Source organism: Glandiceps talaboti, chromosome 4 (assembly GCF_964340395.1).
Source record: "Glandiceps talaboti chromosome 4, keGlaTala1.1, whole genome shotgun sequence".
Lineage (NCBI taxonomy): Eukaryota > Metazoa > Hemichordata > Enteropneusta > Spengelidae > Glandiceps > Glandiceps talaboti.
In genome coordinates, this window is record NC_135552.1 from 4,842,349 (window position 1) to 4,914,437 (window position 72,089).

The following is a 72,089-nucleotide window of genomic DNA, read 5'->3' on the forward strand; positions in this document are numbered from 1 at the left end:
AGACATCATTAAAAACTAATACACAACAATGCAAGAGATTGTAGCAAAACAGTCAAATATTTTGTGGCGTATAACGTTGAACGAAATGTCAAATATCTGGTATGTGCATCTAATGTTCTGTTAAATTTATTATCCCGAAATATTAGTTGCTGGTCATTAAACGTAGATGTAATTAATTCTGAGAAAAAGATAAAGCAAAACCAGAAACTCAGATTATTTATAGTATTCAAAGGAGCAGAAAGACGCAATCTTAAATTTGTGCCATGATTCCCTGCTCCAAAAAGAATATTCTTGTTTTTACCGCAAAATGCATGCCTACAGCAATAACGTTTCTGAAATTAGAACTAGGCTATTAGTGTTTCTTTCGTATGTATGTATGTATGTATGTATGTATGTATGTATGTATGTATGTATGTATGTACAAAAACAGATTCATTCATGGTAGCTAGCGGTATGCAAATTAAACATCGTAAATGTGGGATATTGCATGGTCAGCGAACTGGAAACAACTGGAAAAAGAATGAAAAGACGGGAGATACACAAATATCAATTCAAAATGCCCGTATACCAATGTATGAGCGCAAACAAGCGTATACATATCTCGGCTACCAAATGAATATTGAAAACTCTTGCAACAATGAACAAGTTAATATACTTATATCGGAATTTAAAGAAACCATGACAAAGATAGACGCATCCCTGTTACCAACTTCTGCAAAACTTTCGGCTGTCAACGTAATGTGCATGTCAAAGCTGAATTTTTACTATCCAAATCTAATCTTCACAGAGAAGAACCTAATGGAAATTGAAAATGAAATCGTCGGACATGTAAGGCATTGGTTCAACTTGAACTCGTCTTCCACAAGGTCATTCTTTTTCACTCCAAAATCTGCAGGAGGATTAGGGGTAATCAGTCCTCGCGTTATGTATTATGCGAAACGCCTTTCATTTTATTTGTCTGTTTTGAATAACGACGATCCAAATGTACGACAGGCAGCACGATATTCACTCAAGCTACATATGGAGAAACGGAAAGCTATACCTGTACACGACGAGGATTGTCCGAATTTTGCAGGATATGTTATCAACAATACCGGTAACATAGCAAAGCAGTCCAAAGTTAATTGGCCAAAGTCAATTTGGGTAAATCTGCATGAAATGTGCAAGCGTCAGCACATCTCCTTGATTAAAGGTGACGATAAATACCTCTACGAAATGGCAGTAGACGAGGAAGTGTCAATAACCTTCGATTCGCCAGACAAATTCTACACAACATTTAAACAGCAGCTGCTGCAGCAATATCAATCCGAGTTTAAGGCGAAATCTTCACAGGGAAGAGTGACTCGAGAGGCAGGGAAAGTAAACCATGGTGTATCGTCCACTTACCTCAACAATCACAAGATTGACGATAATTTGAGATCATTTGTCGCGAGAGGTCGTTTACAGCTCCTGCAGTGCGAAAGTCTCATGACCCTGTACTATCCAGAGTCGTACACTAAATCATGTAAAATATGCAATCATCCCACTGAAACAGTATCACACATTTTGAATGGCTGCACAAAATTCCAGAAACTATACCAACAAAGACACAATAGAATAGTTGATTTAATCTTCGGTAAAATCGCGAACAGTCATCCTGGCAAAGAGACATTCAAAGACACGGTTTTAAAACCTGAAATGTTTGATGCTCATATGAGAACTTTTGAACATCAGCATAAACGACCAGACATTACAATCATCGACAAACAGAACAAACATGCAATATTAGTTGAAGTGTCCGTACCCTTTGATGCACATATTTCACTGTGTTTTCAGAAGAAGTTCGACAAATATTTTCCACTCTCACTAGAAATAAACACTACAGGCTTTCGTTCAGAAATTATAGTTATTGTCATTGGAAGTCTCGGAAATGTACATCATAAAGTCACAAGTGGTTTGATCAAAGCTGGTTTAAATAGAAGGAATTCCAAATCCATCACCAAATATTGTAGTGTCAGCTCAATAATAGGTTCTTACAAAATTTGGAGATTGAGATGTAGGTACTATAACAACCAGATACCACGTGAACGTTTGTCATAAGTGACCAAGAGAAACTCGTTCACTAGTCAGTATGATTTCCTGCAAGGTATTGTGTGTGTATTCTGTAAAGGAATTATGTAAATACTTTACCTGTACATGCTATGTTCATGTAAGTTGGAAATAAAAGAATTTGATATGTATGTATGTATGTATGTATGTAATGTAATGATATGTTTATATGGAACACGTTTTCTATAGTATTCTGTGTTTATCCATGAAATTACTTAATCTATTTTTGTCATTAACTCACAGGATTCACAAGAAAGATTTTCCTTGTATCGAGTTTGGTTTTCCTCATCACATTGGGTACGCATGTGTTCTTCGCACATCGGTTACACTTCAAACGAGCAAGGGTAAAGTCAAGGCAATCTACACACAATGCCAATACCAATCTCCCAAATATGACGGCTGAAGTCGACAATTTGAACACTGCACTCAAAGAGGGCATGTACAACAAATTGAAAGTTGAAGAAAGGGTATTGCAAGTGTTGGATAACATCAGTGTAGAGGAGAGATCGATGGTAATGCAACGAAACGAACTCAGTGTGGATGATGCTATGCTGCTTAGAGCATTGGTGTATAATTCTTCAATGACAAGACTAAAACAAATATTCAAAGAAGTGCTCATCACAGGCCGGACACTAACAATTGGTGTTATAGGAGGTTCCATCTCAGCTGGGGGTGGCCTGTCTCATTGGGATAGAGTTTACATTTATCGAATAGCAGAGTCCCTCAGACGAATGCTAGGTACCCCAGTGGAGGTTTATAATGGTGCAGTCGGTGCACTAAATAGTCGTGATTGTTTACTGTGTTTACATTCATTTATCAACGTCAGTAACATTGACATTCTGTTCTGGGAGTTTGCTGTGAATGACTTCCAAACATATGTGAAAGGCGCTCAGGAGAGCCTAACGAGGTACATTATGAAACGATACCCAGCTCAGATGATATATGTAAATTTTATCCATGGAAGAATGATTGAAAGGAAAACATGCAATTTAAAAGAAGAGTTTAGAAGTGACCCATTAAGTAGATACTATGACATTCCATCAATTAGTTTAGCTCGTGCGATGTGTCCATTAATTAAAGCTGGAAAGGCAAGCGACTTATGGGTACACTCTGATTCGCGTAAACATCCTAGTGAAAAGACACACCAAATTGGCGCATTCTTTATCTTACACGTACTAAGGGAAACTCTGCTTGAAACATTAAATATACTCCAAGAAGAAATTTCAGGACGCCCTTCAAGTTCCTATGGGAGTCAACAGAATAACATTATAAATGTTGATCCGTTATTTGAAGAAACTGTTGATGTTGCCGACGCACAGTGCTGGACGACTTTGAAGTCGGGATATAGTAGTCTCCATGGCAATACAAAACTTATGCTTGAACCAATTGAAAACTATGGTTGGAAATATTTTAATCTTAAATTGGCAGGGGAAGTACGGGCTGATACTAAAGCATCGTGGCAAACTGACAAAAAAGGTCACAATATAACCTTTCTTTTAGATATAGTTCCGTATAATGATGCAAACTTTTCAGTGCTGTTGTTGGGCAGGCTATCTTCAAATAAAATTGTCGTTGTTGTGGACAAGTCCGATCCAATATTGGCTTCAAATACGGAAGAAAAAGGTGTGAAGAATCCGAATCCATTCCGTGGTTTACAAATACCGAACAAAACGTTAGAAGCTGGACTGCATACGATAACACTTAGGAATATTGACTCAAAGTTATTCATCTTAAATGCCGTTGTAGCTTACACCGTAGATACATAAATAATATATTTAGGGTTCGCTATGAATGAAAGAAAGTGATTTGAATTTGTTATAAATGAGGAAAGAAAAGTGACACGTGTAGGAATAGAACCCACGTCCCCTAAACACAAGTCAGGGTGCTCTAACCAGCTGGGCTAACGTGCCAACTGGGAGATAACGTTTATCCTGATATGTACGTTCTATCCTCGAGGCGATGAGAAGCCATACCACATTATTTACCAGTTGGCACATTAGCTCAGATGGTTAGAGCACTGTGACTAGTGTTTAGGGGGACGTCGGTTAAATTCCTACACGTGTCACTTTTCTTTCCTCATTTATAACAAATTAAGTAGATGGACTTACTTCATGTAAGCTTTACTCATTAACCTTTGTCCAGACTACAGTACAAACAAGCTTTATTGAAAAGAAGTAGGGTCTATGATTTGAACACACTGGACCCTGAACTTTGAAGGAAACTTTGACAAAGGTATTGTATACTCGCGTTTGTAACACTTGGACCTACAGACACTTTGGTAGACAAGCAGATTTATGCACCCACACTGTCATTTTTCCTGTAAGTCAAATAATTCAAATATCATATTTGGACCATCATTTACAAGATGGCCGATTGTTCCCGTTTTCTTCATACCTAATAAGCTACTTTCACAAAGACAGTTGGGTGGTTGGTGGCGGGAGATTTGAAGGGAAGTATTTGTAAATGTTGCGCATATATCAGGGGATACCTGAACAATATGATGCTATTAAAAAAATGCTCAGGCTGCTTTCGGGATATGATTGAACTTAATCGACGTCAAACCCTGCGAGGAGATTGGCTGAGCTGTTACAGCATCCATCAGTTACATTCGCTGGGTAAGACTGAATGGCGTCATCACTTCAAATGTATATTCCTGTATATACAGACTCATCGGACTTCCAGTGGAAGCCAGAGGAGTCTGGGTAACAGAGACAACAGAAAATGGTGACCGACAACAACATATATGCTTTTATATGCATACGTCAAAATGGTTTACACAACACAAAATGGTATTGTCAAAAGTTTTTAATATCTTTATTTTAGACTCTACATCAAAGTACGTATTTAGAAAAGCGAGGTTTTGTAGATATGTGAATTGTGTTTTGGTGATAACCTGGGACTGTTTGTTTGTGAAATGCGCAATAGTGCCCTCCGTGATCATGGCATTAGGTTCTTTTGTTTGTATATGGACAAACTCTCATGAGTAATGCATGTGATATGGGGCAGTGGTTCAGCAGAATGTTGACATAGACAGTTTTTACTTCCCATGTTATGCTTTTGTCTGTCTGTCCCCCTGTCTGTCTGTCTACCTACCTGTGTGTGTATGTCTGTCTGGCTGGCTGCCTGTCTTTATGTGGACAAGATATCTCAAAAACTACTGCATAGATTCTAATGAAACTTGCTACATACCTTCCATGGCCCAGATACTAATTACAGGAACTGATTAGATTTTGGTAAACATCTAATGAACATTTACTAGTTATTTGCATAATTGATGGTTTTAGTAATTAGGCTTTTTCGTAAGAATGCCCACTTCAAATCCAACATAATTGGGTATATGCCTTAACCATAACAACACACATATGTCGTATATAATTTCTTGATGTAGCATATAGTGTTAATAAATAATTTGCATATTGAATGATTTGTAGTATTTCGGCTAAATCTGAAGAATGTGCAGTTAAAATTCCACAACATTTGGTACATACATGAACTATGGTGGCCCAGGGCTGCCATACATTATATGCGAATTGTTTTGATAAAAAAATTAAATAAAATTAACAAAAAAGTTTAAAATATTTCTAAAAAATAAAGATAGAATTAAAATAAAAGTAGAATGAAATAAAGAATGAAAGTGAAATGAAAACAAATCAAAATTAAAAGGAAAGTAAAAGTAAAGTGAAAGCAAAAGTGAAATAGAAATAAAGTAAAAATAAAAGTAAAATAAAGTAAAATGAAAACAAAAGTGCAATAGAAATAAAAGTAAAATGAAAGTAAAATGAAAACAAAAATAAAATAAAAATATAAGTAAAAGTAAAATAAAAGTGAAATGAAAACAAAAGTAAAATAAAAATAAAATGAACATAAAAATAAAATGAAAGCAAAAGTAAAATAGAAATAAAAGTAAAATGAAAATGAAAACAAAAGTAAAATAAAATCCAAATTAAAATTAAAAAAATTAGTGCCAGTTCTCGTCCGCAATGGCCCACAGCTGCCATAGACCAGCATTCCTTGCGATCTCAAAGGCACCACTGAAAGTGCTGTATACATGTAGCACTCTCAAAGGCGAGAGTGTGATTATGAGAATATGAATATGAAGCAAATAAAAGCGGGAACACTGTCTCATTAGACAGAACTGCGACTGATGACGGACCCTAACAGCCAGTCCGAAACGTCTTAAAAGAAGGGTCAACTATGTATCTGCCCAGGGACGTATCGCCAATGTCTTCCCTTCTAATTTACCCTAATACTAGGGTCAATTACTTTGACAAACTGGTCAAGTGGCTAATTGACCTTCAAACCAATTTATTACTACCAACAAAATAATCAAGTCTGAACCAGCGTGGAAAAATATTTCCACTTATTAACAAACTTGATCTAACAACCCATAGTTGGTTACATGGTAAACGCAATGTCATACACATATTTAACATTGATGGTGTTTGGAGTCCCCTTCCCCCTCTTTCTACCATCGCATATGTCTATCCAAAGTTCGCACACTCCAGGCATACTGAGGGTAGTCCCTGCTCACAAAATCAAGAATCTCCATTCGCAGGAGCCCCTGTCTCACATATTTCATCAAATCTCCTTTGAGAAACTCATCCTCCTTCCATAATATAAGCTTGACCGACACAGTGTCATGTACAGTAAAATGCCTTACAGTGATGCATGATAAGCGACATAGCATGATGAGAGATATGAACATGAAAGGTTAACCAAAAATTCAGCCTCATACTCATATTCAGTCTTATAATCACAGACTCTCGCCTATGGGGGCGCTATATGTATACAGCACTTTCAGTAGTGCCGTTGAGATCGCAAGGAATGCTGGTCTATGGCAGCAGTTTTTAATTTAATGAGTAATTTGCTAAAGAATGCATGCTTCAAAATTTCCATCAATCTATGTTTGTTGAGCTATTCCTGTGCAAGAGTAATTCTGAATGTAATATATAGTTAGCTTAATATTACTATAACATTTGACATAATGAGGGGAGTAAAAACAAAGGTGTGAATCAATGCAGAAGACACATGCATATTAGTATCACAGACAGAGACTTCATTTGAGTGTGTACACCCAAGTTACTAGTATTCAAAATGAACTTTGTAATAGCACACAGAGCTTTTACCTTCACCTCTACCCTCAAGATGAAATAGCTAAACATTATCATAGGGCATTTTTATACCTTTGAGATACATATGTGCTGATTTCAACCAAACATGGCACACAGTCAGATATAGTAGTCCACATTATATACACGTCACATTATTTTGTGATCTTCACGATAAGATGAACTCGTAAGTTGGAAGTTTATGGGTGTATGGGTGTATGTCGACGAAGACTTGTTGCGCTTGTAAAAAGACTAACGAAATGTTTTAGTATAGTAGGGGACTCTTCAAATATTGAAGTCACGGTGAATGTTGTCGACATCCGCTGGGAAAACAAATAAAAATGTCTTTTATGCGAACATTATGTTAACCAGACAAACAATGAAAGAACCCTGACTTTGCTTTACCTTTATTTTCACTATGAGTAACAATTTATAGATACCAAAACAATATGGACAACAGAAAATTGATATTAGGTAGTGATATTTTGGTTTTCGTTTGCTTTTGTTCGAAATAATCTTTATGGATCAGGGATTATTTCAACACAGGCTGTTACATATTCTTGTTTTTGGAAACGTCGTATTCGTAATTAAATCGTTCACATAATAACATTGTAATGGATGAGATCCACAGTGACAAACACATCAATCAAATCGAGGCGTGTTGTTAGGTAACGAGATTTTTGATACGTTGTCACTCATCACAATATGTACGTGCAATTAGCTGTATGTAATTTAACAAGCATTCTTTGGAAAGTAACGTGTATGCAAATTATGAATTTATTTGTTACAAGATCACTAGAATTTGCATGTTCAAAATTGACAAATAAAATATTTAAAAAGGGACGCCATTCCGAAACTTTCATAGTATCTGGTTATCACTTTTATTTTATATGTCATATCAACTACTAAAACATGTTGAAACGTGCATAGCACTTTGTTGACAAATACATAGATTCGCATATAATTACAAAATCAAATTCGACGGCTATTTAGGTTCCAATAAAAATACAAAACCATAAATGTCTCGAAGAGAGGGGTGGGTAGCAAGGGGTTGGGGTGGTGTCATTAAAAAACTGCAGCCTTCATGTCAAGTAACTATTAGAGTGTTAGTGTTTCTTCCGTATGTATGTCTGTATGTATGTATGTATGTATGTATGTATGTATGTATGTATGTATGTATGTATGTATGTATGTATGTACGTACGTACGTATGTATGTATGTATGTATGTATGTATGTGTGTGTGCACACGCATGTGTATTTGTGTGTGTGTGTGTGTTTGTGTGTCTGTGTGTCTGTCTGTGAACATATCTCAAAAACTACTGCATCGATTCTAATGAAGCTTGCTACACATATTCCATAATGTTAATGGCAAAAGAAATTATTAGATTTTAGTCATTTACATAATTAATGGTTTTCAGTAATTAGGCTATATCTTTGAAATGCATACTTCAAATTCAATGAAATTTGGTACATATGTACATAACAAAGCGCATCTGTCTTACAGCTTTAATGAATAATTTGCATAATTAATGATTTCGGTAATTAGGCTATGACTTAGGTATGCAAGCTTATAATTGCAATTAATTTGGTACATATATCAACCATTATAATGCGCATTTGTCGTTTGAAGATTGTTAATATAGCTTGTGGTTTTGATGAGTAGTTTGCATAATTAATAATTTTCGGTAATTAAAAATGCAAACTTCAAATTTCACATAATTTGACATATATTAACCATAACAATGCAAACTTGCCTTACCAAGTTTGGTGACATAACGTTTACTTTTAATGAGTAATTTGAATAATTAATTATCTTTAGTTTTTGAGCTATATCCTTTGGAATGCATGTTTCAAATTCTATATAATTTGGCACATTCGTCAACCATGAGAAAGCACACATATCCACTAAAGCCTAAAGGTATAATTCTTTTTAATTGTAATGATTAATTTGCATAATTTATGATTTTCGGTAATTAGGTTATATTTTAAGAATGCAAAATTCTAATTTCGGATAATTTAGTACATGTATTGATGGTAAAGAAGTGCATGTGTCATTTAATGCTTGTGATACCTTTTAACCTAAATGGTTAATTTGCATAATTAATTATGTTTCACAATAATTAGGCAATATGTTAACTATGGAAGCGTCAAATTTCATAGAGCTTCATATAATAAATTTTCCAATAAATGGGTAAATCACGTATAATAGTTATAACTCATAATTTTGTATTCCAACAATGTGGGTAAGCCCAAAAATATATGGTTTTGCCCTTACATATATGGTTTTGCATGCAGTTTAAATCTGGTAAATATGCTCAGTACAGCATGCAAAAAAACCCTAAAATAATCTGAAAAAAAATTACCGGTGCTATATTCTCAAAAAAACCTACAGAAATACTAGGATGACAAACAAACCGACAACGTGTGAGAAATCCTTGTATCACTAGCTATTATATGAAAAATATAAATAAGTGAATGCATTAGCTTGTTGAGAATACATAATACGACCGTTGTCGAAACACGATAGCAGTTTCAACATGACAACAACACAGTCCATATATTTATTTATTTATTTATTTGTAACACATGCACACAAAAAACAAGAAGAAAGACATTACATACACAAATGATATTGCACAAATACAAGGTACATATGAAGTAACAACATAAAGTATAAAGTAGTGATACAAGTAGATGATACACATAAAAGATAAGAGAAGCAATATAATAATGATAAACCATCATAATGTAGAGCTGTAAATGTTCAGGTGTAAATCGTGATACAAGTATGTACATGGAACAATGGAATTTGGAATTTGGAAAGGCATATGTGACTAGAGATAGCTAATCTAAAGCTAATAAATATCCACCCCCTCCTCCCCCGAAATGGTTCAAAGATGATGGCAATAATTAAGAAAAATACCTGTAATACGATTCAGAAAACATGAAAATAGAATAATATCATGGGAAGAGAACACACAGCTTCTGAGGGCAAGCTTGAAATGATTTCTATTTTGGATACATTTAATTGGTGCAGGAAGGCTATTCCAAAATTTACCTCCATGGTAACAAAGCGAGAACTGGCCCAGGCGAAGGTGTCTTTTTGGAATAAGAACTTGACAGTTTGTGACTGATCTAGAATTATAACAACGGCTTGGATAAGTGAAGTAGACAGAAAATTTATGAGGTATTTTGACTGACAGAAGGTCATGCATAAAGATCCCAATCTGATAATTAAATTGTTGTTAAATGTTTAGTATGTTTAACTGTTAAAATAATGGTTGACTTGGGGTTTGTGGAGGACTAAAGGTCATTAATCTAACAAATTTCTTCAAGAGGAATGGTTGACTTGGGGTTTGTGGAGGACTAAAGGTCATTATTCTAACAAGTTTCTTCAAGAGGAATGGTTCACTTGGGGTTTGTAGAGGACTAAGGTCATTATTCTAACAAGTTCCTTCAAGAGGATATGGAGAGGAATTAAGGTAAAAAGGTTAAGTGCTTCTCCAAACTTCAAGACAATGTGAAATATGAGGAAGGACTAGGAAATTAATAAAATCAGCCCATGCTTTGGGATAAACTTTCTCAATTATTCCAATTTTGGGGGTGCTGATTCTTTCACACACACATTTTTGATATGATGTTTCTATGTTGCGTGGCAGTCAAAGGTAATCCCTAAATGTGATACCTGTTCAATCTGTTCAACTTCTTTTAATATTGATCTATTCCTATGGAACGATCTTTGATGAGTGGGAAATTGATGACTGGTGACAACCTGCCGTGTCGTGAATAGATTTACATAATTATATAATTTTACACAGAAAGACCAGATTTAACAGTGCAACTGATGTGCTTTACTTTCATATCTTTAATCTCGAAACTTCGCTACATAGGGTTTGGTGCAAGTTTAATGTCAGTTGGCAGTGAATTCCAGAGCTTTGGAGCAGCATAAGCGAAAGAATGTCCACCGTAGTTGATTTGCTTGTAACTTGTTGTCGTAAGAAGGTTTTTGTCCTTTGAGCGTAAGGTGCGAGCTGGTATGTATACTTGTATAAGGTCGGAAATGTACTCCGGTGTAAGACCATGAATTGCTTTGTAAGTCAGGAGTAAGATCTTGTAGTCGATTCTAGAACGAACTGGTAACCAATGGAGTTTGATGAGAGTAGGAGTTATGTGTTCATTTTTCTTTGACCGGGTGATGATTCTTGCAGCTGTGTTTTGTGCACGCTGAAGTTGGTTTGTGACTGATTCAGGGAGACCATACAGTAAAGAATTACAGTAATCAAGTTTAGTGGATATAACAGCATGAATTAAAGTACAGCAATCCGCACTTGAGACGTATTGACGTATAGATCCAATGCGGCGGAGATGACAGTACATTGATTTACATGTATTCTTGATGTGCTGGTTATACATGTGGATATTGTCAAAGTGTACACCCAAATTTCGTGCTGTTGTAACTGGTGTGATAGACGCAGAACCAATATTGACGGAGCGAACAGGATCTGGGAGCTGATTGAATTTTGAGCGAATAACAAGAACTTCAGTTTTGCTGTCGTTGAGCTGTAATTTATTAAGTGTCATCCATGCCTTGATATCATGGATCCAGGACTCCATACTGTGAATAGCAGTTGGTGAATCTTGATGGGAGAACGCAAGGTATAGCTCATTATCATCAGCATACTGATGAAACTTTAAGTTATGGCGACGAATCAGATTACCGAGTGGTGCTGTATAAATTGTGAATAAAAGGGGACCGAGGACGGACCCTTGAGGCACCCCGTATTTGAGAGCTGAACGTTCACTTGTGACGTTTTCGATTTTTACTGTCTGGTATCTGTTTTTGAGGTAGGATTCAAACCATTTCAATGGTGTACCCGTGATGCCGAGATTTGATAGCCTATTTAGGAGTAAACTGTGGTCGATTGTATCGAATGCCGCTGAGAGGTCGAGTAAGATCAGTATGACGTATTTTCCAGAGTCCAGTCCAAATGTCACTATGAACTTTCAGAAGGGCTGTTTCGGTACTGTGATACTTGCGGTACGCTGACTGAAGTGGCTCTAGAAGTGAATTCTCGTTGAGATAGCTGTTAATCTGTGAGGCAACTATTTTCTCAAGAACTTTGGACAGAAATGGTAGGTTAGAAACGGGTCGATAGTTCTTTAAAATGTTTTGATCTAGGGATGGTTTTTTTCAGCAGAGGTGTGACAATGGCTGACTTGAACATGGATTGAACCTCACCAGTTTGTAGAGATAGGTTTATAACATTTGCAATGAATGGGAGAAGTGGATCAAGACATTGTTTCAGCAGTGATGTAGGAATCGGATCAAGAGAGCATGACTTGGTGGGTGATTGCATGATAAATTTCCTGACGGCATCAATATTGACTGGTTTAAATGTTGACAGAGTAGATGAGCTGAATACTTCACTAGAATCAAACTCTAGTGTCTAGAGTGGCCCGTATGTCTTTGATCTTCTTGGCGAAGTACTGTGAGAAACGTTCAGCGAGTTCATTAACAGATATATGCGCTGGAAGGGAGGCTTTGTTGTAAAACAGTGACGATACTGCATTAAAAAGAGACTGCTGATTATCTGCGTTTTTCTGTATAAGATCAGTGTAGTATTTCTTCTTGGCTTGGAAAATCAGTCTGTTGACAAGTTGACAGTGATGCTTGTAAATTTGGTGATGAATTTCTAATTTGGTGGTGCGCCATTTACGCTCACTTGATCTTCTCAGCTTTTTAGCCTGATGAATTTCACTTGTATACCATTCCGTGTTGGGACGAATGGTTTTGATCAACTTCTTTTCAGGTGCATGCTTGTCCAGAACGAGGGAGAGATTGGTATTATATTTCAAAATTGCCGATTTTACATCTGATGGTGTGTGATGAAAGTCGCTGATCGATGAAATGTCACTGGCGAATTCGTGCGCAGAAATGGACGAAAACTTACGGTAAACCACTTGACGCCTTTGCAGTGCTGGTTTACGGAGTGTTAATGTGGCGTGTATTGGGTGATGATCGGAGAGAGGGTGGTTATTCACACAGACGGAATCAATGACATGATCAGGCTTTGTTATGATGAGGTCAAGTATGTGACCTTGGACGTGAGTTGGATTCTTTACCCACTGTTTAAGTCCGCAAGAGTCTATGATGTCATTCAGCTTTCTGGTGTTAGAATTTTCATGGTTATCAATGTGGAAATTAAAGTCACCAACTATGAACAAATTTCCATCATATGAATTTACTTGCTCAAGCATGGATCCAAACTCTGTGAAGAATGTTGACACGGTTAACTTGTTCTTAGAATTGGGTGGTGGGCGATAGAGAATGATCAATTTAATAGTATTATTGTGGTAGGTCAAGGTAGCTTCAGTTGACTCGAAGGATTTAAATTTGCGGAGTGCTTTCCAGGAAGAAAGCTTTATTGATGACTTGTACACAAGAGCTCAGCCACCACCTGTAGCATTGAGTCGTGGACTTTGCTGGAATGAATAACCATTTGGAACACATTCATTGATGACATGCTGATCTGCATCTTCTTTCAGCCAGGTTTCAGTCACTGCAAGCAAGTCAATATTCTTTTCTGTGATGTAATCACCAACCAGACTTGCTTTGTTGCAAATGGATCTAACATTCCAGGTAGTGAGTAGTAATTTACATTTCCTGGTTATGGGTTTGCATTGGTCATCTACAGGTGCACTGGGGTTAGGGTTCAGATCGACATCAGGTAGAATACCTGATTGTGGCTTTGTTAACGTTATGACTTTGTGTTTATTTATTCCTGCCCGCTTACCTCTGTGGGTTGGTTGTCGAGTCTGCAGGTGACAGGACTTGATGACATTCCATACTGTAACTGGAAGCCTTTGATTGGCTGGAACTCTGTTAAACAGGTGTAGCAGATGCCTAGTATACTGCATGGTAATATTAGCATATGAAAGCAATGCGCGCAGAGAACAATAGTTTGCCGGTACTATAGTAGTAGTTTCCAAGTGAAGTCTTCAACTTTCCAAAACGAATGAAGGAGAAAACTTGTCGATATGGACCGGATTTTGGTGAGCCGCGTACACAGTAAGAGAGGTGAACTGTTCGTAAAGGATATATAGCAAATTCACTGTTCAACTAATTACTCCAATCGGGAAATTTAGGATAACTGAAGAGCATGGTGTGGAGGCTGCCAGCTAGGCGCACTACCCAATATGTCCATTATACCCGTATGAGAACTTTTTATAACTGCTAAACCCTGATTCAGTCAAAATGACTAATTATGTTTTCATAGAAACTTCTAATCAGGCCTAAAAAATTGTTTGGTTCCGGTTAAACATTTTTTTTTGTTCCGGTGAATTGTTTTGGTTAAACATTTTCTTACGTACTCGAGAAAACATAAATGAAATTGCGGAAATTGTGAATTCGTGCGAGAAATAGTGGATGCGAAAACTGACATCAACTTAAAAAGACAATATAAAACTGTTCTTTCAATCTGTAATGGCTGTATATCTGATAGGAGGAAACCAATACCACATAGGCCATATGGAAAACAACGAAACATAACTACCTGAACTAGACACTCACAATAAACCTCATAAAACCTACCTACCCCACCTATTCTTCAATTGAGCGTAATCAGAACAACGCAATATTTTTAAAATCAGCTAATGATTTAATCTCCTTTTGGCGTCTCAATTGTATTATACTACTGATGAGAAACACGATAGTAGTTTCGAAATGGCAACAACACGCAATGTAAATAGTTCAGATATGATTGGCAGCCTGTCGTATCATGATAACTGTCCATAATAAAGACTAGATTTAACAGTGAAACTGGTGAACATTAATAAATGTTATAACTTTTAATCTATACAGCAGTGGAATCTTATCCCCCATACTTTAATGTATTGGACTCATTTGACATTTAAACTGATACAGTACGTAATAAAATGGATAATTGTCAATATATGGTATACATATACATATACAGTGGATCTACAAGTAATATTTACTTTAATGTATTGGACTCATTTGACATTTAAACTGATACATTACGTAATAAAATGGATAATTGTCATTATATGGTATACATATACATATACAGTGGATCTACAAGTAATATTTACTCGGTAACAGATGGCCAATACTTACTCGGTAACAAATGGTTGATATCGAGTCCAGCTAGACAGTTTGCATTTAGAAAAGGAAAGTGGAGTTAGATGCGTCGAAGGATGAGCATACATTGATGGCGTACTAGTGCGTGTGAAATTCTTACCTTATACAATGGTTAATTTTCTTCACAAAGGTAATCAAATATTTAATTCACCATCATAGTAAATCTTATCATTATGAACATTGCTACTGAATTTCGTTTGAATTTAAATAGTTGCTAAAACATTTTTAAATCACTGGCTGGGCACCACCAATTTACTTGTATTTGCAAAATTTCGATTATTAACATTATATTTCGAGCTAAAGACTGTTGACTAAAAAGTGCAAGTTGAACATCTACATGTAATGATCGTCCAAGCTAGTGCACAACTATTCGGTGTAACTTAACATTCATGCGTTTGCTGAGACGATATTTTAAATATTTACAAAAATTGCCAGACTGCCTCAGTTATATTAAATCCACAGTGTCCTTAAATCTGACTCTACTTTAAAATATATATTCTACGTTGTTTTGTTTTGTAATTGAAGAATGTTACCCTGTTTCTTGATAACTGTCGATATGCCTGAGAGTGTGATTGTTGAGAATTAAAGCAAATGGCAAATGCGCCTTACCAGTTTATGTAATTTAGAATGTTTATAACTGCAACGAGCAGAATTTACGGCAAACGGGGACACAAACACATTTTGGGTGCGAAGGCGTGAAACTCTGATAGTGTGGAGAGGGGGAGTGGGCTTGAAATTATTCTACCTTGATTTGTGACACTTTAAACCAGAAACAGCCGTTATATTATCAAGGGATAGATGGAGCATTTTTGTTTTGTTTTGCCAAGGTCTTGATCCAGATAATTCCTTTCTGAAAGTTTCTTAGTGCTTGCTGTGTACTATACTAGTAGTGAACCAATATCTCTGCCCTTTCGTCAGGCTATCCTGGGCGGATATATATATATATATATATATATATATATATATATATATATATATATATATATATATATATATATATATATATATATATATATATATATAACTCGGTGAGTATCAATCTGCTAAGACAGTGCTCTATACCGCAGTGGCAGAGCGCAATAGTTTTGGTGGTTCTGGAACTCTTTCTTGGTTGTAACTCGGAGTTTCACGCATAGTGCGACAACTGGTTTCTACTCTCTGGGTGTGCTGTATATATAGAGTGCAGACAATAGAAATGTCATCGATATTGTCTATGTGTTGGTGGGTTGGTGCTGTGCGCGTGAAGATGTTTGTTGTTATTGTGTGAGGTATTGGGTGCGGACAAGTAGTTGTTGGCGGGTTGTTACATGTCGGGCTTTGATGTTCGGTTAGTTAACAGATTTAGTTTAGGTGATAGATGTTCTATTGAAGTTGGACAAATAAAACTTATTCTCGTGTCGGCATTTAGATATCAGCTCAGTTCTTTTGTTTAGTGTCGAGTTTTTGTCTGCTTTGATAATGGTTAGTTTTTCGGTTAAACACAGGTTGCATCGTTTTGTTTTATTGGTGTATGCTTGGGCTGTCTTGCTGATGGACCAGGAAACGGAAACGGCTCGTTGTTTCTTTTCAGTTTCCAAATGTGTTTGATGATAGTTCTGTGCTGTTTTCGTGTTTTTCATGTTTGAATGACTGTTTGTGGTTGGCGCATCTCTGTTTGAAGTTGTTCTCTGTTAGACTGATAAATACTTTTGTTTGGTTTTTTCCATGGACGGTGGCTTGGTATATGATGTTTTTCCGTTTGGCATTCGCCGTTCAAAGGGCAGGTGTCCTTCTGTCTGCAATTACATGGTTTTTGAGTGGGTTTAGTTTCGCTGTTGGAGATGGTGGCGTTGTGCGCTTTGATTATGGTAGCCATGTTTGGCATGCAGCTATAACTGACTTTGACATTGTTTCTGTTGAATATTTTGTGTAACTTGCTTGGAGTCTGCTGGGAAATGTTTTTGCGATTAGGTTGAGGAATAGTTTGCCTACATTGGTGGCTACGTTTTTGCTATATGGTGGGTTGAACCAGATGGTGTTTCTATTTCTGTTTTTCTTGTTTTTCTGTGGTGGGGTGCTGGTGTACGCGATGCTCTCTTTATTTTTACCCTGAAATACATGCCCACAGCTGCATTCACATTTTCTGAAAATCAGTGTTTCTTTCGTATGTATGTATGTATGTATGTATGTATGTATGTATGTATGTATGTATGTATGTATGTATGTATGTATGTCTGTACGTACGTACGTACGTACGTACATACGTACGTGTGTCTGTCTGTCTGTCTGTTTATATATATGTGTATGTATGTATGCATGGAAGTAGAACCCCGGGTTCTACTTCCATGATGTATGTATGTATGTATGTATGTATGTATAATGTATGTATGTATGTATACATGTCTGTCTGTCTGTCTGTCTGTCTGTCTGTCTGTATGTATGTATGTATGTATGTATGTATGTATGTATGTATGTATGTATGTAATGTAATGGTACGTTTATATGGAAGAAGTTTTCCGTAGCATTGTTTTTTACCTACTTTTGGCATTACCTCACAGGATTCACGAGAAAGATTTTCCTTGTATCGAGTTTGGTTATCCTCATCACATTGGGTCTGCATATGTTGTTCGCACAACGGTTACACTTCAAACGAGCAAGGGTAAAGGCTTGGCAATCTACGCACAATGCTAATACCAATCTCCAAAATATGACCGCTGAAGTCAACAATTTGAACATTGCACTCAAAGAGGGCATGTACAAGAAATTGGAAGTTGAAGAAAGGGTATTGCAAGTGATCGAGAACATCAGCGTAGAGGAAAGATCGATGGTAATGCAACGAAACGAACTCAGTGTGGATGATGCTATGCTGCTTAGAGCATTGGTGTATAATTCTTCAATGACAAGACTAAAACAAATATTCAAGGAAGTGGTCATCACAGGCCGGACACTAACAATTGGTGTTATAGGAGGTTCCATCTCAGCTGGGGGTGGCCTGTCTCATTGGGATAGAGTTTACATTTATCGAATAGCAGAGTCCCTCAGACGAATGCTAGGTACCCCAGTGGAGGTTTATAATGGTGCAGTCGGTGCAATAAATAGTCGTGATTGTTTACTGTGTTTACATTCATTTATCAACGTCAGTAACATTGACATTCTGTTCTGGGAGTTTGCTGTGAATGACCTCCAGATATATGTAGAAGGCGCTCAGGAGAGCCTAACAAGGTACATCATGAAACGATACCCAGCTCAGATGATATATGTAAATTTTATCCACGGAGGAATGATTGAAAGGAAAACATGCAATTTAAAAGAAGAGTTTAGAAGTGACCCATTAAGTAGATACTATGACATTCCATCAATTAGTTTAGCTCGTGCGATGTGTCCATTAATTAAAGCTGGAAAGGCAAGCGACTTATGGGTACACTCAGATTTGCGTAAGCATCCTGGTGAAAAGACACACCAAATTGGCGCACTCATTATCTTACACGTACTAAGGGAAACTCTGCTTGAAACATTAAATATGCTCGAAGAAGAAATTTCAGGACGCCCTTCAAGTTCCTATGGGAGTCAACAGAATAACATTATAAATGTTGATCCGTTATTTGAAGAAACTGTTGATGTTGCCGACGCACAGTGCTGGACGACTTTGAAGTCGGGATATAGTAGTCTCCATGGAAATACAAAACGTATGCTTGAACCAATTGAAAACTATGGTTGGAAATATTATAATCTTAAATTGGCAGGGGAAGTACGGGCTGATACGAAAGCATCGTGGCAAACTGACAAAAAAGGTCACAATATAACCTTTCTTTTAGATATAGTTCCGTATAATGATGCAAACTTTTCAGTGTTGTTGTTGGGTAGGCTATCTTCAAATAAAATTGTCGTTGTTGTGGACAAGTCCGATCCAATATTGGCTTCATGTACGGCAGAAAAAGATATGAATAATCCGAATCCATTCCGTGGTTTACAAATACCCAACACAACGTTAGAAGCTGGACTGCACACCATAACATTTAGGAATATTGACTCAGAGTTATTCATCTTAAATGCCATTGTAGCTTACACCATAGATACATAAAACAGAGTATTTACTGACTTTGTATGTAAGCTTTACTCATTCTATAACCGTTGTCCAGGCTTCAGTACAAACATTCGTTGACGCTTTAATTTATTGAAATAGAAGAAAATTTGAACGAGCTGCTTTCACAAAAGCGGTCAGGTGGTGGGTGGCGGGAGATTTGGAGGGGGTATTTGTAAATGTTGGGTATATATAAGGGGATATCTGAAAAAAGATTTGATTAAAAGGAGGTTCTTGAAAATAAATGAGCAGGCTGCCTGTGGGGTATGATTGAACTTAATCGACGTCAAACCCTGCCTGACGTTGATTGGTATGGCAGGAGCTGTTACAACATCCATCAGTTACACTCGGTGGGTCAGACTGAATTGAGTCATCGCTTCAAATGTATGTTCATGTATATACAGACTCATTGAATAACCAGTGGAAGTCAGAGAAGTCTCGGTAATAGAGTCTACGGAAAATGATGACCGACAACAACATACATTCTTTTATACGCATACGTCAAAATGATTTACACAACACAAAATGGTACTGTCAGAAGACAAGTGGGTGTTTTCAATACCTTTATTTTAGACGACATCAAAGTACGTAATTAGAAAACCGTGATATGTGAATTGTTTTGGTGACTATTTGGAACTGTTTGTTTGTGAAATGCGTAATAGTGCCCCCATTGATCTTGGCATTAGGTTCTTTTGTTTGTATATTGACAAACTCTCATGAGTAATGCATGTGATATGGGATGGTGGGTCAGTGGCGTATTGACATAGACAGTTTGTATGTCCCGTAAGTGGAGATTATGCTGTGCTTTTGTCTGTCTGTCTGTCTGTCTGTCTGTCTGTCTGTCTGCATGCGTGCGCATGTATGTATGTATGTATGTATGTATGTATGTATGTATGTATGTATGTATGTGTATATGTATGTATGTATGTATGTATGTATGTATGTGTGTGTGTGTGTGTGCGTGCGTGCGTGTGTGTGTGTGTGTGTGTGTGTGTGTGTGTGTGTGTGTGTGTGTGACTGTTTTGACACGATAGCTCAAAAACCACAGAGCCGATTCTAATGAAACTTGCTACATACCTTCCATATACTTATCACAGGAACTGATCAGATTTTGGTAAACATCGATCTAGTGAACATTAATTAAGTCATTTGCATAATTGATGGGTTTTAATAATTAGGCTGTATCTTAAGAATGCACACTTTAAATTCAGCATAATTTACAAAGTGCATATGTCGTATATAGTTTGTGGATGTAGAGAAATAATTGCATAATGAATGATTTGTAGTAATTAGGCTAAATCTGAAAAATGAACATTTCAAATTCCGCAATTTATGGTACACAAATTAGCCATAACAAAGCACACATGTTCTAAAAAGCTTTTTGGCATAGTTTTTAGTTTAATGCTTAATTTACATAATTAATGATTTTAAATAATTAAGCATTATCTAAAGAATGCATACTTCAAACTCTGCAACAATTGGTACATACATCAACCTTAATCAGCATATATGTCCTATGAAGTCTGTTGGCATAAACTGTTTAGTTTTAATGACTAATTTGCACAATTAATGATATTTGGCAATTTAGCCCATGTATATATAGAATGCAAGCTTCAATTTGATATAATTTGGTTCAAACATCAACCATAACAAATCACACGTGTTTGATATAGTTTGTATGTAGTTTTTGTCAATGTGATGTTTAATTTGCATAAATAATCATTTTTGTTAATTAGGCAATATCTTTGCAATGCAAGATTTAAATTTCAGATAATTTAGTATATGCTTTGATGGTAAAGAAGAGCATGTCATGTTATATCCTTTAAAGCTTGTTGTTGTAGCGTATTATCGTAATGCTCATAGTTAATCTATACATAATTATTTTTCGATCTTTAGGCAATATGTTAACGATGCAATCTCCAAATTTCATATAGTTTCATATATTAATTTTCCAAATAAAGGGTACATCCTGTATAATACCTATAGTTCAGACTTTTGCATTACAACAATAGGTATAGGCGAAAAAGTGCATGAGCCCTTACGGGAGGCATTCAGTTTAAATCTGGTTCAGTAATCGTTGTGAACCTTCCACTGCGCGTCACTGATGCACTGGCAACTATTGTAGGCCAAGCAGGTCAAATGGAATATCTTGCTTTGGATTATCAATAGGCACACACACACACACACACACACACACACACACACACACACACACACACGCACGCACGCACGCACGCACGCACGCACGCACGCACGCACGCACGCACGCACGCACTCACGCGCGCGCGCTCCCACGCACGATTGCGATTTAAAAAAATTAATTTTACGATTGTCAAATAAATATATTCTGGCTACTAAGACGAGAAAGTTGATGACCATCGTTTTACAAAAAATAAATACAAATAAAATGTAGTCCTTTCCACCCCGTGTTTTCATCAGGTGTAGTACAGCATAATTTTGAAGGTGAAATATTATGAATGAAGTCCAGAAAACATTAATACATTTTAGTCAGTTTACTTTGAAAGGGGTGGTTGGATGGGGTGGAGTGGGTGGTATGTGGTTAAACTTAAATTATGAATAATTTGAAGTCACGCCTACATTGTAGTTGAATTGGGGAAAGCCATAGTCTTTATGAAATTCTAGTATAGTATTGAAAATTATGTTCAGGTATAGTTAGTGGGACTCAGTAGAAATGTAGAGATTCTGCAATGCCCTCACCGGTCTCTGTATTTGATTCCTTTGTTTTTATACTGTTAGACTGTACTGACAACGAGACACGTTGAACGTTTACCTGTGATCGGTAAAAACGACCCAAGTGTGCAATCGAATTCTTGCATATATTTTGAATTGTAAATAGAAGTTGACACATTGTCAAATTTATTCAGTATCAACGTGAGATTTCTAACAAATGCGAAAGTTGACTTCTTGTGAAAAGACATTTTAATGTGTGAACAAAAGTTTAAAACTCGTCATATATTCAGATGCAAAAACTAGTTTGCCAAAAAAAAGTTCATAGTAGATCCATGTTAAAGATACAGAATTTGTCAAAATGTTCGTATGTGTTGCCCCGTGTGTTGTATGTGTGATAAACCATTGTTAAGGGTGATGATGATGATGATGATGATGGTGATGATGATGATGATGATGATGATGATGATCACGATGATGATGATGATGATGATGATGATGATGATGATGATGATAATGATGATGATGGTGATGTTGGTTGTTGTTGTTGTTGTTGTTGTTGTTGTTGTTGTTGTTGTTGTTGTTGTTGATGATGATGATGATGATGATGATGATGATGATCGATTGCTTGATTGATTGATTTTGTATCAAAATACACAATCGCAGTGTACTGTATTTCTTAAAAAGCGTTGTTTTACATATTTTACAATATCCACACTAAAATAATTACCGGTTATAAAATGCCAATGAGAACATCACATACTGCAATGAAACGAGTCTATACTACATTATGTGAGTATTTGTTGTAGGATTCTAATGATGTGAATCTATAGGGGCAATATTTGGTGAATGTTATGATGACGTCACACATTATGGTCAAATTTCATTGTGAACCAATCTTCAATATCGAATTGATCACTTGATTATTGATTTTATCTAAAATTGCCATGATATGTCGATTTAGTGCTGATGATTATGACCGCAGTTTTATTAAATTATTTGCAAAATGATTCATTGGCATCTACACGGTCTACTCCACGCCGTTCGTTAACCCCTGTTGCTGTTGTGTGTTTTCTCTCACTTTGTCATTCACGCCCTCTACGGCACGACTATCTGAGTGTTCTTCTCCGAGGATCTCCCAAAGTGATTTATCTTTCCGAACCAAGGATTTTTCCAACTTCACAAATCTCGGGTCGTCTACACTTTTCATACTCGCTTCCATGTCGTTCAATTTTCTCATGATTTCTCTTTCTCGTAGAGTAGATTCATCACTATCAGGTAGCCAATTGATTCCATGCAGGTGAGTAAAGCGTTCCGTACCGCCGTTTTTATCACCATTTAGAAAATCGATTCCCATCGGTAGAAGCGAGGTCTTTTCGAGATCTTTGGCAAGGTAACTGGCACTTTTCTTCGGTTTAGCGAGTACCCTTCGAGATTTGACATCTGGTTCTGTCTGTTTCATAACTATTTCTGGTAGAAATGGTACATGCGGTATTCCCATGTCTCGCAGTTCCTGTTCTTTGCATGCTTGGTTGACAATGAATGTTTGTTTCTGCATATCAAGTAGCCTCTGACTTCTTCGTTGATCCTTATTGATTCTACTCAGACTCTGTTCAAGAACTAACGTCTCCAGCTGATTGTCGTGTAATAATATCTTAGAAACATTGCTAACAGGCAGAGGACCTGTGTGTTTCTTCTTCTTCGAATGTACAACTGGTGTCGACATTGCTGCTTTTTTCCTCTTCCTAGTGAATAGAGTAAATGCAGTAATCCTCGCGTAGATAAATTCTTCAATTTTTCACAGTAAATGTCGAGGTCTATTGGGAAAACAAAAAAACAAAAAGATACTTTTAAAGTATTTTTACATTTACGCGAACTCTATATCACAGAGAAAATAAAGGAAAAAAACACAAACTTGGTCGGGTTCCTTCTTTGTTCCGTTCAATAGCAACTTATAAATGCTAAAAAATATTGAAAGAACGACATTTTTTAAAATTAATTAAGTAGGAATATTTTGGTCTACGTCTGTGTCATTTTTTTAAATAATCTTTACGGTACAGGGATATTTCTTACAAACAGCGGGATAAAATATAGTCTACGTCAACAAGTGTTACAGTTGAAAACAGACTGTGGTATTATTGCGGCTTTTAAAAAATGATATATTCATAAACATGTAGGCAGTGACGTCATTATGACCCTACACAAATTATAATAACATATTAAAAACGGTTCACAGTGACAAACAGATTAATTATTAAATCCAGACATCTGTTGCTAGGCAACGAAATTGTAACATACGTTGTAACTCATCACATCAGGCACGTACGAAACATTAGAACGTTTAATTTGGAAAACGTCACTTTGAAAAACCGAAATACAATTTGAATCCAAATTATAATTTGACTCTATTGTTAAAAGATTGCCAGCAATTCCAAATTAAACGCTTGACACAACATGGATCTATTGTACATTTCGGACTATTGAAAACATCAGACGGGGGATGATGGGTAATACTATTGAAATCTCCATGACAACGATAGCCTAAACATACAGTTTTATCAGTACAGTGGTTTTCATATTCATTAACCTTGAATATGTCTAACAACAGACAAAATAGCGGTCTATTACTTTGCAGACTTTGGTCGTGTATGTGGTCGCTTGTGAATGTGTCACATTGAAATATACTGTATGTATGTATGTATGTATGTATGTATGTATGTATGTATGTACCTATCTACCTGCCTCCCTCCCTCCCTCCCTGTCTGTCTGTCTGTCTGTCTGTCTGTCTGTCTGTCTGTCTGTCTGTCTGTCTGTCTGTCCTACATATCAGAGTACATTGCACCTAAAGAGCGGGAATGGCAAGAACACTTTAGCACATACACTAGACTACGTGTTTTCATGACTTCTTACGTAAAACCTCTTTAGACGCTTTTTATTCCCGAAAACCGTCGTCATTTTCTCATTACATGATTGACTTATTTCCTCACAGCATGTATTCATTCATTTTAATCAGTAATTTAAACTGTTTCGTCTATTTGATTGTCAGCTATCAGTCAGGCACGCATAATGGCAATTTATCATATGGAAATTGGAAGGTCCGTGTCAAAGGTGAAAACACGTATTTCGTAGATGTTACAGTATTAAACATGATTAAAGTAACATGATACTGTACGCTAAACGCTTCGCTCAAAATTCCTTTCTCAACAGAACTAGTATTTTAGAGGGTACTTATGAACCTTTGGGGGTGACAATAATAGCCATCTTTTAGCAAATACCAGGCACATGGACACTTCATCAGAACGTATCCGGTTAAAAGTGTACATTTTGAAGATTGCAATTACTATAATATCGTGAGATCATTGACACAACAACCTACACAAGGTATGCTAGACTAGCCAAGTACTACGTACACACATTGCATATAAATTACAAGTATACGTCATACACACGGCATAGGCCGAATCTCCAAGTCATCAATTATTGACACATTTATGAAATTAAAAAGTGTCATAGAAACCTCTGAAGGGTTAATTTACAAAAAAATATATACATAAGGGTTATTGTCAATTTGGAAAGACTACAATTAACACGATATCGATCAATTTGACTTGTTGATTGAAGTCACTGGTAAGGAGATTGATTGAGCATTAAAAGTACAAGTAGGTCTGTCGATTAGGTCACTCTGTTTTATTACATTTGTACGCAGTGAGGCAAAAATGTGAAGAGTGTGAATCGACTATAGGGGAAATGTATTATCACCGTACCGTAAACTGCACCAGGTCATTCGTAAAATACTACCCTATATAAATATGTACACCTTTATTTCGTAATTTCTTCTCTCATGTTAGGACTATCTTTTTTTTCTGTCCCCAAATAAAGAAGTCTTTGAGAAAATGTTGCTATTCAGGGAATATATTTTATTTTACATTCCGTCTGAATGCATGGAGATTGAGATCACAGCTAGCATATGATTATATTAGCATTCAAAATAATGAATTTATTTTCGTCTGATCACTTGCCCCAAAATCAGAGATCAAATTTATCACCCTCATGTATTTTTGAAAAAAATTAAACACGATACCAACCCCAATAGGATTGTGTTCAGAAATCCTTTCCCTTTAGAACAGAAATATAATAGCGACGAATTATAACATTAATAGAATAAAAAGTTGTTACTACATAGAGATCAAATATACTCTAGCTTTTTCAGTAGGTATTCGGGACAAAGTAATCGCATTAACGTCGGCTTGTTTGTTATGCTGGGCTTGTTTTGCCTGGAGACAAAGTGGAGGCAGTACAAACAGTTATCAATAGAATTCCGTGAGCAAATAACATCGAAAATACTCACTGAATGTAGTTTTGTATTTCTCTGTCAAAAGAACCGTCGAACAGTCTGTCAATCGTTATGTGAATCCGTGTTCACATGAAAGCTTACATTTGCTTTCCCTAAACCAGACAGAATATATGTAACATACATTTGCATGTCGACTATGTGACGTGAGAAAGTTTACACACACACTCACACACACACATACACACTCTGAACACTTTGCTTTGACTGAAGGGATGTCTTTACGACTAGCAGTAATCCCCTGACTTGACTGACTAAATGGAGTGAGATCAATATAAAGCTCGTGGACAAATATCAAGAATATTAAGCAAAGCGTTGGCAAAACAACGTGTGACGACATCAATGGAGTAACTTGTTTCTCCTAGGCAAATACAAACGTTCAAGAACTAACCCTGTTTGCATTACAATGAATCCTCCGATTGTAAAGTGTGATCAATCGTGATCACCCTCGTATATTCTTTTTTTTTAAAAACACGATTTTCCCCCCAAAAGTAGGAGTGTTTTTAAACATCTTGTAGAATAGAAATAAATTCTAAGAAAGAAAATATAACATTAAAACGAATAGAAAGGTGTTATTAACTCATCTAACTTGATGAATTTGAGAGAACCTCCCTCAATACAAGAATGCTCTCAAACTTGTTATTTATGACAATAGCATGAAGCGATAGGCCACACAATCATAATTTCTTGCATTTCCTGTAAATAATTGTCGCAAATTGTACATTTTCGCATGGTTACTACAGTTAAATTATTGCTCGGAGATGGAAACATGTCCTGTGTATACAGACAAATAGCTTTTATCCAAAATACCCTTACTTTGTGGTGTATATAGCAACCATAATGGATTCACATATATATGGTTTTGATATCACACGTATCTAAACATACCTATCAGAGAAGTACGTCATCAATTTTAATTTTTGAAACTCGGAGTTAGATACAGACAAATTTCGTGAAACCATTTTTTTGATGAAATTAAATACAATTTTAATATAAGCTACGATCTTATGTATTTGTTGCTACTAATAAAGTGAGGAATTGATAAAGGCTAAATAATCAACTAAATTGCTTATGTACTATATCATCGTTTTAGGACACGCACTGTGGAATAAAAGGGATGCGAATTGAACTCTAGATATAATACGTGACAACAGGATACCAACATATGTAACGATCATCATCAAATAAAGTGATTTATCATGTTTTAAATGTTGTTTTGATATCAAACCAACAAATATTCATTTGGGAGAGTAGGTCCGTAGCTAACAGTTGATTACACTATATCGTGGCCTAATAGCAAGACCAAACGAGAGAACCATGTAATATAGTCACTTTGGTGACGTGAAAGACGAAGAGGCGCGATTCAGCAGTTTAGACGTCTGCGTCTAATTTGACATAGTTACAAAATGATAACATTGCAGACAGCATGCGATGCCTCGCTACATCATTCCCGTAAAGGACTTAAACGGCGTTTACAGAGTCACATCTACACAATACACATACAATCAAATCGAAATAAACCGATGGGTACGAGATGCATGTACCAAACTATACATTATAAAGGGAAACATAAAAAAGTGACATCATACAACAATGGAAATACATAACGAAACATACCGACCTGCTCATTGATGAAATGTTACGACTAGTCACAACGGACATCTCCGCGCATCTCCCAATATCTATGTGCAAACTGACGAGTGCCTGATGAGGTGTGGCGTTAAAAGCCACCTAATTACTCCGTCGGCAAAAACTAGATTAATCACGTGACGAAGTCTATTTTTTATGAGATTAACTAGTATCTGTGTGTATTCAACTCAACATCGTGTAAAGAAGAAATGAAATGATAAATTATACGTCTGTCATGTCAACAGCATGTAGATTATTCTATTATCATAGAGGGGTGTAGTCCTCTTTAAAATCCGTTTTCGACCGTACACGATATGAACGCTGACCTCCGAATGTCACGTTGTACAAGATATACTGGTACATTTATGGGAACGATTGTACCTAGAGCTCACCCTGAGGCGGATACTCAAATCTCCCCTGCTGACGAATGGTACATACCGACCTTGACAATTACTGAAAGCGACCGAGTTATTACAGCACAATTTATTAGAATGATAGCGAAATAATAATAACATGGTCGATAAAGTGTTTCCTGTTCCAGCTATTCAGCTTGTCGACGCACGATGTACAGCAGAATATTTACACTACAGTGGACACACTGTATTCAGTAGTTTATTGCAATGATTGTCTGAAAGGCCAACTTATGTGTGCGGAAGTTTGCCGCTAACTTTTCTATTTCCTTTATTCGATCGCTTGAGCAATTTATATACTATGAGTTGAAATACAGTTTACATACAGAGAGTAGTGATTATGGAAAACATTAAAAACACTGCAATATTTGTCTTGGTTTATTAATACATACGCGCACATATCATTATATATATATATATATATATATATATATATATATATATATATATATATATATATATATATATATATATATATATATATATATATATATATATATGAATAGTCTGGATGCAAACATGGTTTCTAACTGGATGGTCTCAACAAAGCACAACTCCAAATATTGTATGTATATATCACCATGTCACTTCAAACTGCCATACACTTCTCTGATTACAATCCGACCAAGAAGGCGGTTCAATTTGATGTATTTACTAGCTGTATTCACTTCTTGAAGTCAGTCATGATACTGCGTAAAGGACAGCACAGTAGACGTGAAATAGTGTACATAAAGCAAATCGAGTCTTCTCCTTGATCACATTTTAATCAGAAATTGGTGACAATCATTACATTTTAGTTTGGCACGGACGTGACGTAGTGTATAAAGACAGCGTTGGCGTTACAAAGGAACTCTGAAGACATCACTAGATCAACGGTGAATGATAGGTGTTTTGTTGGATGCTTTCATAGTGAAATACTGGCAACCACTCCCTCGACGAAACAAGACCTATATCTAACAACCCATAGGGACAGACATACAGGAAGCAGTCATTTGTGCTCACCATGTTAAGGAGCATGCTTGAAAACGTCACGACATATACAGTGAATGCCGCTATACAATTTTTTTTTATAGCCGACAGTCCCATGATTGTACTTAACTCCTACACAACGAAGTTCACAAAATATCTCAATTTCAGTCATATTGTACCTACAATTGCTGGAAAAATTCACGAATAATCAATCATGGAAAGTACAAGGGGGATTGTTTTGTCTTAATTTTGTTATGCTTTGTGGTTTCAATAACTCTGACGCACGGCTATTCGGATAGCCGCTTTGCCTTCCTTATAGCCCAATGCGTCGTACAGTTCGATTATGGCTAACTTAGAAAGTATTCAAATTAGAGTTAGTTTGACCTATGACCTTTGGCTGGAAATCACTAGTAGGCAATGAAAGCATATTTTAAATGACTCGAAATGTTTCTGTAAGGGTTTTCCGTTTTTATTCATTTTAGTACCTCAAGCATTGCGAATTTATTGAAAGGAAAACTACAATTTTGAATACACTAAACAGCCACTCAAACATAGCCGAATCATGTGGTGTGTTGAAATGTTTTTCGATAGCTATACTAAATGCGGGAACTATATGAGTGTCGACGACAACATAAAACTCTTTGTTCGCATATTTTATAAACCGTGTTACTTAGAATCGACCCTCTTCTGTTTAATTAGTTGTTATAGTAACCATTTACCTTATATAGTATGTAAATATCTTTTTTTATGAAGTTGATAAAGCTGTATTGATCGACTCGAGCCCGTTTTTGTAGTTATTTCACATTAAGCGTATGGTTTCTCTACTTTACTTTGATAGTGAACGTTTACATTGCATAATTAAGTACCAATATTTGGCCACATGTTGATGCATCCATTTTAAATCGTTTACTTTGGAGACAGTCGATTATGTTAAGCTTTGCCAATATGTACCTTTGGAGTTTAAATAGTTGACAGATCTGAAGAACATTTGAATGGCGAATGCAGTAATTGTGAATAAAGGCAGAGCGAGGGGATATTGTGTCTAGTTGGCAAACACAAGAGGCACGATGACATCTACAAGTTGCATTGCATAAAAGAACACCAATACTGTTTCACTTTGTGTATTCATGGTTTCGAACAGTTATTACAAAGGTCTGATTTAATAGGCCAACGTGTGTAGGTCGACCAACCAAACTAGACTTACATTTCGTCTGGACACTTTGACAATGAAACCAACTACACTCAACAATATGACCATCTCGTAATATTATGATTGACTGTGAAATCACGACTATATAATATGAACACCTCGTGATTCTACAAACAATTATGAAATCATAACTGTATAATATGAACACCTCGTGATCCTACAAACAATTATGAAATCATAACTGTACAATATGAACACCTCGTGATCCTACGAACGATTATGACATCATAACTGTATAATATGAACACCTCGTGATTCTACGAACAATTATGACATCATAACTGTATAATATGAACACCTCGTGATCCTACAAACAATTATGAAATCATAACTGTACAATATGAACACCTCGTGATCCTACGAACGATTATGACATCATAACTGTATAATATGAACACCTCGTGATTCTACGAACAATTATGACATCATAACTGTATAATATGAACACCTCGTGATCCTACAAACAATTATGAAATCATAACTGTATAATATGAACACCTCGTGATCCTACAAACAATTATGAAATCATAACCGTACAATATGAACACCTCGTGATCCTACAAACAATTATGAAATCATAACCGTATAATATGCACACCTCATGATCCTACAAACAATTATGACATCATAACTGTATAATATGAACACCTCGTGATCCTACAAACAATTATGACATCATAACTGTATAATATGCACACCTCGTGATTCTACAAACAATTATGACATCATAACTGTATAATATGAACACCTCGTGATCCTACAAACAATTATGACATTATAACTGTACAATATGAACACCTCGTGATCCTACAAACAATTATGAAATCATAACTGTATAATATGAACACCTCGTGATCCTACAAACAATTATGACATCATAACTGTATAATATGAACACCTCGTGATTCTACAAACAATTATGAAATCATAACTGTATAATATGAACACCTCGTGATCCTACAAACAATTATGAAATCATAACTGTATAATATGAACACCTCGTGATCCTACAAACAATTATGACACCATAACTGTATAATATGCACACCTCGTGATCCTACAAACAATTATGAAATCATAACTGTATAATATGAACACCTCGTGATCCTACAAACAATTATGACATCATAACTGTATAATATGAACACCTCGTGATCCTACAAACAATTATGACACCATAACCGTATAATATGAACACCTCGTGATCCTACAAACAATTATGACATTATAACTGTATAATATGATCACCTCGTGATCCTACAAACAATTATGAAATCATAACTGTACAATATGAACACCTCGTGATCCTACAAACAATTATGACATCATAACTGTATAATATGCACACCTCGTGATCCTACAAACAATTATGAAATCATAACTGTATAATATGAACACCTCGTGATCCTACAAACAATTATGAAATCATAACTGTATAATATGAACACCTCGTGGTCCTACAAACAATTATGAAATCATAACTGTATAATATGAACACCTCGTGATCCTACAAACAATTATGAAACCATAACTGTATAATATGCACACCTCGTGATCCTACAAACAATTATGAAATCATAACTGTATAATATGCACACCTCGTGATCCTACAAACAATTATGAAATCATAACTGTATAATATGCACACCTCGTGATCCTACAAACAATTATAAAATCATAACTGTATAATATGATCACCGTGATTCTACAAACATGTTAATCACGAATGAATAATATGAAAACCTACTAGCAATTATGAAACCACACTTGTATTATAACGTCCTTTCTGAACACACGATTTTATACTATGAACACTTCTCTATTATGTAATGTATTATGAATATACACCATTTTTATATGGACACCTACACAACATGAACATTTTCGTTTTATAATGTGAATAACTCTTTATACATGTAGTCGAAACTATGAATAGGCTATATGAACACCACACGATTTAGCAATGCATTATAAAATCCAGAGCTTATAATACAGTGAATTTCACAATACCGTGGAGCTTTTCTATTCGATACAACCACACAGAAACCAATAAGAAACTGGACATACTACACTTTAAGATAGCAAGATTGAATGAGTAGAGTGTCTTGCTACATTTTGTCTCAGATATGAATTACACATGCCCACCATGCAGACATCAAATGAACACCGCAAAGGACATTTCATCGAGTGTTTGATACTAAGAAAAACATTGGCACCCGAATGTCTGCATATGGAGTTGCAATACATGTAAATGGTTTATCTTAGACAAAACGTATATGAAAAAATGCGATCTTACTATTGACGTGTGGAATATGTAGTTTCTTTGGTTTCTGTGTGGTTGTATCAAACAGAAAAGCTGCACGGTATTTTGAGATTGACTATGTGAGTACCCCTTATTAGGCCCTATGCAGTTCCAGATGGAATCGCATTTGCAATGAAAAACAACTGAATCAAGATATATAATGTATATGTAGCACTCTATCACCAAGATTTCGAATTCGGTATAGCATTTATTCAAGTATCCTTTATCGATAGCACATGTCATCTATTAGAAATCTTAAGAAGTAAACTTCTCAGCGAGTGCTCAACTATGCATCAATACTTCAAGTTCCTCACACCTTATATAGAATTTCCTGAAATCGCAGATCTTCAATTCTCGCTACAACTTTTCCATCTGAAAGCCTGTTCCCGTTTCTTGAATAATAAATGAAACTCGGGGTTTCACCGGTTTTTTTTTTGCAAGGAAGCCAACAATCATATGATAGAGTTAACACAGTATTCGGAGGCCATATTGGATTCTAAGTGACTACATTTTGTTATCTGTATCAAAAATGTGTACAGTGACTTCCGATTTTTAAAACAGAATGATTTTTAAACTGATAATAGGTTGAGGGTTTCGTGAAAAATGTAACAGCAACAGTTTAAAGATTTTACTTCTGAGCGTATTCAACTTTAAACGACTTGCAGTACGTACAGATTCGACTCGGATGCAACAGAGACGTAATGATCGCTTTGTATAGCGCTACAACGTAACAATATCGAGTATCATGTGTTAGTTTACTATCTCCAGACACTACCTGCCCGATTGGCTAAGGCCCTAATCCGTTGACGGAGCGGTTGTGTCATGTTTTAAGAATTCATAGAGTAGTAGAAAAATATAGAACAATAACAAATAGGTCTTGTCGCAATAAAATTTACCATTGTCGTAAGACAGAAATGTTTGACCGATTATGGTTTCACTTGAGGAATAATGTTGCCTTGTATAGCTAGTATTGGTAAGTTGATCGTTATGCGATCATTTTCTAGAGTGTATACGAACAATACAGGACTAACGTTAATGTTTCATGAAACAAAGTAAAGTTAGAAAGCCGTGACTTTCGCAATGTACAGATGCAGTATCAATTCAAGCGACGCGTGGTGTCTCATTCCGATGGCTAGAAACCAGTCTTTGCCATGGTACTTGCTAATCGAACGGCTGTATTTTGCGATGTTTAAACAGAGATTTGACAAAGGCGGCTCTGTTCTTCTTTAATGTCCTTCCGTGGTTTGAACATTTACAAACTTAGTTTATTACTGTTATGAGAGGACGGCAAAGAATAATGGCTTCTGTGAGATTTACTACAAATACTAAATCAACAGGTGGTTGTTGATAACTATTCGTACGATTCGATTCATTTTTAACAATATTAAGTTTGGACTATTAAAAAAGGGTTTATGATACGTTGCAATAGCTCTAGTGATTCTCTATGATTTCTGAATAAAGAAGTTTTGGCAATAATTGATAGTTTTTTGTAAAGAACTGTCACTGTATGTCTCAATGCCAGCAGTTTACAAGACCTAGAAGACCTTGGACTATGTCTACACGAGCACAAAGGAAAAAAGGAATGGCCTCTATCTATGAGGACTACAATACCCTAGGGGTTTTCTTGAGTTCCACATCATTAAGACATCAAACCAGACGAACGAGAAAGAAACGAAATTTGATCGCAAAAGTCAAACATGAATACATAATATCAGAAAATTGTAAAGCGCCAGGGATTAAACGGCTTATCAAATCTTTAGTATGAAGTTCTAATGGTTTCCTTGGCACCGAATTATTCACCAAGGGATAGTGCTATCGTTGGAGCAATTGGATTAACAGACAGACAGACAGACAGACAGTCAGCATGAACCACTAAATACATACCGTTAATACGAAACGTGTGTCTCCATTCAGTGTGTCCGCGCAATCCGCGATACTACCAACATATTTGTACGGACTTGAGAGTGTCAGGCGGTGTCTACGCACACATCATACGTCTAAGTCCCAGTAGCGTACGTTTATCTGTTCGATGTTAACTAACTCAGGCCATATAACCCCGGTATACTGTACAAGTCTCAGTGTCGCTCTCGTACCCTAGTCACAACTCTAACGGGACACCGTTGTGTTTGTTTTGTGTCATATACTTCGTTTACTTATTACCATGACAATGGTAGGCTTTTGTGTCACACTAGCAGTTTATACACACACACGCACACAGAGACAGACTGAGTGTTACTATGAATGGCATAGCCAACATTCAGTGCATTGTAATCGTAAGGCAATACGAGGTATAACAAGTAAGTTGGGCCATACATCAAACAATATGTACCTGCCAACAAAAGTGACGGAATGCGCCTGATCGAATCTGACAACGTCACGGCATTCAATGAACAACACCGACATGGACTGAACGACGTTGTTTATTCCCCCTCGTACAGTTACCATAATGAATACTGCGCTTAAAATGTTAATAATACTCCAACGAATTATTTTTACTTAGTAGAAAAATTCTGCATTCATTACTCGACAATTAGCCAGACTTTGTTAAAACATTAAAATTAACTACCACGAGTGATCCGAATTGCGTCGTCTCAAATTTCCAGTAAAAATTTCATATTATACAAGAATGTCTGGGTTCTTTATCTCTGGAGTGCAAAATATTTTGAAATAGTAAAATGGGCGTATTGACCTTCTAGCAAGCGGGCGGTCACCACTACTAAATACACGTATCACGCAATGTATTGAGTGTGTTGTTAGGATAACAGTGAATACATAGATATATAAATAGCGTTATTGAGTGACAAGAAACTTCACTATTGTTTATGAGTACATTAATTCTGAACTATACAGAGATTGAATAAATAATGTCTTATACTTTTTAGAATTTAATGAGGCATGCATATGGTGGTCTCAACACGGTGATGTGTAAAAGGGGCGATAAGCGGCGGGGAAGTGAAGTTAAGTGATCTAAAACTCGGTCGTTTTTTGGTTGATCAGTTTATACAGATCATACAGGTTGTTATTATGGCATATAATGGTTGCATATTTATAGAATGTACGAACACGTTTGTGATTAATTTAAACCGATTGGCATGAATAGTGTATCTCAATTAAAAAAAAGAAAACTGCAACCATGTTTAGCAACCGTGCCGTGTAGTAACACAACTTGACATGAAAAGTCAATTTAACGATGTTATAAGTTGCACTTTTGAGTGGATCAAAGTTCAGATCCACACAGACACAGCTGCAATACATGATACGAATACGTAATAGTGTAAGCTTATTGGCCATGCCAGTGTGAGTTCTACAGTCGACAACACAGCCTTTGTAGACAACAATTTGAACATTTTGTGCTGAGATTGAAAGAATCTAAAAAAACAAACTAAAAAAACTAATGAGTTCGACAAATACACACCACCGCCAGACTGGATTAGTTCTCTGACAGTCCATATCACTCGTATGTCTTATGAGTAATATTGCTTGAAAAGCGTTTGTGTTGAACAAATCCGTGAAACCGTTTCCTTGTAAATGAGCTTACCTTCGTAGATGTCATACACGCACAACAGATTGAGGGAATTGCCACCAAGTCATCAAACATCGGCTTTTTACACAGGCAATGTACGTGCATTAGTTCTGTACTGTACTGTAGTGATAACATTAGAGTACCAATATCAACATAATTTGACAGTAATAGAAGAACGAGTTGCGCGTTGCTATAACAACTAATTACGGCCTGACATATTCATAGAGTGAATTCCACAAATCAGATGCAGTGCTGGGCAGGTAAGAAGTTGTGTTCAACAGTAGAGTCAGAGATGATAAACACAATGTTTGATTTTGTAGGTGAGACTGACAATGTCGTTTATCGTCGGCGCATTTTTAATGGGACATAAAATGTAGTTTGTAAGAATGATGTTTGCAGAGAACGTTAACACCACGACTTGAATAGCTTATTCTAGTCTATAATTGTTGATAATATCTGATACGATGGCCCTTCACATGCCACGCGTCATGACCTGTCACCCCGCTACCCATCTAGTCATACCTAATGTGACGTCACTAAGCAACTATCTATTGACGATAACTCAAAGGTTTACATAGACACCACGTGACATGGTCTCCGGACAGGCAACACCTATGACCCGCTTTCTTCAGTCATTGCTGTGTATTAATATGCTTTCGAGTGAAGCTACAAACATTATTTGAAAATAGAGATACTTAGTTGGAAAAATGAAATAGTGTAGAACGATAACCCAATGAAACCATAAGACGACGCGTACGTTATATTACCGGTACTGTGAGCAGCTGCGGTACCCAGCGATATCAAACCCTTCGAAAACTCAGAAGTGTATACACTTCTTACTGCGGAACATTCTGTATGATACATTCAGGTTTGTTTACACTTCTTATGATCAATATTTCCTAAACTGTACCTGTATTTTCAATCAGTACGTATTTCAGTGTGATGTACCACACACTTGTCTGTGGATATACCAATGATAGGACGGTCTGAATTCGATGAGCGATCATTATGAACTTTGCTTTCTCACCTAATTAAAATGTTATGTCATATCAAGAAGTTAATTTAATAAAAACTTAAGATAAGTAAAACAACGTTTCCACTCAAGGGCTAAATTTTTTCCTACAGTCAATTGAAATAGTTACGTTTTAACATGATGCACTGTATATATATGTTTATCGAACTTCAACATTGTCATCTTTAGTCTCGATTTTCCAAAGTTTCACGGTTGTTAATTAATGAAAACTCCTACAATACACTCACAAGTATTTAATTACGTTTGAGCTTAAGTCAACGGAACATCAGGGAAAATGCCAACCAAATACAACAAAGTTGTCTAAGAGTTCACATGGCTGTTATATCGAAATTTTCCTATGACACTTTGCTTCAAAAAACATCTCTGTTTGTCAAAGTTAACTAGGAAAACCGCACTTTGTATGTTTTCTAGTTTAATTGATATAAAACTCAAAGATGTATGTATGTATGTATGTATGTATGTATGTATGTATGTATGTATGTATGTATGTATGTATGTATGTATGTAATTGGTAGATTGTTGTCGATGACATTTCATTAATATAAAAACAGTAACCAGGATATGATTAATTGGGAGTATGAATAATTTGCATCGTTTGTATTGAATTCCGTTTGTGTTGCAGTTTTACCGATAATTAACTAATTAGTTTTCTATTAAAGAAAAAACTATATAACGTTATATTAATGAACACAATTCTATCAATGTTACATTAGTAATACTGGGGAGCCTCGAGGCGACGTAAGTGTTTCAACCTGTCATCTGATTGAAATTAATGTTGTAATAATACGTCTTTTTGTATTGTACTAACATTCTCTCGAATCTGACTAATGTTTCCGTTAACGTAAGAATACAGCCATTGGGAGAGACTTGTTTTAAAGTAACGTTGATTTAAAGAGGCCTTTTTGCTGTAATTTCGATGTTTATCAAGGGAAACACATCACCATGTCCATGCTTCATGTGTTTGAATACCGTACACATTTTAAATTATATAGCCCGGTAGCACTGAATGTGATCGTCAAGACAGTGTTTCTCTGTGGAATATAACCCTTCTTCTTTTTATTCCATGATTTCGAAAAGTAATGCTGTCAACGCCAGCTTAAATTCTAATCTCTGCGATGAATTTATTTCACTCGCTTCATTCACGCGTGTGAAATGTTTGACACTCATTGCACAGATTACATTGTGATGTATGTCAACACAGACACCATACATAACTCTTTTCGTACACAGACCAGACGTTACATGAAATAACAGCTGTGTGACAACACCCTAACAACTAAGTCTTATTTTGCTAGTATCATTTTTGAATACAGCTTACCTTTGTAAGACCTCGGATTAAGGTAGAATTATACACTGTTATATGATAGATATTGCACACCGTCATCGAATGGGTATTCCTATCTTCCAGACAGCCGACCACATTCTCTCTAAAATTATTAAAACCTCGACAAATAATCTTGTCCCTGCACTACTAGGAACAGCAGCCTTTCAGAAATGGATTAGAGTCTGCCTTCAACGCAATATCATGACGTAATTAGACCCATTCTGTGTTGCTGGGTGAGGGCAACCCTGCGTCCAAACACGTGCTTACACATACGTCAAAAAGTGCGTCCTTTATAACAACTCATTCAGATGATCACGGCTATTTAATCGTTTTATACCTGGCTACCGTCGACTAAAATCTAAACTTTCCAGTTACAGCTCATCAAGAACACAATGGCCCATATCATGCTATAAATGTCATACATACAAACAGATAAACAAACAAGGAAACAGGCAAACAAAATAAACGAACATAGAAACAAACGTATGTCTCAAACAAATATAACATGATGACCCTAAATACATCAAGAGATGACCTTAAATACACCAAGAGATGAGCAAAGCAATTTTTATGCACCGTTAATTATGACAGCAATTTATCGGAGGAAACGACGGTATTTTGAAGGTATAAACAAGTTTCTACTTGAGTAATGTCTGTTTCCCAGCCGTCTCAGTTCATTGACTGCATTTTAAGACGCTGGCTTCAATACTATACTATACCAATCACATCATTGCCTTCGTGTTGACTAGACAGAGCGCTTTAATTCCTAACTTTTCTTTCATGCATACGTTTTCAACTTGGATACTTCCAGAGCAATGTCAGTGATAGAGTATCATGACCCGCTTTATACACCGTTATCCACATTCTTGTAATCTTTATAGCATGCCTTATACTCTCTGTGTTATGAATTCACCATGGAGTCACCACTGGAGTGGATAAAATATGCCCTGACCCTCTTGACACTCGTCCTTTCACCATCATCAAACTTTGACAATAGAAAAGACAGCCGGACGAAAAACATTGTACTTGACATAATGTTGTAGTGTGTCTTCATAAACCTGACAACTACAGAGATTATGACAACAACTCGAGTTCAACAAAACACCACTTGACGGATGTTTTAAACCACTATAAGCTTGTCTATCTACTCCCTTACTATCTTTGTATTGGTAGTTGAAGTTAACGGTTACCGTATAAGTAGCATTTCATGCGACACAATCTTTATAAATTTAAGAGCTTAGAATACGTTCATTGTAAAGTGTATGTAAGCCAATTAAAAATGCTGAAGGGATGCGAATGACTGGGTTACTCCAAGTCTGTCTTGGGCTTGGGTTCATTAGACTGACAGTATCCACATTAGAATGTTCCACATTTTTTGTGGTTTAATATGTGGTTGTGAACAAGTGCGGCATCAAAATGCAACACTACAAAATGAGTGTACTGTAAATGCGTTACTCTTACCTGAGCTGCAAGTGATAGTTACAGCAGCGACTGCTACACCACATATATACGAACCACACGTCGCTCTATCTACAGGCGCCCAAGAAGCATGATCATCAGCAGGTGAAGACCGAACAAACCTAAAGCTCGTACCTGCAATATTTCCTATATACTGTAACGACTAGTCGATAATTAGAGAACACACTAATTTTCGTCTGTAATTCTAGACTACCGATGCCATTTTTAAATAGCGGCTGATAGCTATGTTTGTGTCAGTTAGGGTCTCTCATTGTCACTGTGAACAAATGACATGTAGTCGGCGGACGGTCCGCCCGAGGACACACCCGAAAACGGTGCAATGTAAAGGCTTGTTTTGTTCAGGGGAAGAAAGGCAGAACACAAAGTTGAAAGGAAGAAGAATGGCACAACGATCTAGATACATTTTAATAGTTGGAATAATTACCATACTTTATGACCTTGTTATGAGAGACCTTACAATGTAGTATAGGGCCGCTATAAAAACACAACACAATAACTATTGTATCGTATAAAAGTAAAGGAGCTATACAGCTATATTCCATATATTAAGTTATTTTATTAAAGAGAGTGCATGCATGCGACTGCACAGACATAACCTCTTAACAATGGGCGGATGGGCTTGGGGCCGCGTAAGATGACGAGTAATTGATTTCGCTGTGGATGAAAATAGTAAAGTGCTAGATGATCGGTCAAAATGCAGCTACTGCATACTAGTCTCTGCGCGCTGCCACCTTGGCTCGATCATGGACGGACTACAAGTATCAAGATTGTTTTACAGCTAAAATAATGTTGTTTTGGTGTTTCACTCATGGTACATTACGTTTTTTGACACTAAGATAGACATATATATTTCAACTCAGGATCGTTTGCCCATAATCACAATGAACACTGATATACATACTTCAAAGCTGATACCAATTAACTACAACAGTAGAAGCTGTCACATACGAACAGGTCCTCAATTCCGTTGTTTAACTAGCATAGTTAATTGGTATCAACTTGACATTTTTGAAAAATTTCGGAGGACTTTGACAAATTAACGACAAAACCTATTGAGCAAAACCACCCCTAATACTTAACTGTTATATAGTATAGTTTTCTATGATACGCGTTACGATCACTACCATCATCACATACATAGAATAGTGATCGTAGAAAACGTCGACAGGTATAGAAAAGAGAAACAGGCAAAGTACAAACTATTGCAATAAACAAAAGGGACTTGGACAACTAGAAAATCATGATGGATGCACGAACAAAAATGGAACTGAATAGAATGCATGATTGCACTTGTGAATTGACTTATGACTCGTACACAAACCTTTTCAAAAAACCACTGAGGTGCTAAGTTGTAGTCCGAGTGTTTTTGTACTCATTTTCTATATTGCTTGTACACACACTTTGGAAAAAAAAACATGTACATACATCACTATACTCTCGTACAGCCACAATCGCTAAATTGCAGTCCGCTTTCATGATTGCTTTGACCTTACTTTTTCGCCGTCAGTTCACCAAGCTTCGAATCATTTGAGTGGTTCGACTTATGCAACCGATGAGGGCGCACTACACAAGGGGATTGGACTCGCCTGTTGCTGTTTGAGCAAATTACATGATGTAAATGTAAGACAATCTAGTGAAGTCAGTGAAGGCTATGAGAGAGTGTAATACTATAACCAGGATGCAGTCATTGTATTTTTGGAAGTGCACACAGCCACGTTAGGGACCGGTCAGTTTCTCCAGCCGGGGGGGGGGTGGGGGGGTGGGGTGGGGGGTGGGGTGGTGAATTCTTAAATCGGGCCGACAAAAACTCACTGACCCCCTGTCCGTAAACTAAAAACAGGCTGACCCCCCTATGACTTAATTCTAAAATATGATGACCCCCCCCCCCATATATGATATTTGCATGACAGGTATTTTTTTATCGTGACTCAGTGTGGACTGCTTGACTGTCCTGCATCCACTTTATAATTATTGACTACACAGGGTACATATATTCGAACAGGAGTTTAATAGCATCGTGACAGTGAAAGGTAGGGGAAAGTTTGAGAAGGGAATATGTACATCTCTTATGGTGGGTCCTATGGGGGTCTCCCCCTAGAAGCCCTGGAGGTTTTTTACTCTGAAAAGTCAATTTTGAGACTATTCAGACCCTTTTAGGCAATAATTTCCAAGCCTTACAAGACAACACCAACATGTAAAAAGCAACTACATAGGGTTGAAATACTTTTGAAATAAACTTTGATAGCATCTTGACAGTAAGAGGGGGAGAGCTTGAGACTGGGATATGTTCACCTCATGTGTGGGGGGGGGGGGGTCTGAGGGGGGTCTCCCTCTAGAAGCCCTGGAGGATTTTCACTCTTAAAGCCAACATTTAGGCTATTCAGACCCTTTCAAGCAATAACATAATTCATGCTTTACAAGACAGCAAGTATCAGAAACTATTCTTTATAACTTACACTAAGGGTTGAAATATGTTCTTAAAAAGTTAAATGGCATCATTATATACATGTAGTAAAGGTCAGCACATCTAATGGTAGTATCATTGGTAGGGGAGATTTGGAGGTTAAGGCAATTTTAGACTATCTTCGCAAACATTTCACATCTTCAAAAGACAATATCATCTCAAATTAGAATAGGGTGAAAATATGTCTGACATCACACACTCACATCCCAAGATACGGCCACTACAAACTTAAAAAATCCTTTAAAAACGAACATACAGTCTTCCTGATCTAAGTACGATCTGGTTATATAATTTTGACGTGATGATGAAATCAAACACGCGTAGCTCATCCAAACTTTGGTCTGAATGCCATTGGATAGTATCACATTGTGCTGCTTAGTAAGTGTGCGAATCCGTTCTAGTATAAAAAAGGTTCTTTCATTTAAAAATAGCCAATAATCAAGGTGAGGTAGACATAGGCTTTAGGGATCCTTCGGTAATTACTGTGGTAGGCTAGGGGAGTTTTGGAGGGAGGGGGTCACATTATACTTTTATCTAACATATGTACTTGTTTTGTGAATTTGGATACCAGCTACCAGTGGTGTCACACGTTCTACATCAGCCAGATTCAACAATTGCCACATTCAAATCACTGTTGACAACCACGCAGTGAATTAATTGTTAGCCGTAGTTTGAGAAGAAAAGGTGGGTCTCACATGAGTGAAGGATGAATAGTGTGATATTGGTGAGAATTTGATGGAATGTGCAGATGTTGAACTCATTCGTGACAATGTTTGTAGTGCGCCCATCTAGTCTTTCGGAGTTGTGACCTTCATTTAGATGTAATCACGAGAATCAAATTCACTGTGGTGATAGTAGCGGGAAACAACCAATGTGATGTGGTGGCAACGGTGGCAATGAGTTTATTCATTCCGGGACTTGTGTCCCATTTACACCTGACAGCATTTTAACCTAACGTGTTTTTTTTTTTTATTGTTTACATATTTCAATGGGGAGAGTGTGTAATTTAAAAAAAAACCACACTTAATCGGGGAAGATAACATTTTACGCACCAGACCGTGCTCGATCCCCTTGTAATTACTGAAGACCCCTTTAACTCAAAACTGTCTGGTTAACTTGTATCCTACCCAGGTACATTCGTGTGTACATATAGACTTATGCTCAACCTATATAGAATGAGAATTCAGAACGTGGTCAGAAGGTATATGTACCAATCATCACGGTTTGTCTTTGTAAGTCCGTGTCGACAAATCATTTGACGTAATAACACTTTGAACAGTAACTATCCATTGACATACGTATTAGAGTAGTTAAGGTACGTTTTACAAAATAGCACCAATGGCGTTGTAGAACAAATGTACTTTCTATCATCATCTATGCGTTAATTATTCCTAAAAAATCTGCTAATTTACAATATTTGTCATATACACATAAAGGTATTGTTGATATGGACAGTATCTTCGTTGCTGAGTCAATTATGTCAATGTTTTTGAAAGTTTATCCACTTGCCTAACCATCCCTGTTGTTATTTTTGCATTATACATAAACATTCCACAGTAGCTATGGACGTGGTCTTGTTGCTAGGCATATGTTGTTCACTTTGGATGTCTATCCACTTGCCTAACCATCCTTATATACACACGCCATCGTTTGGTTGTTGTTATGGACATGGTCTTGTTGCTAGGTATATAAGTGTCAATTTTTGGAATGTCTATCCACTATGGCCGTGTTCTTGTCGCCAGTCATATTTGCAGACATTTTGAGATGTTATCAATTTGTCTATTAATCTCTGTGCTCTCGTTGCAATACACACTATCAATTTACTGATGCTATGACTATGATCTTGCTGGTAGGCATAATTGCATCCTGTTTTTTAAATCTTTATTCACTTACCCTACCCTAATGGCTTTGCTCATACCTCACAGACAGATTTCAGTCAGTTACAGTAAATGGGAAAATGTCACTTGCTCAATTGCTACGGTTCGGAGTACCTCAGGGCTCTGTCCTAGGACCTCTATTGTTTACTATTTACATTTCACCACTCGGTCAGATCATTCGCCGTCATAAACTTCAGTTTCACCAATTCGCCGACGATAATGAACTGTACTTGTCTTTTAAGAAATCCAACACCACCTCCGCCATATCTTCTATTGAAGAATGTGTCAACGATATTAAGAAATGGATGACGCAAAATAAACCGAAGTTAAATGATTCTAAGACAAGTCATTTTAATTCGTTCCAAATTTGATCATTCGCCGTTGCCACTCACTTCCATCTACATATGTTCAAGTGTTATTGAAACTACTTCATCTGTGAGAAACATTGGTGTCATATTTGATGACAATTATACATTTCAACAACACATAATTACCACCTGCCGCACCATTCACTTCCTCCTTCGTAAAATTGGACACATCAGGAAATACCTCTCTCAGGATTCTTGTGCCACCCTCGTCCATGCTGTCATATCATCGAAGCTGGACTATTGTAATTCCTTACTATATGGTCTGCCTGACGTTCACTTACAACGCTTACAACGTGCCCAAAATACGGCAGCTAGGATTATTACGCGCACCAGGAAATTCGAACACATAACCCCTATTCTAAAACAACTTCATTGGCTTCCAGTATCTCATCGTATTGTTTTCAAACTTCTGCTCTTCACTTAGACGCTTGAAAACCCACATATTTCAGAGAGCTTTTTCATCTCCTTTCTAACTCTAAGCGCCACTGAACATTGTTTTCTTTGGATATTTGGCGCTATATAAATTTATTAGATAGATAGAGATAGATACTCATCCTGGTCTTTATCTTTGCAATACACACTGCCATTTGGCTGTTGCTATGGGAGTGGTCTTGTTACTATAGGCATATTTGCCTACACTTTTTTGAATGTCCAGGCATTCACTTGCCTATTAATCTATTATTTTCTTTGCAATGTACTTCACAATTTGGCTGTTGCAATGAGTGTGGTCTTGTTGCTAGGCTTATTTGTGTACATTTAAAAAATCTTTATTCACTTGCCTACACATCCCAGTTTTCATCTTTGCAATATGCACTCTCATTTGGCTGTTGATATGGGCATGGTCTTGTTGCCATATTTAGATTGTTAAAGAAATGTATATTCACTTGTCTATTCCTGTTATTATCTTTGTAAAATACATAATTTCACTGTTGCTAAAGGCGTGGTCATGGTTAGTAGGGCCAGTTGTGCCAACATATTTTGAATATCTCCTCCAGAAATATCCTCACCAGATTCCAGCCCCAATCACCATGTAGTATTCGATTTATAAGATTTTGACAGAAATTGCGATTTTTAGACCTAATTTGCATATCACTAATGGGTTCATCCTGTCATGAGAACACCTTCATAAATACATCCATTGAATTTCAGCCCAATCTGCTCAGTAGTTTTAAAATTAAAACGTAGTTTTTTTAATGCTCTAAACAATATTTAATCTAGGCACCCCTAACAAGAAAGTTCCCACCAAATTTCAGATCACTCTGTCCATTAGATTTTGAGTTAAGTTTTAACAAAAATGACATTTTTGACCCAAATCACACACCTGTGATGCAATCATTTTCCTTTTGACAACTTCTCAACTAGACATTGCAAATAATGTCCCACCAGATACCAAGACAATCAGTGTGGCGTTTTTTGAGTTTGGAGTGTGGCTCATGATTTTGTTTAGTTGAAAACAAGGTGACCCCCTTTATTCACTTCGTAAAAATGATGACACCCCCCCCCCTTCTTTGAGTCCAAAATTAAGGTGACCCCCTCTGATTTGCCCCCCCCCCCCCGGCCGTAAAAACTGTTCGCTCCCTAATACAGACCAGGTATATATTCTACACTCACATGTGTGAGGCACCTCTATATTTGTTTATTTTGTATTTGATATTTTCTACGCTTATATGTAATGTAACGACCCATCACACTAACCCCGGGTCCATTTCTCCTGTTAAACATGGTAACAGGACAACTGCCCCCCGGACAACTGCCCCCCGGACAATTGCCCCCGGACAATTGCCCCCGAAGGACAACTGCCCCCCGGACAATTGCCCCCGAAGGACAACTGCCCCCCGGACAATTGCCCCCCGGACAACTGCCCCCGAAGGACAACTGCCCCCCCCCCCCCCCCGGACAACTGCCCCCGAAGGACAACTGCCCCCCGGACTACTGCCCCCGAACGAAAAAAAAACCTAGTTTGTCATTCATTAAAAAGTCACCGTCGGCAACTTACCGCCGCAATTTGTATTTCGGAATTGTGGGAATAAATTCTACATTTCGGCATTGGCCATTGGCCATTCGGCATAGGCCATAGGTCAGAAATAGACTGGCGATGACGAATCTGGGCAAACATGATGTAACCGAAATTCACATGATTGGTTAGAGAAAAGTATATAATAACTTTTATGATGGCGTGATCTTATGGTGTGATTTTCTATATTTAGTGGTTGTGTAAATTCCATTGTATTGGAAGTATTCTTAAAGTGAGAATTAAACATCCAGAAGCACACGAGCACTCGGGTAGGTGAATCTGGCAAGCCGAAATCTCTTCTCAGTCGTGACTAATTCCTGACTTGGACCTGAACGATCCCGTACGAGAGTATGAGAGTGTGAGTGCTAGAGTGCAACGTTAGAACTATCCATACTTATACCGTTCAACTCTATGACTCACAACACCTGTATATGATATTGATTGCTGTCCAACTGATGTCTTCACTGGCGGAATACATAAATTGCCCTGAGCCTTCTGTCATGTATTGTATTCATAATTAAACAGCGTGCAATAATCGGTTATAGAGTGTGGTAAATTATTGTGTATTAAGTCGTAAACAAAAACACCTACTAAATACTTGTGTAACTTAAACACGTCGAGAATTGTTAACTGGTTGAAAAGAGGAGAAGAATGTTCCAGAAAATTATGTGAATTACAGCGGTAAGTTAAATCATCATGCCGACATTTATGAATGACGTAACAATTATCACAGATAACAACAGAGTAAAACATGTGAATTGCGGCGGTAAGTTGCCGACGGTGACTTTTTAATTAATGACCAACCCGTACATCTGTAATACTAGTTTTTTTTTCGTTCGGGGGCAGTAGTCCGGGGGGCAGTTGTCCTTCGGGGGCAGTTGTCCGGGGGGCAATTGTCCGGGGGGCAGTTGTCCTTCGGGGGCAATTGTCCGGGGGGCAGTTGTCCTTCGGGGGCAATTGTCCGGGGGCAATTGTCCGGGGGGCAGTTGTCCTAGAATCGTTAAACATGAACCCACCATTACTATATAGTTTCTGTGAGGTATGTTGGTGCTTCATTATGTTATGATTTTAATGAGCCTTCACAGGTGGGTGGGGGTGGAATTTATCCCAGGCTGTTGCTTGAAACATGACCCTCTCCCTCAATTGACGCCATTGTGCTAAAAAGTGATCCTCCCTCACTTTTCCTTTCTCTAAGCTATGACCCTCCCCATGTTAAAATATTGTTCCACCACTGCAACAACATTGAACATTTTAGAGTTACCGGTTATTTCCCAACTACCACCACTGGTGTAAATTTGTGTGAAATTGGCAATGTATTAATTAATACCTGTGTTTGGATGTCGTTGGCTCAGGCCAGAAAACTAACATCCAAACACTAGATGTGCATGTCACACTCCCAATACTTATCTATATTTAAAGTTTCCATCTCAATATTGTGTATATTTATGTTCATTGATCTCCATTCTATGTTCTGAAATAGATTTTTAAACTATAAAATATTTATTAGACATATTACAATCATTTCTGTAAGCAGACACCTTACCATGTTAGGTCTAAAATACCACAAAGTTAATATCATTTTTAGTCAAACTAAAAAATCTGGCCCAGGATAGTTTGATGGATATTTCCTACAAGGTGTCTACAAAAAGGCACATTTGTAGCCCTAATTTGCATATCACTGATGGAACCATCATATCATGAACAATTCTTAGTAAAAACACCCTGAAGACCGTTTCAGACAAATTTCAACCCATAGTGTTTGAGTTTAAGGTTTTTGACCAAAAATCACATTTTTTAACCCAATTCACAATCTGGTGTTAAGATAATTTTGATTTGAACAATTTCACAACTAGACACCCAAGGTAATGGACCATCAAATAGCATGGCAATCAGTTCAGTGGTTTTGACTTTAAGTTGTTCACACACACACACACAGACGTGGTTGATCCATATATAACCTCAGTTCAGTTGTGCTAATAAAAAATCTGGCTCTTGATAGTTTCATGCACATTTCCTACAAGGTATCCACATCCACCTAGATACCATTCCATAGGGTATATAGATTACAAAAATTATGGACAAGTCTGTACAGTACAATCGTGACGTCTGATAAACTACTCTGGCCAATTGGGTATTGCATATGAATGTTTTTTTTTTATTTGTATGAATTCTCATGTGTAATTTCATATTACAAATTTCATTAAAATGTTTACTTCATGATACAAATATCATTTATCATCTGTATGGTGTCTCATGTGAGCATTTAGATTAGTTACTTGGTGAAAACCTTTACCACACTCCTCACATACAAATGGTCTTTCATTTGTATGGATTCTCATGTGTACTTTCAAATTACCACTATGAACAAAACATTTATCACACTCCTTACATACAAATGGTCTTTCATTTGTATGGATTCTCATGTGTACTTTCAAAGCACTACGTTGAGCAAAACTTTGACCACACTCCTTACATACAAATGGTCTTTCATTTGTATGGATTCTCATGTGTACTTTCAAAGCACCACTGTAAGCAAAACTTTTATCACACTCCTTACATACAAATGGTCTTTCATTTGTATGGATTCTCATGTGTACTTTCAGAGCACCACTGTAAGCAAAACTTTTATCACACTCCTTACATACAAATGGTCTTTCATTTGTATGGATTCTCATGTGTACTTTCAAATGACCACTTTGATTAAAACTTTGACCACACTCCTTACATACAAATGGTCTTTTATTTGTATGGATTCTCATGTGTACTTTCAAAGCACCACTGTAAGCAAAACTTTTATCACACTCCTTACATACAAATGGTCTTTCATTTGTATGGATTCTCATGTGTACTTTCAGAGCACCACTTTGATTAAAACTTTGACCACACTCCTTACATACAAATGGTCTTTCATTTGTATGGATTCTCATGTGTACTTTCAAATGACTACTGTGAACAAAACTTTTATCACACTCCTTACATACAAATGGTCTTTCTTTTGTATGGGTTCTCATATGTCTTTTCAAAACAGCACATCGAGCAAAACATTTATTACACTCCTTACATGCAAATCGTCTTTCATTTGTGTGGATTCTCATGTGCTTTTTCAGATCACCATTTTGAACAGAACTTTCACTACACTCTTCAAGTACAAATGACCTTTCATTTGTATGCATTCCGTTGTCATCTCTTATATCACCATACCCTACACAATGTTCCTCAGAGTTTGGCGGAGATTGTTCATTGCTAATAATATCACTATTTTCACATGCAATTATAGTTTGTTGAGAATTCTGGCTCTCATTCATCACTAACACATCACAGTCACTTCTTGTACTGTACTCTATACAATGCTCCTCAGTGTCTTCTTCAACCATGACTTCTTCCAATGTAACAAGTCCATGTTGACAAAGACAATCTATTACCATGAATTTATCTGTTGACACAAGGAATAAAGATGTTTGTGAAATAACTCACATATCACATATGTAAATCAAAATTGTTAAAAAGGCAGTGATCATCTGAAAACTATATTACAGGGTTCTCATTTAGCCAGTTTAGTCGACTTTGAGTTGACTCTACTCTTACCGAACCTAATTAAGTAAATAAGAACAGTAAATGTCCACTCTGAATAGGGTTAGATTTAATAGGTCAGGTACAATACGAGTTTAGAGTCGACTTATCTTTTGTGTCTGACACAAAATTCTATTTGATTATGTAAGTGTATAGTTTCCTATATAAGGAGGATTCCAGGGTTAAAGTACAGGGTTGCTGCTAAATGATTGGAATAAATGAAGGATATATGCTAATATTAAATTGGATGACTTTGGTATGTGATCTGTGTCAGGTACAAAAATCCAGTGTGACTGGACTCCCAAATCCAGTCTGAACATAGTATATGTCACTAACCAATCTCATCCACAAATGTGATATATATGAATGCAAAAATGTAACAAACAACCATGATTCAGACAGATAAGAGACAGACCTCATATCAGATGTGAACAATACCCTGGTAGACACACACATGACATCACATGGATAGCAGAAACTAAATGATGTGGTAAAAACATAAGAATTATGCATGCTTAGGCAAAAAAAGAGAGAGGATTGTTTCTGGTCTGGACAGTTTGTCTAAAATGGTACGACGACATAATTAAAAAAAAAATTCTTAACAAACATGTCACTCAGTCTACTATTTATGTCAGTTAAGTTATTAGGTCTTTTTATTTAGTACTTTAGCATAAGTGTGTGTGTGTGTGGGGGGGGGGGGGCAGGTGTCATTTGCTTGTTCATGATTTGCTCTGCAGTTGCCTTCACTGAATTAGGGAGGGTTATTTTTGTGTTTCCCCATGGATCTGCAGACTGCATGGGCTGGACAAACATGGAAAATAAAGACTGACACAAGGGTATTGAAATGATGCCCACACTGAGCAGAAAGAATTATCTTTTTTGTCTACTGAACAACCAGTTGTTTTTTAATTTACCTTTAATGTTGCGAACCATTTGTGTATTGAAGTAAAGATCTCTACATAAACCTTCACTGAAAAATAGTATCAATGGCTCTGTAGCACAAATCCAGTTTGTGATAATTGTTTTTTAACAACATTAATTCATATTCCAATTCATCCTTGTTGCTATCTAAGAACTATGCACCATCACTTTAGTGTTGATATGCATGAACAGTTTTTTAGTTGCTGGATGACTACATGTCATTTCATTGAATATTTATCAACTGGCCTAACTCATCCTGTTGGTAGTTTTGCCATATACACCATCGGTTGCTATGTGTGTGGTCTTGTTGCTAGGACAGTAGGCATATATATATATGTTTACTTTTGAATGTTTATTCACTTGTGCATTAATCTATGTTATTTTCACAATATGCACAATTATTTTACTGTTGCTATGTGCATGGCCTTGTTGCTAAGCATAAAATACACATCCACATTTACAGTTGCTTGAGGAGTGATCTCGTTACTAGGCATATAGCATACATATTTTTGAATGTGTAGTCACTTGCAAACCCAACTATATTGCTATCTTAGCAAAATGTGTAGACATATAGTCATTGCTGAGGGTGTAGTCATGGTTGCAAGGGCCATTTATGACTATATCGTCAACAATATCAGCAGAATAACTCCTCTAGAAACATCCTCATAAAACGTTAGCCCCCACTCACAAAGTAGTTTTCGAGATATAAATTTTTGATAAAATTTCATATTTTTAGAGCTACAGTATTTTGAACTATTAAACATATCACACATTTATTAATAATTTGCAGATGTGGTCTATAATAATTACTGTTAATTTCTCAAGTAAGATACCATGATAAAATTGTGTTAGAATTATAAATCCAAAATAGATATCTAATCCTCCTCCATATTACCACTTTAATGAGTTCATCTGTGCTAAAAAGCAGTTTCACTATATTTCATTCAAATCCTAGACAACTGGATTGAAAATCTCTGCAAATAACAAACTTGTTATCAAATCAATATTCTACAATGGAATGAGTGATGTTATGTTTTAAAACAACATACCTTTGTCAGAGAGTGTATTATTCTCAAGTCGATAAAGTAAGACTTGATATGCTTCATTCAAGTCTCGTTCATATAGACTAAATACCAACTGTTCATTGTCCATTTCTGAAACTGAAAGAAAATGCAAATTTAGTCACCGTTTACAAAAAAGACAAAATATTGTATATTTTGGCCACTGGGGCCGATGTTTGAAGAACAATATGCAACTGTTGAAGAGTTTCAGGAGCACACAAGTGTGTGTGATGATAAACATGTACCACAAACAAGATGTTCATGTCCATGTTTTTATATGTGGTAACAGAGAATGGACTCATGAACGGAAACTTGTTGGTCGCCGTGCTGACATACAATGTAGTTGCGCTCAAAATGTAGCTACATGTACATGTACTAACTGTTTAGATTAGAAATTACCCAGAAGGCCATATTGAGTTCAAAAAGTCGTGTCTGCTGGGTATCAATGACAATAATTATTTCAAACCACCCATACAGGGCTATAGCTGAGATGCATACTGATAATGTGTACTAGTTGGTTAGAGTGCACACTCAATATTTTTGGAGAAATAATTATTCAAATATCCATTGATTCCACATTCCTATATATGGTGATACATTACATGGTGGACTTGAAAAGTTTAATAATTTCAATAAAGACAATATTTATTCTTCCAGGGATAAATTTAAGTATTCATAGGTAGTATGACTACTGCTTACAGCAATTAAAAAATGTGCACACTCTATTGTTTGTCAATTACAGGTGTTTGTATTAGATTGGAAATTACCCAGAAGGCCATATTGAGTTCAAAAAGTCGTGTCTGCTGGGTATCAATGACAATAATTATTTCAAACCACCCATACAGGGCTATAGCTGAGATGCATACTGATAATGTGTACTAGTTGGTTAGAGTGCACACTCAATATTTTTGGAGAAATAATTATTCAAATATCCATTGATTCCACATTCCTATATATGGTTATACATTACATGGTGGACTTGAAAAGTTTAATAATTTCAATAAAGACAATATTTATTCTTCTAGGGATAAATTCAAGTATTCATAAGTAGTATCACTACTACTTACAGCTATAAAAATGTGTGCACACTCTATTGTTTGTCAATTACAGCTGTTAGTATTAGATTGGATATTACCCAGAAGGCCATATTGAGTTCATAAAGTCGTGTCTGCTGGGTATCAATGACAATAATTATTTCAAACCACCTATACAGGGCTATAGCTGAGATGCATACTGATAATGTGTACTAGTTGGTTAGAGTGCACACTCAATATTTTTGGAGAAATAATTATTCAAATATCCATTGATTCCACATTCCTATATATGGTTATACATTACATGGTGGACTTGAAAAGTTTATTAATTTCAATAAAGACAATATTTATTCTTCCAGGGATAAATTTAAGTATTCATAGGTAGTATGACTACTGCTTATAGCAATTAAAAAATGTGCACACTCTATTGTTTGTCAATTACAGCTGTTAGTATTAGATTGGAAATTACCCAGAAGGACATATTGAGTTCATAAAGTCGTGTCTGCTGGGTATCAATGACAATAATTATTTCAAACCACCTATACAGGGCTATAGCTGAGATGCATACTGATAATGTGTACTAGTTGGTTAGAGTGCACACTCAATATTTTTGGAGAAATAATTATTCAAATATCCATTGATTCCACATTCCTATATATGGTTATACATTACATGGTGGACTTGAAAAGTTTAATAATTTCAATAAAGACAATATTTATTCTTCTAGGGATAAATTCAAGTATTCATAAGTAGTATCACTACTACTTACAGCTATAAAAATGTGTGCACACTCTATTGTTTGTCAATTACAGGTGTTTGTATTAGATTGGAAATTACCCAGAAGGCCATATTGAGTTCATAAAGTCGTGTCTGCTGGGTATCAATGACAATAATTATTTCAAACCACCCATACAGGGCTATAGCTGAGATGCATACTGATAATGTGTACTAGTTGGTTAGAGTGCACACTCAATATTTTTGGAGAAATAATTATTCAAATATCCATTGATTCCCCATTCCTATATATGGTTATACATTAAATGGTGGACTTGAAAAGTTTAATAATTTCAATAAAGACAATATTTATTCTTCTAGGGATAAATTCAAGTATTCATAAGTAGTATCACTACTACTTACAGCTATAAAAATGTGTGCACACTCTATTGTTTGTCAATTACAGCTCATAGTATTTGATTGGAAATTACCCAGAAGGCCATATTGAGTTCATAAAGTCGTGTCTGCTGGGTATCAATGACAATAATTATTTCAAACCACCCATACAGGGCTATAGCTGAGATGCATACTGATAATGTGTACTAGTTGGTTAGAGTGCACACTCAATATTTTTGGAGAAATAATTATTCAAATATCCATTGATTCCACATTCCTATATATGGTTATACATTACATGGTGGACTTGAAAAGTTTAATAATTTCAATAAAGACAATATTTATTCTTCCAGGGATAAATTTAAGTATTCATAGGTAGTATGACTACTGCTTATAGCAATTAAAAAATGTGCACACTCTATTGTTTGTCAATTACAGCTGTTAGTATTAGATTGGAAATTACCCAGAAGGACATATTGAGTTCATAAAGTCGTGTCTGCTGGGTATCAATGACAATAATTATTTCAAACCACCTATACAGGGCTATAGCTGAGATGCATACTGATAATGTGTACTAGTTGGTTAGAGTGCACACTCAATATTTTTGGAGAAATAATTATTCAAATATCCATTGATTCCCCATTCCTATATATGGTTATACATTACATGGTGGACTTGAAAAGTTTAATAATTTCAATAAAGACAATATTTATTCTTCTAGGGATAAATTCAAGTATTCATAAGTAGTATCACTACTACTTACAGCTATAAAAATGTGTGCACACTCTATTGTTTGTCAATTACAGGTGTTTGTATTAGATTGGAAATTACCCAGAAGGCCATATTGAGTTCATAAAGTCGTGTCTGCTGGGTATCAATGACAATAATTATTTCAAACCACCCATACAGGGCTATAGCTGAGATGCATACTGATAATGTGTACTAGTTGGTTAGAGTGCACACTCAATATTTTTGGAGAAATAATTATTCAAATATCCATTGATTCCCCATTCCTATATATGGTTATACATTAAATGGTGGACTTGAAAAGTTTAATAATTTCAATAAAGACAATATTTATATTTCTAGGGATAAATTCAAGTATTCATAAGTAGTATCACTACTACTTACAGCTATAAAAATGTGTGCACACTCTATTGTTTGTCAATTACAGCTCATAGTATTTGATTGGAAATTACCCAGAAGGCCATATTGAGTTCATAAAGTCGTGTCTGCTGGGTATCAATGACAATAATTATTTCAAACCACCCATACAGGGCTATAGCTGAGATGCATACTGATAATGTGTACTAGTTGGTTAGAATGCACACTCAATATTTTTGGAGAAATAATTATTCAAATATCCATTGATTCCACATTCCTATATATGGTGATACATTACATGGTGGACTTGAAAAGTTTAATAATTTCAATAAAGATAATATTTATTCTTCCAGGGATAAATTTAAGTATTCATAGGTAGTATGACTACTGCTTACAGCAATTAAAAAATGTGCACACTCTATTGTTTGTCAGTTACAGGTGTTTGTATTAGATTGGAAATTACCCAGAAGGCCATATGAGCATACAAAGTCGTGTCTGCTGGGTATGAATGACAATAATTATTTCAAACCACCTATACAGGGCTATAGCTGAGATGCATACTGATAATGTGTACTAGTTGGTTAGAGTGTATTTACTAATATGTCCACTGATTCCCTATTGCTATATATGCCTATACGTTACATGGTGGAACATGAAAAGATTAATAATTTCAATAAAGACAACAATTATTCTTCCAGGGACAAATTTAAGTATTCAAAGGTAGTATGACTACTACTTACAGCAATTAAAATGCGTTGTTTCCTTGCTGACGGACAAGCTATTATAGTTTGAGCATGGTCACGAGTGTCTGTGGTTTGAGCTATTCAGGCTACTGTGAACAGCGCCCCCATCGGTGGCTGATGGCGAGTTGTGGCTGCTACGTTCAGCTGAGTAACTGTTTACATGTAATGATGTATATATAGTCCTGCTTGCATACGGAGTAATACGGGACTCGATTCTGACAATTGTCCCTACTATTTCTCCTTAGAGTCAAGTCAGCAATATAGACTCGCGCACAGGGCTAACATGTATATTGCATTGCAAGGTGCTCTTTATAATCGGGCGGGTCATGATACCGAGTGTTCATTTAGTCGATTGTGTCCGAATATTTCACTGTCAAATTACTCTACAGGGTTAGGTACTTACCTAGAGTTTATCTTACTTGATATAGTCTAGTGAGTGATTGAAGGAAAGGACCCACGATCCGGGAGATAGTCGCTCAAACAACTAACTGGGATTGTCACTGAGGCTGCACTGAGCTGAGCCAGCGCTGGCCAGCTGAGACGCAAGGTCGATGTTTACAAGCTATGTCAAATGTTATCGCACATGCGCACTTCAGTTCTATAAATTAATCAAAGCAGTATACTGTGAACCGGGTAATTATTCGCGCATTTTTAATTTCGCGCAATTTCGCGATCGACCGTGACCGCGAAATTAAAACTGCGCGGATGTACTTGTGTGCAAGTATTTAACTTCTTTCTTTTTTGTTACAATCACTCCGTATACAACCACACACGGTACACGCAAACACACTGACACACGAGTTTTCAGACAACACCCAATAAAGTATTTGCAACGAAGTTTTACAAAGAATTATGAATCTTTATTTCCAATTTTGCATAGAATCTCAGAGGAGTACTGCTGATAAGACCCTCGCTTCCGTTTTGTAGAACCGTTGTTTGTTTTGATGAGGCACGCATCGATGTTTTCGTTGACCTCGACATGTAGATAATTGACTTTGGCTTTCCCATCGGCATGCAAGGGTAAACAATGCCTTCTGTAAACATGCTATACCAAATCATATACTGTTGTCCTCGCTTGGTACATGTAATTCCGACATCTTTGCTACCTCTGATTTGCAAAAAGATGACTTCAATTCTGGTCGACACATTATGTGACTGTACAAACACGTGTGTGGTTTACGGGCCTTAGTTTGCTGTCAGTATACGTAAGTTAACAGTATCTCTCTTCCCATCGCTCATTCCATTTTGGCTGTGTGTTGTGTCGGCATTGATAACACTAATGTACGTGTATCTAAGTAATAAATGCTATTTCTTGCCAATTATTTTGTAATAGACTAAACATTCCATAATCAAAAATACACACCACTCGGTTTCATTTCACCAACATTAAGATGTAACATTTCAAAATTCAAAGACCAACCCTACGGAGAAATGGTATGTGCTATGGTGCATCTTGTACAATCTTATCTAATGTTATCAGCAATAAAGGAAGTCACGTTGACAGCATGAACAGTCCTAGAACACCGTGGGAGTTTATTTTAGAACATGATAGATATAAACAAAGTCATAAAGCTTTCCGTCAACCGACATCAGAGGCACCGGCTGTTGTTTTGTGTCACTTATCTTGTTGTCTTTACCTAAATTGTCTCTGCTTGAAGCTCACTTCATGCAAGCAACCGCAACGCTCTATATTCCATAGTTGTATTTTTGTTTGCATGGTTGTTCATGCCATTTTATTGATACAAGAATCATATACAGTATTGTAAGTAACGTGTAGCAATCGGATCATTCTCTGTGACTTCGGATACTGAGTATCAAAATGTAACCAACGTGACCTTTTGAACTTCATTCCAAAAAGACGCAAAACAGAGACACTGACGTGATTTGATTAGTGTTTCACCAAACGTGTGACTGTACCATATTGACGCATGTGTGTTGACGGCTCCTGCTTTGAGGCTGTGAGCTACCCAACTTTCGTATTGTGTGATCTGGTAACTTGTTTAGTACATAATTGAACAAATTAACACCTACATTTGTCACAAGTCAACGTGTCACAGTATCTTCGCAGTTGGAAACAATAGAGCACTGCAACTGACGGATGCCGACAGAGCAATACTGCCCATCAATCAGTGTCAAATTTCATTGTTCTCAGCTCAACGTATTGTTTATGTTCACACAAAAAATCCACTGACGGCCTTGCGCGAAAATTAAACTGCGCGTAATCACCGTGATCTCCCAAAGCGCGAAAATAAGACTGCGCAATAATTTTCCGGTTCACAGTATTCCTTGCCTCGGTCATGCACGCCCCTTTCAAACTTTAATAACTAGCTGAAAGTGATATATTTTTTTAGACTCCACAAAGAAGTTTCACTTCTAAAATCACAGTGCCACTAAAGAAAGCACGCCACAAAATGTTTGGTTCGGGCATGAATGATTTTAGGAGAAACACTGTATTGAAATATTTACCTCATCCGTTGTTCATTGGAAGTCTTTGTCAGTGTAGTGATGTATTTTAAGTTTTAAATTTATCTCATGATAAATATGTGAAAAAAAACATGAGTAAAAATACTTCCATGAGAACAATCTCTGTAGAATGCACTAGCTGTGCACAACTGCAAAGTTTTTTTGAAACTGTTTTGTAATACAGTAATGACTTAATCATACTACACATGTATCATACACCCTGCATATTGTTAAATCACCACTGGGTAAAAGTATATATTTATAATATAAGTGACTCGATAGATAGATAGATAGCAAAAGTTCGAAGTTGCACTTACTTCCAATCCTAAGTTGTATGTATGTGTTTACAGTCGCAGTTACTTAAATTTGATAGCGACGTTTCGGTGTGTTTAGCACACCTTTATCAAGCTACAGTACATGGATGACTAATAGAATAAAACCAAAAGTGCTCATACGAACGACGAAAAATTGTACAAGAGAACTTGACACAAAATGAACAGTCCGATTGTCGGGTTACAGATCGTCAACGAAGTATGTTTTCTAGCACTGATATGATAATTCCAAAGCCTCAACGATTGGCGACTTCAAATTTAATTTGGTGTTTTCTAACCATTTAAATACACACATACGACGTAAACATGAAACGTTGAACGTACATGTACCTAGTAGTAGGTAGTACCTTGGAGGAATTATACTGACAAGGTACATGTAGTACCTTGGTTGAAATATGCAGTGATTCACGGCAACGTAACTTACCTTGTTTAGGCCGGCCTTGGTGGAATTTTTCCCCTGCTAAACACCCGTCGCTTATTTTTGAGGACTCAAAAAAGTGGAAATGACTAATAATGGCAGCTAATTACGCAAAAATGATACGTTTCATCGACCAGTTGTCCTCACGTTCCGTACTGTGACAAGGGAAATCCTCGCGCATACGCACACATAATTTCCAGTAGCAAACAGACGTGAGAAGTATGCTGAAAATGTTTCATATACTATCAAAATCAAGTGCAACAATACACATGTAGTAACAAACTAGGGGACTGTCAATTGACTTTGCATGTACATGTACATTGCCACTACTAATAACAAGTAGCAATGACAATTTACCATATCTTTGCCATTTATCTACTCCCTGACTTCTCATGAGTGTTAGTGTCTCATTTTTATTTTTTTAGTCCCTGCCAGACAAAGTCTGGAACGGGGACTTATGGATTGGGTTCCGTCTGTCCGTGCATCCCTGCATCTGTGCGTGCGTGCGTGCGTCCGTCCAGAGCTGTTTCTTGGAGATGCCTGGACCGATTTTTTTCAAACTTGGTACAGGGGCAACATACAATGGCATACATATGCACATCAATTTGTTTCATGATACGATCCAATGTGGCTGCCTAGCAGCCATTTTGTTTGAAAATTTTCCCTGTCTAAAGCCATAACTCAGACATGCTTGAACAGATCTCATTCAAAGTTGGCATTAGGACAGTGTTCTATGACTTACATGTGCATATTCATTGTTGTCGTGATACGATCCAATATGGCCGCCTAGCAGCCATTTTGTTTGCGTATTTTCTATATCCAAAGCCGTAACTCAGACATGCTTGAACAGATCTCATTCAAAGTTGGTATTAGGACAGTGTTGTATGACATAGATGTGCATATCCATTTTCATCGTGATACAATCCAATATGGCTGCATGGCAGCCATTTTGTTTGCGAATTTTCCATGTTCAAAGCCATAACTCAGACATGCTTGAACAGATCTCATTCAAAGTTGGTATTAAAACAGTGTTCTGTGACATACATGTGCATATTCATTGTTGTCGTGATGTGATCCAATGTGGCTGCCTGGCAGCCATTTTGTTTGCGAATTTTCTATGTCCAAAGCCATAACTCAGACATGCTTGAACAGATCTCATTCAAAGTTGGCATTAGGACAGTGTTCTATGACATACATGTGCATATCCATTTTCATCATGATACGATCCAATATGGCTGCCTGGCAGCCATTTTGTTTGCGAATTTTCCATGTCCAATGCCATAGCTCAGACATGTTTGAACAGACCCCCCCCCCCATCCTTTATTGTTGAATGTATTATTCCATCACATCATCTTGAAGAGTAGGGATGTCCCATGTCCAACGAGGAGATACAACATGAGTAGGCATGTTCCATGTCCAATGAGCAGACACAACATATCTAAGTCTGTTTGATTTAGGTTCACAAGTGTTGTTGCATGATCAGAGTAGTGATATCAAGAAAATGACAACATAAACTGCCAGTTCCTTAAAACACAATCATAGCGGGGTATATGTCATTGTCAATGACTTGTTTTTTTATATTACCAATGCTAATAAAAAATATCACAGATTCTGTCAATTTTTTTTAGAGACTGTCAGCTATTTTTGAAAGAGCAGTGAAGTTATGTGACCAAATTATTTATTTTTGGGTCCTCTGTGTCACACTGAGTTGAAAAGTGTATAGTAATATTAGACAAAGAGAAGTCACATTGTCCGAGGGCCTGGGGCCCTAGTGATATGATACTCCTCCTTTTTGAATTCTGGGATGACGTTTCAGATTTACCACATACATTCAGCACTTGATGAATATTAAAGATCATTTTTATGTTATAGATATTGTTTGTTGTTGTATATTTGCATGCTAAGGCACAACCATGTAATAATGAGCAATAAAATGAAATGAAAAGTCAAGAAAGTCTTGCGTCCTCCTTCAAAATATAGAAAAAAATATATATCAAGAAAACTATGATTTGTGTATTGGAGATCATTTTGAATATTTAATGATGTCAGGAGACAGAAATTTGCATATTTTGGGATCCATGTTGCATTTTGATTCCACAAATATATGGTTATACTAGATGACACTTGGCCAGTTTGGACTCAAGCAAGCTTGTATTGTAATATGATACATGTATTTACATTTTTTGCATCATGTCACACAGATATATCATAAGTTTACCCTGTACATGATGACTAAAAACAAAGATTTGGTGCCCAAATATTTACATATTATAAAATATTTGCATATAATTCTGCATGCTTATGACATTGAACAACAAAGTCCAATGAAAAATGAAGAATGTTTCAGGTTTCACCAATACGAATTGAAGAATTTGTGAAAAATTCAATAACTTGACTGTAATGGAAGCCATTTTGAATATTTAATGAGGTCATATGACCACAATTTGCATATTTTTGGGACCACTGTCTTTGGATGTATCCAAAAATACTTGGTTTTGTATGGTAAAACATGGTCAGTTTGGACTCGGGCACCCATGTAATATGACTATTTCACTTGCCGAACATATCAAATTACTGTAAGTACATAATGACTAAAACCAAAGATTTTTGGCCCAAATCTTCACATATGATGTCATATTTTCATATTATTCCACAGCCTTGCAACATTGAGGGTTAAAAGTACAATAAAAAATTGAAAATATTTTACTCTCACTTATACAAATTGAAAAATGTGCATAAAATTCAATAACATGAATGTAATGGCAGCCATTTTGAATATTTAATGAGGTCATGTGACCGATATTTGCATATTTTGGGGACCACTTTCTTTTTGGTAATTCCAAAAATACTTGGTTATGTATGGTCAAATATGGTCAGTTTAGACTCAAACGATCCTGTAATATGACACTGTCACTCTCAGAATCCCCGTTCAAGAGTACCAAGTTACTATATGTTCGCCATATGCTGTATGGGGCGAAAATCAGAGTTTTACTCCTAAATCTTTACATATGATGTAATATTTCCATATTATTGCACAGCCTTGTAACATTGAGGGATAAAATGCAATAACAAATTGAAAATATTATACTCTTACCCATACAAATTGAAAAAAGGGCAGAGAATTCAATAATTTTATTGTAAAGGTGGCCATTTTGAATGTATAATGAGGTCACATGACCAATATTTGCATATTTTGGGGATGCTTTTTTATGACCAGTTCAAAAATATATGGTTTCATCAGATCATCATTGGTCAGTTTGGCCTCAAACAATCCTGCAATATGGTACTTCCATCTCATTGAATTGCATGCAAAAATAACGAGTTACCACATGTTTACCGAGGTGAAATCAAAATTTTATACATAAATCTTTACATATTATGTAATATTTCTATATTATTCCACAGGCTGGTGACATTGAGGGCTAAAATGCTATAAAAAACAGAACTTTGTACTCTCACCAATACAAATTATAAAAATGTGAAAAATATTTCATAACTTTACTGGTTTGGTGGCCATTTTGAATATTTAATAAGGTCACATAACAAAAATTTGCATATTTTTGGCAATTATGATATATGTAGATTCCATAAATATATAGTTTTCCTGGGTCATCCTTGGTCAGTTTTGACACCAGGTGTTATGTAACATGGTACCAACACCTATATTATACCCTCTCATGGGCTTGGGGTTCAAAGTGTTAAAATTAAGCAATAAACCCCGCCGAAGGCTGGTATACACAAGATTTTGGCACAATTCGCGATATATAGCACGAGCTGAATGGCGAGTGCTATATGGAGCGAACTGTACCATATTCGCGTGTATACCCGCCTTCGGCGGGGGTTATTGCTAATATATTATATATATATCAAAATATTTCTTCTAAATGTGATTCTGTGGTTATTTATATACCTGAAAAGGCGAATTCGCACGTACAGAAAAAGATCGTCGGTAATAGATCGTCGGGAACGACCATATTTTGATGAGTGGATACGTTTATGTCGCCCTCACACACACACTGCATGAACACAACCATACACTGCATTGCATTGCATTGATAAATTACTTTATTTACATCATATAATTCATAACGAAAACGAGTTGAAAACTAGCAACAAAGAAAACGGGGCAAGAGGTCAAAGAAAGTAACAATTTTGTTTGGATATTTACATAAGAACAATACAATCATGCTATGGGCGTGGTCTTGTTGCTAGGCAAATTTACGTACATTTTTGAATTTTTACTCAATTGTCTATTAATCCCTGTTATCTTTGTGAAATACACAACCGTTTGGCTGTTACTATGGGCGTGGTCATGGTTGCTAGGGATATTTGCATACATTTTTAAAAATGTTTTCTCATTTGCCAACCAGAAGATGTTGTTAATTAAACAAAATATACTGTCATTTGCTAAGGGTGTGGTCATAGTTGCTTGAGCCAATTTTGTCAACATGTTTTGAAGAAAATCTGCAGAATAACTTTCAGAAATATCTCACTAAGTTTCAGACTCATTGACCAAGTACTTTTTGAAATATAAGTTTTCGACCACAAATGAACATTTTTACAACTAATTGGCATATCGCTCTTGGAATCATTGTATACTTAATATTAATATTTCTTTGTCCATACACCCCTAGATGCATTCCCATTCAATTTCAGCCCAATCTGCTCAGTGTTTTTGGAATTATAGATTTTTGACCAAAAAGGCACATTTGTAGCCCTGATTTGCATATCACTGATGGAACCATCATATCATGAACAATTCTTAGTAAAAACACCCTGAAGACCGTTTCACACAAATTTCAACCCATAGTGTTTGAGTTTAAGGTTTTTGACCAAAAATCACATTTTTTGACCCAACTCACAATCTGGTGTTAAGATCATTTTGATTTGAACAATTTCACAACTAGACACCCAAGGTAATGGACCCATCAAATAGCATGGCAATCGGTTCAGTGGTTTTGACTTTAAGTTGTTTACACACACACACACACACACACACACACGCACATAGACGTGGTTGATCCATATACAACCTCAGTTCAGTTGTGCTAATAAAAAATCTGGCTCTTGATAGTTTCATGCACATTTCCTACAAGGTATCCACATCCACCTAGATATCATTTCAGAGGGTACATAGATTATGAAGAATATGGACAACCTTTTACAGTATAATCATGATGTCTGATAAGCTCAAATTCTGGCCAACTGGGTATTACATATGAATATTTTTTTTTTATTTGTATGAATTCTCATGTGTAATTTCATATTACAAATTTCATTAAAATGTTTACTTCATGATACAAATATCATTTATCATTTGTATGGTGTCTCATGTGAGCATTTAGATTAGTTACTTGGTGAAAACTTTTACCACATTCCTTACATACAAATGGTCTTTCCTTTGTATGGATTCTCATGTGTACTTTCAAAGAACAACTGTAAGCAAAACGTTTATCACACTCCTTACATACAAATGGTTTTTCATTTGTATGGATTCTCATGTGTACTTTCAAATTACCACTACAAACAAAACCTTTATAACACTCCTTACATACAAATGGTCTTTCATTTGTATGGATTCTCATGTGTACTTTCAAAGCACAACTGTAAGCAAAACTTTTATCACACTCCTGACATACAAATGGTCTTTCATTTGTATGGATTCTCATGTGTACTTTCAAAGCACCATTGTAAACAAAACTTTGACCACACTCCTCACATACAAATGGTCTTTCATTTGTATGGATTCTCATGTGTACATTCAAGGCACTACCTTGAGCAAAACTTTGACCACACTCCTTACATACAAATGGTCTTTCATTTGTGTGGCTTCTCATGTGTACTTTCAAATGACCATTTTGAATAAAACTTTTACCACATTCCTTACATACAAATGGTCTTTCATTTGTATGGATTCTCATGTGTACTTTCAAAGCACCACTGTAAGCAAAACTTTTATCACACTCCTTACATACAAATGGTCTTTCATTTGTATGGATTCTCATGTGTACTTTCAAAGCACCACTGAAAGCAAAACTTTTATCACACTCCTTACATACAAATGGTCTTTCATTTGTGTGGCTTCTCATGTGTACATTCAAAGCACTACGTTGAGCAAAACTTGTATCACACTCCTTACATACAAATGGTCTTTCATTTGTGTGGCTTCTCATGTGTACTTTCAAATGACCATTTTGAATAAAACGTTGACCACACTTCTTACATAGAAACGGTCTTTCATTTGTATGGGTTCTCATATGTCTTTTCAAAACAGCACATCGAGCAAAACATTTATTACACTCCTTACATGCAAATCGTCTTTCATTTGTGTGGATTCTCATGTGCTTTTTCAGATCACCATTTTGAACAGAACTTTCACTACACTCTTCAAGTACAAATGACCTTTCATTTGTATGCATTCCGTTGTCATCTCTTATATCACCATACCCTACACAATGTTCCTCAGAGTTTGGCGGAGATTGTTCATTGCTAATAATATCACTATTTTCACATGCAATTATAGTTTGTTGAGAATTCTGGCTCTCATTCATCACTAACACATCACAGTCACTTCTTGTACTGTACTCTATACAATGCTCCTCAGTGTTTTCTTCAACCATGACTTCATCGAATGTAACAAGTCCATGTTGACAAAGACAATCTATTACCATGAATTTATCTGTTGACACAAGGAATAAAGATGTTTGTGAAATAACTCACATATCACATATGTAAATCAAAATTGTTACAAAGGCAGTGATCATCTGAAAACTATATTACGGGGTTCTCATTTAGCCAGTTTAGTCGACTTTGAGTTGACTCTACTCTTACCGAACCTAATAAAGTAAATAAGAACAGTAAATGTCCACTCTGAATATGGTTAGATTTAATAGGTCAGGTACAATACGAGTTTAGAGTCAACTTATCTTTTATGTCTGACACACAATTCTATTTGATTATGTAAGTGTATAGTTTCCTATATAAGGAGGGTTCCAGGGTTAAAGTACAGGGTTGCTGCTAAATGATTGGAATAAATGAAGGCTATGCTAATATTAAATTGGATGACTTTGGTATGTGATCTGTGTCAGGTACAAAAATCCAGTGTGACTGGACTCCCAAATCCAGCTTATTAGTTTTAGCACTTTGTGATGACTCATAGTGAAAGTCCTGTTTGTAGTCTGAACATAGTATATGTCACTAACCAATCTCATCCACAAATGTGATATATATGAATGCAAAAATGTAACAAACAACCATGATTCAGACAGATAAGAGACAGACCTCATATCAGATGTGAACAATACCCTGGTAGACACACACATGACATCACATGGATAGCAGAAACTAAATGATTCGGTAAAAACATAAGAATTATGCATGCTTAGGCAAAAAAGAGAGAGGATTGTTTCTGGTCTGGACAGTTTGTCTAAAATGGTACGACGACATAATTTAAAAAAAAATTCTTAACAAACATGTCACTCAGTCTACTATTTATGTCAGTTAAGTTATTAGGTCTTTTTATTTAGTACATTAGCATAACTGTGTGTGTGTGTGTGTGGGGTGGGGGGGCAGGTGTCATTTGCTTGTTCATGATTTGCTCTGCAGTTGCCTTCACTGAATTAGGGAGGGTTATTTTTGTGTTTCCCCACGGATCTGCAGACTGCATGGGCTGGCCAAACGTGAAAAATAAAGACTGACACAAGGGTATTGAAATGATGCCCACACTGAGCAGAAACAATTTTCTTTTTTGTCTACTGAACAACAAGTTTTTTTTAATTTACCTTTAATGTTGCGAACCATTTGTGTATTGAAGTAAAGATCTTTACATAAACCTTCACTGAAAAATAGTATCAATGGCTGTGTAGCACAAATCCAGTTTGTGATAATTGTTTTTTAACAACATTAATTCATATTCCAATTCATCCTTGTTGCTATCTAAGAACTATGCACCATCACTTTAGTGTTGATATGCATGAACAGTTTTTGAGTTGCTGGATGACTACATGTCATTTCATTGAATATTTATCAACTTGCCTAAACTCATCCTGTTGGTAGTTTTGCCATATACACCATCGGTTGCTATGTGTGTGGTCTTGTTGCTAGGACAGTAGGTATACATATATGTTTACTTTTGAATGTTTATTCACTTGTGCATTAATCTATGTTATTTTCACAATATGCACAATTATTTTACTGTTGCTATGTGCATGGCCTTGTTGCTAAGCATAAAATACACATCCACATTTACAGTTGCTTGAGGAGTGATCTCGTTACTAGGCATATAGTATACATATTTTTGAATGTGTAGTCACTTGCAAACCCAACTATATTGCTATCTTAGCAAAATGTGTAGACATATAGTCATTGCTAAGGGTGTAGTCATGGTTGCAAGGGCCATTTATGACTATATCGTCAACAATATCAGCAGAATAACTCCTCTAGAAACATCCTCATAAAACGTTAGCCACCACTCACAAAGTAGTTTTCGAGATATAAATTTTTGATAAAATTTCATATTTTTAGAGCTACAGTATTTTGAACTATTAAACATATCACACATTTATTAATAATTTGCAGATGTGGTCTATAATAATTCATGTTGATTTCTCAAGTAGGATACCATGATAAAATTGTGTTAGAATTAAAAATCCAAAATAGATATCCAATCCTCTTCCATATTACCACTTAACGAGTTCATCTTTGCTAAAAAGCAGTTTCACTATATTTCATTCAAATCCTAGACAACTGGATTGAAAATCTCTGCAAATAACAAACTTGTTATCAAATCAATATTCTACAATGGAATGAGTGATGTTATGTTTTAAAACAACATACCTTTGTCAGAGAGTGTATTATTCTCAAGTCGGTAAAGTAACACTTGATATGCTTCATTCAAGTCTCGTTCATATAGACTAAATACCAACTCTTCATTGTCCATTTCTGAAACTGAAAGAAAATGCAAATTTAGTCACCGTTTACAAAAAAGACAAAATATTGTATATTTTGGCCACCGGGGCCGATGTTTGAAGAATAATATGCAACTGTTGAAGATTTTCAGGAGCACACAAGTGTGTGTGATGATAAACATGTACCACAAACAAGATGTTCATGTCCATGTTTTTATATGTGGTAACAGAGAATGGACTCATGAACGGAAACTTGTGGGTCGCCGTGCTGACATACAATGTAGTTGCGCTCAGAATGTAGCTACATGTACATGTACTAACTGTTTACATGTAATGATGTACTGTGAACCGGAAAATTATTGCGCAGTCTTATTTTCGCGCTTTGGGAGATCACGGTGATTACGCGCAGTTTAATTTTCGCGCAAGGCCGTCAGTGGATTTTTTGTGTGAACATAAACAATACGTTGAGCTGAGAACAATGAAATTTGACACTGATTGATGGGCAGTATTGCTCTGTCGGCATCCGTCAGTTGCAGTGCTCTATTGTTTCCAACTGCGAAGATACTGTGACACGTTGACTTGTGACAAATGTAGGTGTTAATTTGTTCAATTATGTACTAAACAAGTTACCAGATCACACAATACGAAAGTTGGGTAGCTCACAGCCTCAAAGCAGGAGCCGTCAACACACATGCGTCAATATGGTACAGTCACACGTTTGGTGAAACACTAATCAAATCACGTCAGTGTCTCTGTTTTGCGTCTTTTTGGAATGAAGTTCAAAAGGTCACGTTGGTTACATTTTGATACTCAGTATCCGAAGTCACAGAGAATGATCCGATTGCTACACGTTACTTACAATACTGTATATGATTCTTGTATCAATAAAATGGCATGAATAACAACCATGCAAACAAAAATACAACTATGGAATATAGAGCGTTGCGGTTGCTTGCATGAAGTGAGCTTCAAGCAGAGACAATTTAGGTAAAGACAACAAGATAAGTGACACAAAACAACAGCCGGTGCCTCTGATGTCGGTTGACGGAAAGCTTTATGACTTTGTTTATATCTGTCATGTTCTAAAATAAACTCCCACGGTGTTCTAGGACTGTTCATGCTGTCAACGTGACTTCCTTTATTGCTGATAACATTAGATAAGATTGTACAAGACGCACCATAGCACATACCATTTCTCCGTAGGGTTGGTCTTTGAATTTTGAAATGTTACATCTTAATGTTGGTGAAATGAAACCGAGTGGTGTGTATTTTTGATTATGGAATGTTTAGTCTATTACAAAATAATTGGCAAGAAATAGCATTTATTACTTAGATACACGTACATTAGTGTTATCAATGCCGACACAACACACAGCCAAAATGGAATGAGCGATGGGAAGAGAGATACTGTTAACTTACGTATACTGACAGCAAACTAAGGCCCGTACAACACACACGTGTTTGTACAGTCACATAATGTGTCGACCAGAATTGAAGTCATCTTTTTGCAAATCAGAGGTAGCAAAGATGTCGGAATTACATGTACCAAGCGAGGACAACAGTATATGATTTGGTATAGCATGTTTACAGAAGGCATTGTTTACCCTTGCATGCCGATGGGAGTACATCCGCGCAGTTTTAATTTCGCGGTCACGGTCGAGCGCGAAATTGCGCGAAATTAAAAATGCGCGAATAATTACCCGGTTCACAGTATATATAGTCCTGCTTGCATACGGAGTAATACGGGACTCGATTCTGACAATTGTCCCTACTATTTCTCCTTAGAGTCAAGTCAGCAATATAGACTCGCGCACAGGGCTAACATGTATATTGCATTGCAAGGTGCTCTTTATAATCGGGCGGGTCATGATACCGAGTGTTCATTTAGTCGATTGTGTCCGAATATTTCACTGTCAAATTACTCTACAGGGTTAGGTACTTACCTAGAGTTTATCTTACTTGATATAGTCTAGTGAGTGATTGAAGGAAAGGACCCACGATCCGGGAGATAGTCGCTCAAACAACTAACTGGGATTGACACTGAGGCTGCACTGAGCTGAGCCAGCTGAGACGCCAAGGTCGATGTTTACAAGCTATGTCATGCTGCTATGTCAAATGTTATCGCACATGCGCACTTCAGTTCTATAAATTAATCAAAGCAGTATGTTCCTTGCCTCCTTGCACGCCCCTTTTAAACTTTAATAACTAGCTGAATGTGATATATTTTTTTAGACTCCACAAAGAAGTTACACTTCTAAAATGACAGTGCCACTAAAGACAAGCCATCGAAGATGACACAGCCCCCGCAGTGGATGTTTGAGACTTAATATGATTTAATAGCTGTAATGACCGAGGAACAGTGTTTTAAGTTAAGGACAATGGTGGAGTCACAAGAACATTTTATTCATTGTGCAGTGTCAATTTTAGGGATGGTGTACAATAAAACGTCAAAATTACACAGACTGATGGTGTGTCTTGTGAACATAGAGGGCATACTTTTATAGAGATATGAAGGTGGAAGAAGTTGAACACTGATAATACATAGTAATACATGGCTAATTCAATGGCCTAGCACATGTTTACATCATAATATACAGAAGATGTGGATGTATAGGTTATGTTTGAATTGAGTAGCAGACAAACTGGTGATGTGTGTCTAAGATTAAAAACAGATACATATGTATACATAAATGAATAAAGTTATTTACAAACCAAGACAGAAAGATACATACTTGCATACAAAGTTATACCACAAGGGAAAGACTAGTGTGATTCACAAATGTCTTGTTTATTTTTCTGTAAAATACTGTGAATGGCATACAACAGTAGTTTTGAAGATGCTAATAACACGTGTTCATTTGCTGAATGACTATCTAGTTGCCTATCTTAACTATGTTACTATCTTTGCAATATTCATGTTCATGTAACTTTTGCTATAGGCGCAGTCATGTTGGTAGATATATTTGCATATATTTTTTAACACTTTTGTTCACTTCTATATGAATTTGTGTTAGTATGTTTAACAGTAAATTTTTAAAGGTAACAATAACAATAAGTAAACAATAAATAGTTTTGAAGATGCTAACATCAGGTGTTCATTTGCTGAATGACTATCTAGTTGCCTATCTTAACTATGTTACTATCTTTGCAATATACATGTTCATGTGGCTTTTGCTATAGGCGTGGTCATGTTGGTAGATATATTTGCATATATTTTTTAACACTTTTATATGAATTCGTGTTAGTATGTTTAACAGTAATTTTTAAAGGTAACAATAACAATAAGTAAACGATAAAAGGAAGAACGGTGTTCAGTTGTTTGGTTTTTTCTTCTTTTGTGGTAATAATAACAACATCTAAAAAATAG

The 72,089-nt window shown here is 36.4% G+C and overlaps 3 protein-coding genes across 4 annotated transcripts; all 3 read right to left on the reverse strand.

Moving 5' to 3' along the window:
• Positions 1 to 11,080: 11,080 nt before the first annotated feature.
• Positions 11,081 to 11,812, reverse strand: LOC144433700 (uncharacterized). Its single transcript, XM_078122053.1, has one exon. It carries the CDS (start codon positions 11,810 to 11,812, stop codon positions 11,081 to 11,083), a length of 732 nt encoding a protein of 243 aa, XP_077978179.1.
• A 10,987-nt stretch (positions 11,813 to 22,799) lies between these two features.
• On the reverse strand, positions 22,800 to 39,011 carry LOC144434599 (uncharacterized). Of its 2 annotated transcripts, none has more exons than XM_078123070.1 (2): positions 38,853 to 39,011; positions 22,800 to 23,924 (listed from the first exon to the last, which is right to left on the reverse strand). In XM_078123070.1, exon 2 carries the CDS (start codon positions 23,831 to 23,833, stop codon positions 23,138 to 23,140), a length of 696 nt encoding a protein of 231 aa, XP_077979196.1. In that variant the 5' UTR covers positions 23,834 to 23,924; positions 38,853 to 39,011; the 3' UTR covers positions 22,800 to 23,137. The 2 variants fall into 2 exon arrangements, with proteins under 2 accessions (XP_077979196.1, XP_077979195.1); XM_078123069.1 differs by lacking the exon at positions 38,853 to 39,011 and adding an exon at positions 28,080 to 28,184.
• Positions 39,012 to 49,288: 10,277 nt separating this feature from the next.
• Positions 49,289 to 66,308, reverse strand: LOC144434494 (uncharacterized). The gene is made up of 3 exons (XM_078122949.1): positions 65,492 to 66,308; positions 57,710 to 57,711; positions 49,289 to 50,075 (listed from the first exon to the last, which is right to left on the reverse strand). The coding sequence occupies exons 1-3, from the start codon at positions 66,233 to 66,235 to the stop codon at positions 49,289 to 49,291; spliced, it is 1,533 nt and encodes a 510-aa protein (XP_077979075.1). The 5' UTR covers positions 66,236 to 66,308.
• Between the last annotated feature and the right edge of the window lie 5,781 nt (positions 66,309 to 72,089).

Bases quoted from the DNA above. Each gene is read 5' to 3' on its own strand.
- LOC144434599 (XM_078123070.1), bottom strand. From the start codon at position 23,833: ATGTCGACACCAGTTGTACATTCGAAGAAGAAGAAACACACAGGTCCT.
- LOC144434494 (XM_078122949.1), bottom strand. From the start codon at position 66,235: ATGCATACAAATGAAAGGTCATTTGTACTTGAAGAGTGTAGTGAAAGT.
- LOC144433700 (XM_078122053.1), bottom strand. From the start codon at position 11,812: ATGGAGTCCTGGATCCATGATATCAAGGCATGGATGACACTTAATAAA.